The sequence below is a fragment of the Rhinoraja longicauda genome, chromosome 35 (assembly GCF_053455715.1).
Source record: "Rhinoraja longicauda isolate Sanriku21f chromosome 35, sRhiLon1.1, whole genome shotgun sequence".
In the NCBI taxonomy this organism is placed as follows: Eukaryota; Metazoa; Chordata; class Chondrichthyes; order Rajiformes; family Arhynchobatidae; genus Rhinoraja; species Rhinoraja longicauda.
Window position 1 is genome coordinate 1,177,823 of NC_135987.1, and position 72,089 is coordinate 1,249,911.

A 72,089-nucleotide genomic window follows, 5' to 3' on the forward strand; every position below is an offset into this window, starting at 1 on the left:
GAGGGAGGGCATTGGTGGTAGTTCTGCTACCTTCCAAGGTGATCGCCAGATGTCGCAGGAGGAGTATACAGAGACTAGAAAGTTGTAGTGGAAACGAATTAAGGGCAGATAAGACAGATGGAAGCAAATGGGCGAGGGGAGAGGGAGAGACGTGACAGAGGCTGGTGGTTGATAGGTAGAGCCAGAGTGGAAATTGATATTTGGCAGATGATTGATGAAGGAGTGGGTATGGGAAGGAAGAAACAAATAGGTAGATTGGTATGTTTGGACAAGAATCGCGACCCGAAACGTCACCTATTCCTTTTCTCCAGTTGAAGAAGGGCCTTGACACGAAATGTCACGTATTCCCTTTTTCCGGGTCTCAAAAGGGTCTCGAAACGAGACATCTCTCATTCAGTTTCTGCAAAGATGCCGAGTGACCCACTCAGTCACTGCAGCCTTTGTGTATATCTTGGGTATGTCCGGTATATGGAGTCAGGTCGGGAGGGTAGCCAGTCTTGCTAACTCGGGAGGAGGAGGGATGAAGTATATAAAGAAGACGTAATGGACCCTGGATGGAGTGTTACAGTTGTCCAATGATCCTTTTCCTCTTTAGTCTCTGAGTTCATTAATCAATGCAATCATTGAGTTATATAGAATCTCATAGTACAGAGGTAGAACGACGGGTCATGACCTTGCTCGTGATAGCGAATGGCAAAGCGAAGATCGAGAAAGGCAGCAGGGTTTGCAAAAGTCAAACGATAGCAGTTGTGATCGTTTGGGAGGACCAAGTGTATTCAAAGTCCGGGAGAATAACCAGCAAGACAAAATCGGCGGCCAGCAGAAGTGAACAATCCAACCAAAGGTAAAACTGTGATTTAAAATGTGAAATTGTCGGAATCGAACCCACGCCTCCGGTGGAGACTGCGACCTGAACACAGCGCATTAGACCGCTCGGCCATCCTGACAGCAAATCATTCCAGATAAAGATAGGGGTCATTGCAGCAATCAATAAGAATGATTAAATTATATTCATTTTTCCGCAGTTGAGAATCCGAGAATTTGTTTTGCTGCCGTTTTAGGTTAACGTTACATTTCACAAGCGAGTGAACGTCTCATAATAGTTTATTAAAATCTCACAAATTCAACGATGTGAGTGGAAATGAGCTGGTTTAGCAAATTAATGTCCCTGCCGTCGGAGCTGGGAAGAGCCACAATTGTATATATTTACAGCAATACCGAGAAACATACATCGAGACCAAAGAGAAAGGGATTGTTGAGGATTCATCGGGACTCAGCGTAGAGAAGGGAAGATAGCCGGCATAAATCTGTAATATGTAATAAACTTGTTCCGCACATCTCCTTTAAACTTTATCCCTCTCACCTTAAACCTATAGTCTCCTACCTTTGACATTTGCACCCTGTGATAAACATTCTGACTATCTAATCTATTTTCAATAGACAATAGACAATAGACAATAGGTGCAGTAGGCCATTCAGCCCTTCGAGCCAGCACCGCCATTCAATGCGATCATGGCTGATCACTCTCAATCAGTACCACGTTCCTGCCTTCTCCCCATAACCCCTCACTCCGCTATCCTTAAGAGCTCTATCCAGCTCTCTCTTGAAAGCATCCAACGAACTGGCCTCCACTGCCTTCTGAGGCAGATAATTCCACACCTTCACCACTCTCTGACTGAAAAAGTTCTTCCTCATCTCCGTTCTAAATGGCCTACCCCTTATTATTAAACTGTGGCCCCTTGTTCTGGACTCCCCCAACATTGGGAACATGTTTCCTGCCTCTAATGTGTCCAATCCCCTAATTATCTTATATGTTTCAATAAGATCCCCCCTCATCCTTCTAAATTCCAGTGTATACAAGCCTAATTGCTCCAGCCTTTCAAACATACGACAGTCCCGCCATTCCGGGAATCAACCTAGTGAACCTACGCTGCACGCCCTCAATAGCAAGAATATCCTTCCTCAAATTTGGAGACCAAAACTGCACACAGTACTCCAGGTGCGGTCTCACCAGGGCCCGGTACAACTGTAGAAGGACCTCTTTGCTCCTATACTCAACTCCTCTTGTTACGAAGGCCAACATTCCATTGGCTTTCTTCACTGCCTGCTGTACCTGCATGCTTCCTTTCAGTGACTGATGCACTAGGACTCCCAGATCTCGTTGAACATCCCCTCTTCCTAATTTGACACCATTCAGATAATAATCTGCCTTTCTATTCTTACTTCCAAAGTGAATAACCTCACACTTATCTACATTAAACTGCATCTGCCATGTATCCGCCCACTCACACAACCTGTCCAAGTCACCCTGCAGCCTTATTGCATCTTCCTCACAATTCACACTACCCCCCAGCTTAGTATCATCTGCAAATTTGCTAATGGTACTTTTAATCCCTTCATCTAAGTCATTAATGTATATCGTAAATAGCTGGGGTCCCAGCACCGAACCTTGCGGTACCCCACTGGTCACTGCCTGCCATTCCGAAAGGGACCCATTTATCCCCACTCTTTGCTTTCTGTCTGTCAACCAATTTTCTATCCATGTCAATACCCTTCCCCCAATACCATGTGTTCTAATTTTGCCCACTAATCTCCTATGTGGGACCTTGTCGAAGGCTTTCTGAAAGTCGAGGTACACCACATCCACTCACTCTCCCCTGTCAATTTTCCTAGTTACATCCTCAAAAAATTCCAGTAGATTTGTCAAGCATGATTTCCCCTCCGTAAATCCATGCTGACTCGGAAGGATCCTGTTACTGCTATCCAAATGCTCAGCAATTTCGTCTTTTATAATTGACTCCAGCATCTTCCCCACCACTGATGTCAGACTAACTGGGCTATAATTACCCGTTTTCTCTCACCCTCCTTTCTTAAAAAGTGGGATAACATTTGCTATCCTCCAATCCACAGGAACTGATCCTGAATCTATAGAACATTGAAAAATGATCTCCAATGCTTCCACTATTTCTAGAGCCACCTCCTTATGTACCATGGGATGCAGACCATCAGGCCCTGGGGATTTATCAGCCTTCAGTCCCATCAGTCTACCCAAAACCATTTCCTGCCTAATGTGGATTTCCTTCAGTTCCTCCATCACCCTAGGTTCTCCGGCCCCTAGAACATTTGGGAGATTGTGTGTATCCTCCTCAGTAAACACAGATCCAAAGTAACGGTTTAACTCGTCTGCCATTTCTTTGTTCCCCATAATAAATTCCCCGGCTTCTGTTCCCCTGATTCGGTTCTCATATTTTTATAAACGTCTACAATATTTCCACTCAGCATTCGATGCTCGAAGATAGTCCAACATCTCCTGGAAGCTAATAGGGGGATTACACGGCAGGCGAGGTCACGGCACCTGACCCGTACTGTTGCCACCCAGCGCCGACTGGAGGGCACGCCGTGTACTGCAGACAGTCACTTACAAGGTCTTTCAGCGCAGCCCGCTTTGCTTCGTCTTTTTCTTCTATTTTATGTTTGGAGCGACTTCTGTTGTGGAACAGTTCGCCAGTTCTAATGAGAGGGTGCTGCAGTTCAATGATGCAGCTGCACTTTGTTGCAGCTCGGCTTCACCCGCACCATCAGCGCTTCTCCGAGTCCCACTCGGCGCTCCGAGCGTCCCGACACCTCTTGCCGTTCCAGCTCTCCTCTCTCCTCCAGGCTCGGCGCCCTTGCTCCGCATCTCGCTTCCTGCGGTTCTTCGGACACTGACCGATCGTGCTGGCCCTCCAGCCCTTCTCCCCGCTCGCCATCTCCGTCAGCCGGGGAACGCTTCCACTTGGCCGGCGCTGACACCTCGAGGCTGGGGCTGCCGAGCAGAGCCGTGGCCTGGTCCTCCGCCGCGGCTCCAAGCGCCCAGGAGCCGGGCCCAGCTCTCGCTGCCGCTCGGCCACCGCTTTCCATCGGGCTCGAACCGGTCCACTTCCTGCTCCTCTTCGGGGTCGACATTCCGCTCCTCCTCCTCTTCCACCGCCTCCTCCTCCAAGGCCGTCAAGGCCCTTCGCCCTCAGGCCCCGTCGGGTCGCCGACCTCCAGCACTCGCTGCTTCTGCTAATTATGATAATTTTCCTGCCCAGTTCGAGTCCTTCCTCTTCAGCCACAGCCAGTTGCTGCTTAACTCGGCAGCCTCTGACAGCGAACTGACGGCTTGCCGGAAGGCCTGTCCTCGAACTCCCATTCCCTTCTGCCTCGGCTGGTAAGTCTGAATACTCCAGACATTTGCGTTCTTCCGCTTCACCAACTGCAGCCTCCCAAGGCACAGTTGACTCCACGATATACAGGGACTTCTGTGAGTTTGGCCACAAGGTCAGGTCCGGCCTGAGATTAGTTGTGATGATCTCTGGTGGACAGATGAGCTTTTCGTCTAGATCAGCCTGCATTTACCAGTCCCGCGCAGTGCCCAGGAGGTTCGGTTCATTTCTTGCAAATGGCTTCTCTGGAAGTTGTCCTACTTTTACAAAAGGGGTGGTTTTCGAGAAACCAGGCGTGGGGGAGGGAGGGCATTGGTGGTAGTTCTCGTGCCTTCCCAGGTAATCGCCTGTTGTCGCTGGATCTGATTGTGCCTCCAGGTGTAGCAGCCTTGTGAAAGACTGGTTTTACAGCCAGTAACGTTGCCTTAATGTTGCTGGGGTTTGGCAGATAGAACATGATGGATCTTCTCCAAGCCACTGGTTTAGGTTCTTAGGTATGGGAAGAACATTGTAGATGGGCTGATGATGAAGCTACGACGGCTTCCTTCCATCTCCCACAGATCCTTCCAGGTAAGCCTACGATGCTCTAGGTTTCCCCAGGTAGTCCACTGGCTCTGTTTGGACTGTGAGACTGCCTTTGCGCATCTCTCTGCCCCCTCTTACAGACAAACCTCAGCAACTACCGGTTTCCTTCTCTGGATGGATGTTGCCTTGTGCCATGTGGGTCGACTTGTCCCGAGTCCAATCCCACCTCTTCCCTACTGCAATGTCTCCATGCCTGAGAGCAGATGTTGCTTGCTGTACAGCCTCCCATGTGGTCCACTTCCTCCCAATTGCCTGTCTGGGAGCAGCCGCTCGTACCGCATCATCCTGCGACTCGGTCAGGGTCATGTCCAGCCTCACTTTGGTGCATTTGTATCCTTCTGTGAGGCTAGAGACAGGCAGTTCCAGAGAGGTATGTTCATATAAGCCGATATTGCTGAGGCAACGCTGGAGTGCAAGCCATTTCTTGATGTATGAACTGACTGTCCTGTCCAGCTTCTCGACTTTGGTGATGGGGACCTCGTAGACCGTCAGAGGCCACATCAGACGGGGGAGCAATCCAAACTGCAGGCACCACAGTTTCATCTTGCCAGGAAGCGAGGTCTTGTCTTTACGCGCAACGCCTTTGATGGTTTCTTCCCTCAGTTGGTCACACTGGTGTGAGTCTTTGAGGCTTGCATTGTACCACCGCCCTAAACTCTTGACTGGCAGCTCTGACACCATCGGAATCGGTGTTTCATCAATGTGGAATCTCTGGTCTACGATTTTCTCTCTAATTTTGGATAAGCTCCTGGATTTGCTGGGTTTCAACTTCATCCGGGCCCATGTTATGTTCGCATGAAGCTTTTCCAGCAGGCGCTTAGTACATGCAATGGTTGAGGTGAGGGCGGTCATGTCATCTATGTAAGCGCGAATAGGAGGTAGCCGCTGCCAAGACTGCAGCTGCTCTCCTCCTACGACCCACTTGGAAGCTCGGATGATCACTTCCATCGCCATGGTGATGGTGCAACCTGCCATTATTCCCACTTCCAGTGATTGCCATGATGTTTTGTATTCTGTTGTTGTAACACAGAATTGCAAATCTTGGAAATAGTTTCTGACCAGGTTTGTAAAGGTCTTTGGCACATGGAAGAACTCGAATGCTGTCCAGATGAGAGCATGGGGAACAGATCCAAAAGCATTGGCTAGGTCCAGGAATAAGACGTGCAGATCTCTTCCTTCCCTTCTTGCAGACTGGATTTGATGCCATATCATGCTTGTGTGTTCTAAGCATCCAGACAAGCCTGGTACACCAGCTTTCTGTACCGACGTGTCAATCAGGTTGTTCTGTTTCAGGTAGGTTATCATCCTTCGAGCAACAATGCTAAAGAACTTCCCTTCAACATTCAAGAGATTGGTTTACTGGAAGTGGTCGATGTTTGAGGCATCCTTTTCCTTGGGGACTACCACTCCCCCTGCTCTTCTCCATGCTTTTTGGATAGTTTACTTTTTCCGTGCCACGTTCATTTGCCTCCACAGGAACCGTAGGACGTTTGGAGAATTTTTGTGCAGGCGGTATGGAACATTGTTTGGTCCTGGAGCTGAAGCTGCCCTTGCCCTCCTTACGGCTTTCTCGACTTCGCTCCACCTTGGAAGGCTGTTGTGCAACTGGTGTTCTGGTTGAGGAATGGGTGGCATGTGTGGAGATATCCCCCTCAACTCAAATCTTTGGTTTTCCATGTGCGTTGATGGTCCTCCATCTCCATCTTTGACACCTTAAGTGATCCGCTCTTTTCCTTTGTGCAGATTCCTTTCACATATCTGAAGGGATCCTTGTCAAATGGTGTTCTTGCCGTTTCCTTCTTCTTGCATCGAGTTCTGAGGGTTTCTGCTCTCAGCAGTCTTTCCAGGCGTTCCTTTAGATCTGGTTGCAGGAGGTTGATGCCCACTCTTTCCTCCAGTGAGGATTTCCTCTACCGTTTCCTCAAGTCCCTTCTCTCTTTGATTAGGCGCTCGATTTCTCGCTGCCTTCTGAGCTTGGAAGAGGTGGGGGGTGGGGGGGGGGGGGTGGGGAGAGGTTGTTGTTTCCTTCTTTTTGGTTCCGAACCTTTCTCCCCCGTAAAAGTAGATCAGATCACTCATTTTCTTCTCCACTATTCCCTGAAGTCAGTCAAGGATCTTACTCGATCGATTGTCTTGCTGCTGGACTTTGGCAACTTCACATGATGTTTGTGGCCTTGCATGTTCTTCTCCAAAGTAGGCTGCGTCTGACTGGGTTGCGGGTTGTCAGATGTTGTGCTTGAATTACTCTCCTTGGCCACTGAGGTTTTGATGCTCGTTGGACTGCGGGTTGTATCCTGCCGCTGAACTTCACTCGACTGATTTGATCTTTCTCTCAGGAGATACTGGTCAATGCGAGGTCCGGGCCTGACCTCCTTCAAGGACTTCATCCGCCCTTGATGTATTTTCAGGCCTCTGATCGATGTTACCTTGGAACAGCCGCAACGACACACTTGGAGTTCGTGTCCTACAGCTGATGCTGTAAGTGCAGTGCCGATTATCTTCTTCGTCGTCGTGTTCATGCCGGGATCGGTTGCCGGGTTGTCAACCGATGAGTCATCTTCCGCCCCCGCTGTCGCAGACTCAGGGGGTATTTTCCTCTTTGAATTCTTCGTAGCCATGTGGGGTGACTCCTATTCACAAATCACAGTGACGGAGCCTGCCGTCATGGATCGCTCGTCCATGACAGCCCCGTTGGGGTCTTTTCCTCCCGTCAGCTGTCTTTCCACGCCGTCACATGGTCTTTCCCTAGTTGTCAGCTGCACTTTCACAGCGGTCACTGGATTTCTCCAGCTGATCAGTTGAGCTTATAGGACTTGATATTACAATCCCTGCTATAATTGGCAGCTTCTTAACAAACTGAGTGGGGTAGGGGGTAAATACTTCATCGGGGTCATCAGGTGGGCACCCTCCTTCCTTGGTGTTCCGTTTATAGGCCCACGACACCTACAGAGGGCTCAACAGCGACACCTGGCTTCCCAAATGCGCTCCTCTCCGTTTTTAACTCCACGATGTATAGGGACTTCTGTGAGGTTGACCACAAGATAAGGTCCGGCCTGAGATTAGTTGTGATGATCTCTGGTGTTAGGATGAGCTTTTGATCCAGATCAGCCTGCGCTTGCCAGTCCCGGACAGTGTCCAGGAGGGTCGGTTCCTTTCTTGCAAATGTCTTCTCTGGAAGTTGTCCTGCTTTTACAAAAGGGGTGGTTTTCGGGAAACTGCTGGAAGTTCTCCTACATTCCAAGGTAATCGCTAGTTGTCGCAGGAGGTGCAAACAGAGACTAGAAAGTTGTAGTGCAAACGAATTAAGGGCTGATTAGGCAGATGGAAGCAAATGGGCGAGGGGAGAGGGAGGGTCGTGACAGAGGCTGGTGGTTGATAGGTGGAGCCAAAGAGGGAATGCATGTTTGGCAGGTGGTTGATGAAGGAGAGGGGATGGGAAGGAAGAAACAAACAGGTAAATGGGTATGTTTGGAGAAGAAGCCCGACACGAAACGTCACCTATTCATTTTCTCCAGTCTGAAGAAGGGCCCTGACACGAAACGTCACGTATTCCATTTTCCCGGGTCTGAAAAGGGTCTCGAAACGTGACATCACCCAGTCCGTTTCTGCAGAGATGCTGAGTGACCCGTTCAGTTACTGCAGCCTTTGTATATATCTTCAGTATGTCGGGTATATGGAGTCAGGTCGGGAGTGTAGCCAGTCTTGCAAACGCGGGTGGGGGAAGGATGAAGAAGATAAACAAGACGTAATGGAACCTGGATGGAGTGTTACAGTTGTCCAATTATCCTTTTCCCCTTTCGACTTTGGGTTCATTAAACAATGCAATCATTGAGTTATATAGAATCTCATCGTACAGTGGTGGAAAGATGGGTCATGACATCGCTCGTGGTAGCGAATGGCAAAGCGAAGCTCGAGAAAGGCAGCAGGGTTCGAGAAACCAGGTGTTGGGGGAGGGAGGGCATTGGTGGTAGTTCTCGGACCTGGTTGTGCCTTCAGGTGTAGCGGCCTTGTGAAAGATTGGTTTTACAGCCAGTGAGGGTGTGCCTAAAAATGTTGCTGGGGTTTGGCAGAGAGAACATGATGGATCTTCTCCAAGCTACTGGTTTATGTTCTTGGGTATGGGAAGAACATCGTAGGTGGCTCTGACGATGAAGCTAAGACGGGATCCTTCCACCACCCACAGTTCCTTCCACGTAAGCCTACGATGCTCCTGGTTTTCCCAGGTCCACTGGCCCTGTTTGGACTGCGATACTGCCTTTGCGCATCTCTCTGCCTCCTCCTGCTGACGGACCTGAGCAGCTACCAGCTTTCTTCTCTGGATGGATGTTGCCTTGTGCCATGTGGGTCGACTTGTCCCGTGTCCAATCCCACCTCTTCCCCGCTGCACTGTCCGACAATGTCTCCGTGCCTGAGAGCAGATGTTGCTTGCTGTACAGCCTCCGATGGGGTCCACTTCCTCCCAGTTGCCAGTCTAGGAGTAGCCGCTCGTACCGCATCATCCTGAGACTCGGTCAGGGTCATGTCCAGCCTCACTTTGGTGCATTTGTATCCTTCTGTGAGGCTAGAGACAGGCAGTTCCAGAGCGTTGTGTCCATATAAGCCGATATTGCTGAGGCAACGTGGGAGTCCAAGCCACTTCTTGATGTATGAACTGACTGTTCTCTCCAGCTTCTCGACTTTGGTGATGGGGACCTCGTAGACCGTCAGAGGCCACTTCAGACGGGGGAGCAATCGAAACTGCAGGCACCAGAGTTTCATCTTGCCAGGAAGCAAGGTCTTGTCTATGCTAGAAAGGCAATTGAAGGGTTGTTCCCTCAGTTGGTCACACTGGTGTGAGTCTTTGAGGCTTGCATTGTACCACCGCCCTAAACTCTTAACTGGCAGCTCTGACACCATCGGAATCGGTGTTTCATCAATGAGGAATCTCTGGTCTACCATTTTTCCTCTAATGATGGATAGGCTACTGGATTTGTTGGGTTTCAAGTTCGCATGAAGCTTTTCCAGCTGGCGTTTGGTACAGGCAATGGTTGAGGTCAGGGTGGTCATGTCATGCATTTAGGCATGATTGAGAGATGGCCGCTGCCAGACAGCAGTGGCTCTCCTCCTACGACCCACTTGGAAGCTCGGATGATCACTTGCATCGCCATGGTGAAGGCTAGCGGGGAGATGGTGCAACGTGCCATTATTCCCTCTTCCAGTGATTGCCATGATGTTGTGTATTCTGTTGTTGTAATGCAGAATTGCAAATCTTGGAAGTGGTTTCTGACCAGGTTTGTAAAGGTCTTTGGCATATGGAAGAACTCGAAGGCTGTCCAGAGGAGAGAATGGGGAACAGATCCAAAAGCATTGGCTAGGTCCAGGAATAAGACGTGCTGATCTTTTCCTTCCCTTCTTGCAGACTGGATTTGAGGCCATATCATGCTTGTGTGTTCTAAGCATCCAGAGAAGCCTGGTATACCAGCTTTCTGTACCGACGTGTCAATCAAGTTGTTCTGTTTCAGGTAGGTTATCATCCTTCGAGCAACAATGCTAAAGAAGATCTTCCCATCAACATTCAAGAGATTGATTTGCTGGAAGTGGTCGATGTTTGAGGCATCCTTTTCCTTGGGGACTACCACTCGCCCTGCTCTTCGCCACGCTCTTGGGATGGTTTGCTTCTTCCATGCCACCGTCATTTGCCTCCATAGGAACCGTAGGACATGTGGAGCATTTTTGTACAGCGGGTATGGAACTCCGTTTGGTCCCGGAGCTGAAGCTGCCTTTGCCTTCCTTACGGCTCTCTGTATCGCTCCACCTTGGGAGGCTGTCATCCAATTGGTGTTCTGGTTGAGGAATGGGTGGCATATCTGCAGGTATCCCCTTCTGCTCAAATCTTTAGTTGTCTGTGTGCGTTAATTTCAGGTATTCCTCCAACTCCCTGTTTGACACCTTAAGTGATCCGCTCTTTTCCTTTGTGAAAAGTCCTTTCACAAATCTGAAGGGATCCATGTAGAAGGATGTTCGTGCCCTTTCCTTCTTCTTGCGTCGAGTTCTGATGGTTTCTGCTCTCCGCAGTCTTCCCAGGCGTTCCTTTAGATCTGCTTGCAGGGGGTTGATGCCCCACTCTTTCCTCCAATGAGGATTTCCTCCGCCGTTTCCTCAGGTCTCTTCTCTGTTTGATTAGGCGCTCGATGTCTCGATGCCTTCTGAGCTTTGGAGGAGTTGTTGTTTCCTTCTTTTTGGTTTCAAACCTTTCTGTCCCGTAGAAGTAGATCAGATCACTCATTTTCCTCACTGTTCCTTCACTGTTCCTAGGATCTTACTCAGGTCTCCGTCGATTGTTGCCCACTCTTTCTTGCTGCTGGACTTTGGCAACTTCACATGATGTCTGTGGACTTGCATGTTCTTCTCCAAAGCAGGCTGCGTCTGGCTGGGTTCCAGTTTGTCAGATGTTGTGCTTGAATTTCCGCCCCCGCTCTCGCAGACGCAAGGGGTATTTTTCTCTTTGGATTTTTCGTAGCCATGAGGGGTGACTCCTGTTCACAAATCACAGTGACGGAACCTGCCGCCATGGATCGCTAGTCCTTTACAGCCCCGTTGGGGTCTTTTTCTCCTGTCCGCTGTCTTTCCACGCCATCACATGGTCTTCCCCTAGTTGTCAGCTGCACTTTCACAGCAGTCACTGGATTTCTCCAGCTTATCAGTTGATATTACAATCCCTACTGTAATGGCAGCTTCTTAATATCTTGAGTGAGGGTAGGGGTAAAGACTTCTTTGGGGTCATCAGGTGGGCACTCTCCTTCCTTGGTGTTTCGTTGATAGGCCCACGACACATCTAGAGGGCTCAACAGCGATACCTGGCGTCCCAGGTGCGCTCCACTTTGTTTTTACCCCCTTTGCTGGTCATTTTGCAGCCCAGTTGGAGTCCTCCCTCTTCAGCCACAGCCAGTTGCTGCTTCGCTCGGCAGCCTCTGACAGCGACCTGACGGCTTGCCGGAAGGCCTGTCCTCGAACTCCCATTACCTTCAGGAGTCTGATTGTTGACATGGCTACAAACCGTCTACAACCAACCTCTACAGGGAGCACCTTTGTACACCAGACGCGTTGTTCTGCCTCGGCTGCTAAGTCTGAATACTTCAGACATTTGCATTCATGCGTTTCACTAACTGCAGCCTCCCAAGACACAGTTAACTCCACGATGTACAGGGATTTCTGTGAGGTTGACCACAAGATCAGTTACGGCCTGAGATTAATTGTGATGATCTCTGCTGGAAAGATGAGCTTCTGAACTAGATCAGCCTGCATTTTCCAGTCCGGGGCAGTGTCCAGGAGGGTCGGTTCCTTTTTGCAAATGGCTTCTCTGGAAGTTGGTGGTAGTTCTGCTACCTTCCAAGGTAATGGCCAGTTGTCGCAGGAGGAGTAAACGGAGACTATAAAGTTGTAGTGGAAACGAATTAAGGGCCGATTAGGCAGATGGAAGCAAATGGGCGAGGGGATAAGGAGGGTCGTAACATAGGCTTGTGGTTGATAGGTGGAGCCAGAGAGGGAATGGATGTTTGGCAGATGGTTGATGAAGGAGAGAGGATGGGAATGAAGAAACAAACAGGTAGATGGATATGTTTGGAGAAGAATCCCGACCCGAAACGTCACTTATTCATTTTCTCCAGTCTGAAGAATGGCCTTGACACAAAAAGGTCACGTATTCCCTTTATCCGGGTCTGAAAAGGGTCTCAAAACGAGACATCACTCATTCCGTCTCTGCAGAGATGCTGAGTGACCCGGTCAGTTACTGCAGCCTTTGTGTATATCTTGGGTATGTCGGGTATATGGAGTCAGGTCGGGAGTGTAGCCAGTCTTGCTAACGCGGGTGGGGGAGTGGTGAAGAATATAAACAAGACGGAGTGGAACCTGCATGGAGTGTTACAGTTGTCCAATTATCATTTTCCCCTTTCGTCTTTGGGTTCATTAAACAATGCAATCATTGAGTTATACAGAATCTCATCGTACAGTGGTAGAAAGATGGGTCATGACATCGCTCGTGGTAGCGAATGGCAAAGCGAAGCTCGAGAAAGGCAGCAGGGTTTGTAAAAGTCAAACGATAGCAGTTGTGATCGTTTGGAAGGACCAAGTGTATTCAAAGTCCGGGAGAATAAGGCAGCAAGACAAAATCGGCGGCCAGCAGAAGTCAACAAATCAACCAAAGGTAAAACTGTGATTTAAAATATGAAATTGTCAGAAGTGGGATTCGAACCCACGCCTCCAGTGGAGACTGCGACCTGAACGCAGCGCCTTAGACCGCTCGGCCATCCTGACTACAAATGATTCTGGATAACGTTGGTGTCATGACAGGAATCAATAAGAATGATTAAATTATATTCATTTTTCCGGTGTTGAGAATCCGAGAATTTGTTTCGTTGCCGTTTTAGGTTAGCGTTACATTTCACAAGCGAGTGAACGTCTCACGATAGTTTATAAAAATCTCACAAATTCAGCGATGTGAGTGGAAGTGATCTGGTTAAGCAAATTAATGTCCCGGCTGTCGAGGCTGGGAAGAGCCACGTTATATATATTTACAGCAATACCGAGAAACATACCTCGAGTCCAAAGAGAAAGGGATTGTTGACTATTCATCGGGACTCAGCGTAGAGAAGGGAAGATAGCCGGCATAAATTTGTAATATGTAATAAACTTGTTCCGCACATCTCCTGTAAACTTCATCCCTCTCACCTTAAACCTATAGTCTTTGACATTTGCACTCTGGGAAAAAGATTCTGACTATCTAAGCTATTTTCGGTTCTCATATTTTTATAAACATCTATAATATTTCCACTCAGGCTCCGATACTCGAAGATAGTCGAACATCTCCTGGAAGCTAATAGAGGGATTACACGGCAGGCGGGGTCACGGCACCTGACCCGTACTGTTGCCACGCAACGCCGACTGGAAGACACGCCGTGTACTGCAGACAATCACTTACAAGGTCTTTCATAGAAACATAGAAACATAGAAAATAGGTGCAGGAGTAGGCCATTCGGCCCTTCGAGCCTGCACCGCCATTCAATATGATCATGGCTGACCTGCCTTCTCTCCATACCCCCTGATCCCTCTAGCCATAAGGGCCACATCTAACTCCCTCATAAATATTGCCAATGAACTGGCCTCAACTACCTTCTGTGGCAGAGAATTCCACAGACTCACCACTCTCTGTGTGAAGAAATGTTTTCTCATCTCGGTCCTAAAAGACATCCCCCTTATCCTTAAGCTGTGACCCCTGGTTCTGGACTTCCCCAACATCGGGAACAATCTTCCCGCATCTAGCGAGTATATGCCTAGTCTATCCAGTCTTTCAGTGCAGCCTCTTTGTTTCGTCTTTTTCTTCTATTTTATGTTTGGAACGACTTATGTTGTGGAACAGTTCGCCAGTCCTATTGAGAGGGTGTTGCAGTTCAATGATGCGGCTGCACTTTGTTGCCGCTCGGCTTCATCCGCACCATCAACGCTTCTCCGGGACCGTCCCGACGCTCCGAGCGTCCTGCGCTCCTCGCTCCTCCATTCTTGGCGCCCCTGCTCCGCGCCTCGCTTCCTGCGGCTCTTCGGCCCCATCCGCTCCTGCTGGCCCTCCAGCTCGCCATCTCCGTCAGTCGGGGTCCGCTTCCACTTGGCCGGCGCTGAACACCACGAGGCTGGGGCCGCCGAGCAGAGCCGTGGCCTGGTCTTCCGCCTCGGCTCCCAGCGCCCAGCGCCCGGCCCACCTCTCGCTGCGGTCCTCTTCCTCCACCTCTTCGGGGTCGACATTCCGCTCCTCCTCCTCTTCCACCGCCTCCTCCTCCAAGACCGTCAAGGCCCTTCGCACTCAGGCCCCGGCGGGTCGCCGACCTCCAGCACTCACTGTTTCTACCACTGCAGACCCTCCAGGCCACACTGCTCGGGTTCTTCCCGCTTCTCCTCTCCACGCTCGCTCAACCTCCTCCTCCTCCTCCTCCTTCTCCTCCTCCTCCTCCTCCCTCCTCCCTCCTCCCTCCCCCTCCCTCCTCCCTCCTCCCTCCTCTCTCCTCCCTCTCCCTCCTCCCTCCCCCTCCTCCCTCCTCCCTCCTCCCTCCTCCCTCCTCCCCCTCCTCCCCCTCCTCCCCCTCCTCCTCCTCCTCCTGCTCCTCATCCTCTCACCCCCCCCCCCCCCCGTCCGTCCCCCCACGGTCGCGGCGATTTGCTTCTCGGCTTTGCTCTCCTTCCTCCCTTCCATGTCCAGACGTCTTCCTAGCTGCTTCTTGCGTCCGCGGGGTTGGCAGCCCTAATCCCGGTTCCTCTTCCCCCGCCAGATCCTCCAGATTCCTCATTTTTACAGCACAAAAATTGGCCATTTGGCGGCTTTATAAAAGGTAAGGATGTATCTGTTGCATGGTCTACTAGTGTATGCCTTGAGCTGCCATTTCCTCCAGATGACTTGTGCACTTTAACCTTACGACCTAACGTGCAATCCCCCTCTTCCGCCTAATTAAGCAATAGTTTATATCAAGGAGCTAGTAGCCTTTAAAGGCGAAGCGCAAGGGGCTGTGATGCTGGAAGGGGTAAACAAGCAAAGTGCTGGCGGATCGCAGCCGGTCATATCATATCATATCATATCTATACAGCCGGAAACAGGCCTTTTCGGCCCACCAAGTCCGTGCCGCCCAGCGATCCCCGCACATTAACACTATCCTACACCCACTAGGGACAATTTTTACATTTACCCAGCCAATTAACCTACATACCTGTACGTCTTTGGAGTGTGGGAGGAAACCGAAGATCTCGGAGAAAACCCACGCAGGTCACGGGGAGAACGTGCGAGAATGAGCGAGTCACTCAGCGGGCCAGGCAGCATCTCTGGAGAAAAGGAATGGGAAGTTTGAAGAAGGGTCTCGTCCCCAAACATGACCCAGTCATTCTCTCCAGAGCTGCTGTCCGTCCGGCCCGTTGAGTTTCTCCAGCATTTTGTGTCCATCTGTAGTGGCTGAAGGTTGTCTGGAAGGCTAGAGTTATTGAGCACTATCTCGAAACACTTCACGAGAGGCCTGTTATGCTGCAACTAGTAAGAGTTCCGTTGTGTAGGAAAGAACTGCAGATGTTTAAATCGAAGGTAGACACAAAATGCTGGAGTAACTCCGCGGGTCAGGCAGCATCTTTGGAGAGAAGGAATGGGTGACGTTTCGGGTCAAGACCTTTCTTCAGACTGATGACATTACCTGTGCCACATAATACTTTTCACTCTTGACGTAATGTGCCCTTTTATCCACGAGCTCTTGCGACATGTGCCCTTTTATCCACGGCGACTGTACCTGCCATCAAATACTTTTTTTCTGCTCTGATTTTGCATTTTCAGACATTCAGAACGTAGCAAACCTGTTTCCATCCTGTACACGTGTATACCCTATCGAGAAACGCCAGCACCCGCCGCTAACCCGAGCCTTGTGAGAATGGTATTCCTGGTCCGGTTGAGGAATTACCGGTCTGAACTGTAGAATTGAATTGTTCCGAGTGGGCTGTGGGAGGGGATTCAGTTGCTGGGAAGATGCTGCTATGAGGGAGATTGTCCGTCGCCTGCGCGGTGGGATTCCGTGGGTGGGGAGAATCGGTGAGACGGAGAGTGTTCTTGGGTCAAGGAAGGGAAATCACTAGTTGGGAATAGTGGGATGGGGGGATTGTTCGTGGATGTCGAGAATCGATGATGGGGGAGAGTGACTCTGGGCTGCGGGATGTTCAGTGGTGCAGATAATCGCTGGTGGGGGACAGTTTCCACTGGTGATGGGAGGGGATTCAGCGGTTATGGCGAGTAGGTGATGGAGGGAATGTTCGTGGGCTGTGTGATGAGAAGCAGTGGGTGGGGAGAATGAGTGATAAGCGAAAGCATCCGTGGTCTGTGGGAGTGGATTCAGTGGATTCAATGGATTCAGTGGATTCAGAGCCGAAGAAGTGAAAGATTATCCGGAGGTAATAGAAGAGTAAGTAATGGGAGGGGGGGGGGGGACAAGGAGAGCAGGTCGGCCGTGGGCAGTCGAATCAATTACATGTCCGTGATGGGGGAGAGGGTGTATGGAAGATGATACAACGGGAGAGTGAGTGCCGTGGAAGAGCGTCAGTGAGTCGTGGGAATAGATTCAGTGGACGGCGACAGTGGTGACGGGAGAGTCTGAGCTGGGAGGATACTTCTGCACCTCTGGTCTTCTAACAACATGAGGCGCCCTGATTTCGCCCCCACTCCTTTTTTCCTGAATTTGCTTTGACTCTGAAAACGGTTCCAGACCCGAACCTACACATATCTCTTCCCTCCACAGATGCTGCCTGACCCGCTAAGTTACTCCAGCACTGTGTTATGCTCAAGATTCAGACACCTGAAGTTCATTGTCTCTCCTTTGTTCTGAAGATAAACACAAAATGCTGGAGTAACTCAGAGGGACAGGCAGCATCTCTGGAGAGCAAGAATTTATAAGAAGATAACTGCAGATGCTGGTATAAATCGAAGGTTTTTATTCACAAAATGCTGGAGTAACTCAGCAGGTCAGGCAGCATCTCGGGAGAGAAGGAATGGGTGACGTTTCGGGTCGAGACCCTTCTTCAGACTGATGTGTGTCAGTCTGAAGAAGGGTCTCGACCCGAAACGTCACCCATTCCTTCTCTCCCGAGATGCTGCCTGACCTGCTGAGTTACTCCAGCATTTTGTGAGCAAGAATTTATCTTTAGCTCCCATCTCCTGCAACGAATGAACTACAATTCCCGGCGTTCCGCGGGGCAGGCGTTGAACACTTTCCGGTCGGCTGACCCGGAGCAGAAGCGTTGTGGCGACGGCGGCCATTACAAGTGGCGTGCAGTGAGTGTGGGATGGCGGCCCGCTGTCCCCAGGGCGATGTGGACAAACCTAGAACAGACCAGTGTCTCCATGGCGACGGCGCACAGGGCAGACAAGCTCACTGCGGTGATTACACAGACGGAGCAGCCGGGTGTCTCCACGGCGGAGACGACGAGTGTCAGCATGGGAGAGCACCAATACAGTGTCCCCAGGGCAGAGCCCCACCAGGAGCCCGAGACCCCAGGCTCCCCACCTCCAGCAAACGCCCCCGCCGGCAGCGCCCCTTCGACTTCAGCCAGCACGGGCGCCGGCATGTGGCTGTGCGCCTGGCTTACCTGGGCTGGGGCTACCAGGGATTCGCCAGCCAGGCCAACACAGACAACACGGTGGAGGCCAAACTCTTCCAGGCCCTGCTCCAGACCCGGCTGGTGGAGAGCCGACAGACTGCCAACTACCACCGCAGCGGCCGCACGGATAAAGGGGTCAGCGCCTTTGGACAGGTAAGGCTGGCTTTTGGGGGGGGGGGGGGGAGATCAGTGTCTTGAGGTGGGGCAGTGGTCTGCATCTGGGTAGTTCCAGCGGAGGGGTCCGAGGAGGGGGGGGGGAGTAGGTCATTCGTCCCTTCGTGCCAGCACCGCCATTCAATGTGATCATGGCTGATCATTCTCAATCAGTACCCCGTTCCTGCCCTCTCCCCATACCCCCTGACTCCGCTATCCTTAAGAGCTCTATCTAGTTATCTATTTAATGCATTCAGAGAATTGGCCTCCACTGCCTTCCGAGGCAGAGAATTCCACAGATTCACAACTCTGACTGAAAACGTTTTTCCTCATCTCAGTTCTAAATGGCCTACCCCTTATTCTTAAATTGTGGCCCCTTGTTCTGGCCTCCCCACATTGGGAACATGTTTCCTGCCTCTAACGTGTCCAACCCCTTAATAATCTTATACGTTTCGATAAGATCTCCTCTCATCCTTCTAAATTCCAGTGTATACAAGCCTAGTCACTCCAGTCTTTCAACATATGACAGTCTCACCATTCTGGGAATTAACCTAGTAAACCTACGCTGCACGCCCTCAATAACAAGAATATCCTTCCTCAAATTTGGAGACCAAAACTGCACACAATACTCCAGGTGTGGTCTCACTCGGGCCCTGTACAACTGCAGAAGGACCTCTTTGCTCCTATACTCAACTCCCCTTGTTATGAAGGCCAACATTCCATTGGCTTTCTTCACTGCCTGCTGTACCTGCATGCTTCCTTTCAGTGACTGATGCACTAGGACACCCAGATCTCGTTGTACGTCCCCTTTTCCTAACTTGACACCATTCAGATAATACTCTGCCTTCCTATTCTTACCACCAAAGTGGATAACCTCACAGTTATCCACATTAAACTGCACCTGCCATGCATCCACCCACTCACAAAACCTGTCCAAGTTACCCTGCAACCTCATAGCATCTTCCTCACAGTTCACACTACCACCCAGCTTTGTATCATCTGCAAATTTGCTAATGGTACTTTTAATCCCTTCATCCAAGTCATCCAAGTTTGAGAGAGAAGCACCGAGCAAGTTGGCAGGGAAATGTTGAGGAAGTGATAAAGGTGATCAATGAGGAGGTGGTGAAGTGGTTGTTATTATATGGACGAAATAGGGTTGTGGAGAAAGGGCAATATTCAGTTTGCATGGCTGTTGCCAGTGGGGTTCCGCAGGGATCTGTGCTGGGACCCCTGCTTTTTGGACTGTGAAGAAGGCTCTCAAAGTGTACATAGAAACATAGGAGGATATAGTTCAGTTGGGCTGCTAAATGGCAGATAGAGTTTAATTGGAACACATGTGAGGTTTTACACTTTGGAGGGATTGAATGTAAGGGGAATGTACAGAGTTATTGACAAGACCTTTATCAGAATTAATGCGCAAAGGGTTTTTGGGAATTGAAAATTGGCAACACAAATATATAAAGGTGTGTGCTCTGTTCGCATTCATCAGTTGGGACATTGAGTTCAAGAGTCAGGAGGTAAACACAAGGTGCAAAGGTAACTCAGCGGGTCAGATAACAGCTCTGGAGAAAAGGAATAGGTGACATTTTGGGTCGAGTCCCATCCTCAGACCCCCGTTTCTTCCTTGACTGCAGGACCAACCAATTTCCCTCGACTAAGACTCTTCACCGCCTAGTGAAGCTGGTCCTTTTTTATCTTTCCTATAGAGATGCTGTCTGACCTGCTGAGTTTCTCCAGCTTTTTGTGACTATCTTTGTTCAGACCAGCATCTGCAGCTTCTTCCTACACATAAATGTCAGGATGCATTTGGAGTATTGCTTACAATTCTGGTCGCCCCATGACAGGAAGGATGTGGAGGCTCTAGAGAGGATGTGGAAGAGCTTTACCACAATGCTGCCTGGTATTGGCTACAAATAGATTTGGATGAGGGGATTGAAGGTTTTGTGGTCAAGTTTGCGGATAGGAGGATAGATGTAGGGGCAGGCAGTGTAGAGATGGCATCGACTCTGCAGAAGGACTTGGACAGGTTGGGAGAGTGGGAAGCAAAGTGGCAGATGGAATATAGTGTAGCAAAGTGTGAAGTCATGCATTTTGGAAGTAAGAATAAATGCATAGACTATTTTCCAAATGGGAGAGAAACCAGAAATCGGAGGTGCAAAGGGACTTAGGAGTGTTGGTATAGGATTCCCAAAAAGTTAATGTGCAAGTCAAATCGGTTGTAAAGAAAGCAAACTCAATGCTAGCATTTATTTAAAGAGGGCTTGTATACAAAAACAGGGATGTAGTGCTGAGGCTCTACAAGGTGCTGGTAAGGCCGCATTTGGATTATTGTGAGCATATCTGAGGAAGGATATTGTGGTTCTGGAGAGGGTCCAGAGAAAGGTTACAAGAATAATCTCAGGGATGAGTAGGTTAACCTATGATGAGTGTTTGTCGGCACTGGGCCTGTACTCGCTTCTGTTTAGAAGAATGAGGAAGGATCCTCATTGAAACATACATAATAGTGAAAGGCTTGGATAGAGTGGATGTGGAGAGGATGTTTCCACTAATGGGAGAGTCTAGGACTAGAGGTCATAACCTTAGAATTAAAGGATGTTCTTTTAGGAAGGAGACGAGGTGAAATTTCTTTAGTCAGAGGGTGCTGAATCTGTGGAATTCTTTGCCACAGAAGGCTGTAGAGGTCGTCAGTGGATATTTTTAAGATGGATAGATTTTTGATTAGTATGGGTGTCAGAGGTTATGGGGAGAAGGCAGGAGAAAGGGGTTAGGGAGAGAGATAGATCAGCCATGATTGAATGGCAGAGTAGACGTCAAGGGCTGAATGGCCCAATTCTACTCCTATCACTTATGACCTAATGGAAGAGAAGTCTTGGTGCAGGAAATAAGAACTGGTGACGTGGACTGGGATATAGATCAGCTGGTAGCTGGGCAGAGAAACTTCAAATGCAGTTTCATCCAACAAAGTGTGAGGACGTTGAATGTAAAGTGAGAGTAAATCGCAGAATCCATCGGGGCATTGGGCAACAGATGGATCTTTAGGTGCAATTCCACAGTTCCCTGAAATTGGTAACACAAGGAGATAGGGTGGTAAAGAAGGCATATGGTATACTAGCCTTCATCTTTGGAGCATGGAGCATTCATTTCACTGCACATCGTGTATGTGTATGTGACAAATAAACTTGACTTGACTTGATAACATCAGGAAGTCAGGTTGGGGGTATATAAAACTTTGGTCAGGCTTTATATGGAGTGTGGTGTGCCATTCTTGCTGTCCCACTTTACGAAGGATGCCGAGGCTGTGGAGAGGATGCAGAGGAAGTTTACAAATTACTGCATGAATTGGCGGGTATTAGCAGCAAGGAGAGTTTGGACCAACGTGGATTATTTTCTCTGGAGCATTCAAGGCTGAGGGGAGACCTGATAGAAGTGGAGTTACAGTCAGGTTTGTTGGGCCATTGGGAGTTGCCTCCCGTTGTGTGGCTGAGGGATAGAATCTGCAGGTAGATGAGGGGGAGTAAAAGGGGATGAAGATAGATGGGTGGTTGGTGTCGGCAAAAGGCCCTTTTTTCTGCTAATTTGATTTTGTGACACTCTCTCCATCTTTCTCCCCCTTCCTTTCCCCATTCTCTGCTCGTCATCCCCTCCCCTTCCTCCTCTCACTGTTTCCACCCTCTCCTCCCTCTGTATTCTCTCATCCCTTCCCTCCATCTTCACCCTTGTATCTGCCACATCCCCTCGCCATCCTAACCCTCACCTCCTCCCTCCCCCACCCCTCTCCTCCCTTCCCTCAGGTGGTGTCCCTGGAGCTGCGCTCTCGGACTCGGGGCCCGGACGGTGCAGAGTTGCCAGGCGACGAGCTGCCATATACGCGGCTGTTGAACCGGTCTTTGCCGCGGGATGTACGTGCACTGGCCTGGGCGCCGGCACCCCCCGGCTTCAGCGCTCGCTTCAGCTGCCAGCACCGCACCTATCGCTACCTGTTCCCGGTTTTGGGGCTGCAGCTGGGCCGCATGGTGGAGGCGGGGCGCCGGCTGTGCGGCACACATGACTTCCGCAACCTCTGCCGCATGGACGTGGCCAACGGGGTGGTGAAATTCGTGCGCACGGTGCTGCGGGTGCGCGTGTGGCGGGCTGGCAATGGCCTGGGCTGCCTGGAGGTGCGGGCCCGTTCCTTCCTCTACCATCAGGTGCGCTGCATGGCCGCTGTGCTGCTGCTTGTGGGCCGTGGGCTGGAGGAGCTGGACGTGGTGGACCGGCTCCTGGACGTGGAGAGCAACCCCTGCAAGCCCCAGTACAGGTGTGGCTCCATGACCTCTAACCCCCGACCCACGGGGTCCCCCTATCCTGCCGACCCATCGCCCGCCCGACACCACCCGCTCTCCACCTCTGTCTTCCCAGCGCTCCGAGCATCCCAACCACCAAATAGTGACCATCGACCTCCCTGCCTCTCCCACCCCCAAAACCCCACCGACCCCAAGCAGTTTGACCACCGATTTGCTTAACTGTCCTAACCCCTTACCCCACATCTCAACAATTAACCCTCTACCACCTCTGCCCGGATCACAGTTGTTCAAGAGGCTCATTTTTATTCTAATTCCCCCCTTTTCCACGGTCGCAGGCCCTACCCTTGTGCCTCGAGGTCACTCTGTTCGTCTAAACTCCCTACCGTTCACATTGTGTGTCCTCCCCTTGTACCCTGATATTCCTCTGTTTGTCAACACTCCCTACCATTCATGGTGGGTGACCCACCCTTGTGCCATGATGTTCCTCAGATGTCCCCACCATTCTCGGTCTGTGTCAATAGACAATAGACAATAGACAATAGACAATAGGTGCAGGAGTAGGCCATTCAGCCCTTCGAGCCAGCACCGCCATTCAATGCGATCATGGCTGATCACTCAATCAGTACCCCGTTCCTGCCTTCTCCCCATACCCCCTCACTCCGCTATCCTCAAGAGCTCTATCCAGCTCTCTCTTGAAAGCATCCAACGAACTGGCCTCCACTGCCTTCTGAGGCAGAGAATTCCACACCTTCACCACCCTCTGACTGAAAAAGTTCTTCCTCATCTCCGTTCTAAATGGCCTACCCCTTATTCTCAAACTGTGGCCCCTTGTTCTGGACTCCCCTAACATTGGGAACATGTTATCTGCCTCTAATGTGTCCAATCCCCTAATTATCTTATATGTTTCAATAAGATCCCCCCTCATCCTTCTAAATTCCAGTGGAGACAAGCCCAATCGCTCCAGCCTTTCAACATACGACAGTCCCGCCATTCCGGGAATTAACCTAGTGAACCTACGCTGCACGCCCTCCATAGCAAGAATATCCTTCCTCAAATTTGGAGACCAAAACTGCACACAGTACTCCAGGTGCGGTCTCACCAAGTCAAGTCAAGTCAAGTCAATTTATTTGTATAGCACATTTAAAAACAACCCACGTTGACCAAAGTGCTGCACATCTGACTAGGAAAAAAAGAAACATACAGTGGCAGGCAGCCAAAACACAACGGCGCGGCCATCTTGAACAAAATGTTAATTCAATCACCCACAGTCCAACAATAAAAGCACTAAACAGGCACCCAAATTACCCAACCCCAAAAACCCCCCAGGGCCCGGTACAACTGTAGAAGGACCTCTTTGCTCCTATACTCAACTCCTCTTCACTGCCTGCTGTACCTGCATGCTTCCTTTCATTGACTGATGCACTAGGACACCCAGATCTCGTTGAACTCCCCCTCCTCCTAACTTGACACCATTCAGATAATAATCTGCCTTTCTATTCTTACTTCCAAAGTGAATAACCTCACACTTATCTACATTAAACTGCATCTGCCATGTATCCGCCCACTCACACAACCTGTCCAAGTCACCCTGCAGCCTTATTGCATCTTCCTCACAATTCACACTACCCCCCAACTTAGTATCATCTGCAAATTTGCTAATGGTACTTTTAATCCCTTCGTCTAAGTCATTAATGTATATCGTAAATAGCTGGGGTCCCAGCACCGAACCTTGCGGTACCCCACTGGTCACTGCCTGCCATTCCGAAAGGGACCCATTTATCCCCACTCTTTGCTTTCTGTCTGTCAACCAATTTTCTATCCATGTCAGTACCCTACCCCCAATACCATGTGCCCTAATTTTGCCCACTAATCTCCTATGTGGGACCTTGTCGAAGGCTTTCTGAAAGTCGAGGTACACCACATCCACTGACTCTCCCTTGTCAATTTTCCTAGTTACATCCTCAAAAAATTCCAGTAGATTTGTCAAGCATGATTTCCCCTTCGTAAATCCATGCTGACTCGGAATGATCCCGTTACTGCTATCCAAATGCTCAGCAATTTCGTCTTTTATAATTGACTCCAGCATCTTCCCCACCACTGATGTCAGACTAACTGGTCTATAATTCCCCGTTTTCTCTCTCCCTCCTTTCTTAAAAAGTGGGATAACATTTGCTATCCTCCAACCCACAGGAACTGATCCTGAATCTATAGAACATTGAAAAATGATCTCCAATGCTTCCACTATTTCTAGAGCCACCTCCTTAAGTACTCTGGGATGCAGACCATCAGGCCCTGGGGATTTATCAGCCTTCAGTCCCATCAGTCTACCCAAAACCATTTCCTGCCTAATGTGGATTTCCTTCAGTTCCTCCATCACCCTAGGTTCTCCGGCCCCTAGAACATTTGGGAGATTGTGTGTATCTTCCTCAGTGAAGACAGATCCAAAGTAACGGTTTAACTCGTCTGCCATTTCTTTGTTCCCCATAATAAATTCCCCTGCTTCTGTCTTCAAGGGACCCACATTTGCCTTGACTATTTTTTTCCTCTTCACGTACCTAAAAAAACTTTTGCTATCCTCCTTTATATTATTGGCTAGTTTACCCTCGTACCTCATCTTTTCTCCCCGTATTGCCTTTTTAGTTAACTTTTGTTGCTCTTTAAAAGAGTCCCAATCCTCTGTCTTCCCACTCTTCTTTGCTATGTTATACTTCCTCTCCTTAATTTTTATGCTGTCCCTGACTTCCCTCGTCAGCCACAGGTGTCTCTTACTCCCCTTAGAGTCTTTCCACCTCTTTGGAATAAATTGATCCTGCAACCTCTGCATTATTCCCAGGAATACCTGCCATTGCTGTTCTACCGTCTTCCCTGCTAGGGCCTCCTTCCAATCAATTTTGGCCAGCTCCCGCCTCATGCCTCTGTAATCCCCTTTGCTATACTGTAATACCGACACTTCCGATTTTCCCTTCTGCCTTTCCATTTGCAGAGTAAAACTTATCATGTTGTGATCACTGCCTCCTAATGGCTCTTTTACCTCTAGTCCCCTTATCAGATCAGGATCATTACACAACACTAAATCCACAATTGCCTTCTCCCTGGTAGGCTCCAGTACAAGCTGTTCTAAGAATCCATCTCGAAGGCACTCTACAAACTCTCTTTCCTGGGGTCCATTTCCAACCTGATTTTCCCAGTCTACCTGCATGTTGAAATCTCCCATAACCACAGTAGCATTACATTTTTGACACGCCAATTTTATCTCCTGATTCAACTTGCACCCTATGTCGAGGCTACTGTTTGGGGGCCTATAGATAACTCCCATTAGGGTCTTTTTACCCTTACAATTTCTCATTTCTATCCATACTGATTCAACATCTCCTGATTCTATGTCACCCCTTGCAAGGGAATGAATATCATTCCTTACCATCAGAGCAACCCCACCCCCTCTGCCCACCTGTCTGTCTTTTCTATACGTTGTGTACCCCTGGATATTCAGTTCCCAGCCCTGGTCCTCTTGTAACCATGTCTCAGTGATCCCTACAACATCATACTTGCCCATGACTAACTGAGCCTCAAGCTCATCCACTTTATTTTTTATACTACGCGCATTTAAGTACAACACTTTAACTTCTGTATTTACCTCCTCTCTCACATCGTTCACAATTGGCCCTGCCCTTAATTTCTTTTCCGCTCTAGAACTTCTGTTCCCATTCTTCCGAGAGTCTTTTGCAATATCTCCTGTATTCCCTTTTACCTCATCTTCATATTCACAATTTGTTAACCCCTCCCCCCCACTACTTAGTTTAAAGCCACAGGTGTCACACTAGCAAACCTGCCTGCCAGAATGTTTGTCCCCCTGCTGTTAAGATGCAACCCGTCCCTTTTGTACAAGTCACCCCTAGCCCAGAAGAGATCCCAGTGGTCCAGAAATCGAAATCCCTGCTCTCTGCACCAGCCCCTCAGCCATAAATTCATACCCTCTATCTCTCTGTTCCTGGCCTCACCAGCACGAGGTACCGGTAGCAGTCCAGAGATAACCACCTTCGACGTCCTACTTCTCAGTGCTTTTCCCAACTCTCTAAACTCCCGCTGTAGCACCTCCTTCCTCTTCCGCCCGACGTCATTCGTGCCCACGTGCACAACGACTTCAGGTTGATCGCCTTCCCTCACTAGGATTTTCTGAAGCCGGTCTGTGATGTGTTGAACCCTGGCACCAGGGAGGCAACAGACCATCCTCAAGTCCCTCCTGCTGCCACAGAATCTTCTGTCCGTCCCTCGGACTATGGAGTCACCGACCACTACGGCTCTTCCAGACTTCGGTCTCCCCTGTCGAGTATCCTTGCCAACAGGTCCGCCACTCGGACTGGAAACGTCTTCTGCCCCGACAGTTCCCAAGAGGGTATACCTATTTGCAATAGGCACAGCCACTGGGGTCTCCTGTAGTCCACGTCCACTCCCCCCTGAAACAGTCTCCCACCTTCGCTCGACCTGGACCCTTGGCGTGACAGCCTCACAATAGGTCCTGTCGAGGAAACTCTCGCATTCTCGGATGGCCCTGAGGTCATCCAACTGCCTCTGCAACTCCACCACACGTCCCTTCAGGAGCTGCACCTGGACACAGTTCTTGTAGGTGTAGCTCCCAGAAGCTCCAGCGACGTCCCTGTCTTCCCACATCCTGCAGGAAACACACCGCACCAACTTTTCCGCCATCACCTTGTGCCTATAACCAGCTCTGGCTTAAAACAATCGTATCCTCCTCACCTCAGCCTCCTCGCCGAAGACTCGCAGCCAAAGACTCGCACTTCCCTCACTGGGCTGCACCTGAACAGGGCTGCACCCTTTTGCAAGTATTGCTTATATTACCAATTAAATTGCCTGATTGTCCAATTTACCTGACTTCTCACTTAAACTAGCACTTACTTTAGTGCTCAGCCAACGGGCGTCCTTGCTCTGCTCCCGTACTTGATGTCCCTCTGTTCCTCAACATTCTACCATTCATGGTGTGTCCCCTCTCTTGTACCCCTCTGTACCTCAACACTCCCTACCATTTATAATGTATGCCCTACCCTTGTACCCTGATGTCCCTCTGTTCCCCAACAGTCCCCACCATTCTTGGCGTGTATTCTCGCTTGTACTCCTCTGCCCTCGACCCTCCCTGGGGCCAGATGACAACCTCCTGCTTGTCAACAACTAGGATTTCTATCTGCATTTGCTAACAGACCCTCCCCTGTCTATAGCATGGCAGTGGACTATCCGCTGGTTCTCCACGACTGCTCCTACGAAAACCTGGAGTGGAACTTCGACCCGGACGTCCATGCCTTCACCATGGGTGACCTGCAGGCCATGTGGGCCAGCTATGCCATCAAAACCCGGATCCTTTATTCCATGCTCAGCGGACTGGGACAGGCACCCAATCCCCAGGACCCAGGTAGGAGCTCAGAATACAGTTGTATGTGTGGAGAGAAAGGGCCTGAGCCTGTCCCTGTGTAACAAGCTGACAAAGAACAGTGAATGACAGGGCCCTGGGTATGTTGTGGAGCACTGGGATCTCAGTGTGTAGGTACATAGCTCCTTGAAAATTGCGTCACAGATAGATAGGATGGTCACAAAGGCTTCTGGTACATTGCCCTTCACCAGGCAGTTTATTGAGTACAGTAGATAGGTTGTCATGTTACAGTTACTCAAGATGTTGGTGAGTCCGCATTTGGAGTATTGCACTCAGTTTTAGTCGTTAAGGTGGAAAATGTGGAGAAGATTTGCAAGGATCTTGCCAAGACTTGACGGCCTGAGCGATAGGTGGAAGTTAGGTAGGCTAGGACCTTATTCCTGCTTTGGACTGCAGAAGGATGAGAAGTTATCAAAGTGATATATGTGTATAACATCATGAGGGGAATAGTTGAGGTAAATGCAGTCTTTTATCCAGAGTAGGAAATCAAGAACCATAGGTTTAAAGTAAGAGGGGAAAGATTTAGTAGGAGCCTGATGAACAACATTTTCACGGAGAGGGTGGTGGTTATATGGAACAAGCTGCCAAAAGAGGTAGTTGCGGCACATATTATAACCACATTTAATTCAACATTCTTCATTAGTACAGGTGTCGGAGATAATGGGGAGAAGGCAGGAGAATGGGGTTAGGAGGGAGAGATAGATCAGCCAGAGAGCGAGAGAGAAAACGGAAGGCTGTAGAGGTCGTCAGTGGATATTTGATAAGACCAGTTAGCCTGACATCGTTGGTGGGGAAGATGCTGGAGTCAATTATTAAAGAGGTAATAACGGCACATTTGGATCGGTAAAAGGATTGGTTCAAGTCATCGTGGATTTATGAAGGGGAAATCCTGCTTGACTAATCTGGAATTTTTTTTGAGGATGTGACAAGTAAAATGGATGAAGGAGAGCCAGTGGATGTAGTGTATCTGGACTTTCAGAAAACCTTTGATAACGTTCCATTGGTCAGCAAAATTAGAGCACATGGTATTGGGGGTAGGGTATTGACATATAGAGAATTGGTTGGCAGGCAGGAAGCAAAGAGTAGGAGTAAACAGGTCCTTTTCAGAATGGCAGGCAGTGGAGAGTGGAGTGCCGCAAGGCTCGGTGCTGGGGCCGCGACTATTGACAATATATATTAATGATTTGGATGTTGGAATTAGAAGTAACACTGGCAAGTTTGTGGATGACACAAAGCTGGCTGGCAGTGTGAACTGCAAAGAGGATGTTAGGAGGTTACAGGGTGACTTGGACAGGTTGGGCAGATGCATGGCAGATGCAGTGTAATGTCGATAAATGTGAGGTTATCCACTTTGGCAGCAAAAATAAGGAGGCAGATTATTATCTCAATGGTGTCAGATTAGATAAAGGAAGTGCGATGATATCTTGGTGTCCTTGTACACCAGTCACTGAAAGTAAGCGTGCAGGTACAGCAGGCAGTGAAGAAAGCTAATGGCATGTTGGCCTTCATAACGAGAGGATTTTATTCACAAAATGCTGGAGTAACTCAGCAGGTCAGGCAGCATCTCGGGAGAGAAGGAATGGGTGACGTTTCGGGTCGAGACCCTTCTTCAGACTGATGTCAGGGGGGCGGGACAAAGGAAGGATATAGGTGGAGACAGGAAGATAGAGGGAGATCTGGGAAGGAGGAGGGGATGGGAGGGACAGAGGAACTATCTAAAGTTGGAGAAGTCGATGTTCATACCACTTGGCTGCAAACTGCCCAGGCGAAATATGAGATGCTGTTCCTCCAATTTCCGGTGGGCCTCACTATGGCACTGGAGGAGGCCCATGACAGAAAGGGCAGACTGGGAATGGGAGGGGGAGTTGAAGTGCTCGGCCACCGGGAGATCAGTTTGATTAATGCGGACCGAGCGCAGGTGTTCAGCGAAGCGATCGCCTAGCCTGCGTTTGGTTTCAACTTATTTACATCGGCGAAACCAAGCGCAGGCTCGGCGATCGCTTCGCTGAACACCTGCGCTGTTCTCCAGTTTTGGTCTCCTAATTTGAGGAGGGACGTCCCGGCTATTGAGGCAATGCAGCGTTGGTACACGATGTTAATCCCTGGGATGGAGGGAATGTCATGAGGAAAAATTGGAAAGACGAGGCTTGTGTTCACTGGACTTTAGAAGGATGTGAGGGGATCTTATAAAAATGTATAAAATTATAAAAGGACTGGACAAGCTAGATGCAGGAAAAATGTTCCCAATGTTGGGGGAGTCCAGAACCAGGGGACACAGCCTAAGAATAAAGGGGAGGCCATTTAAAACTGAGGTGAGAAGAAACTTTTTCACCGAGAGAGTTGTGAATTGGTGGAATTCTCTGCCACAGAAAGCGGTGGAAGCCAATTCACAGGATGAATTTAAAAGAGAGTTAGGTAGAGCCCTAGGGACTAGTGGAATCAGGGGATATGGGGAGAAGGCAGGCACAGGTTACTTAGTTTAGAGTTTAGTTTAGTTTAGAGATACAGTGCGGGGACAGACTCTTTCGGCCCACCGGGTCCGCGCCGACCAGTGATCCCCGCTCATTAACACTATCCTATACCCACTATGGACAATTTTTATATTTACCAAGCCAATTAACCTACATACCTGTACATTTTTGGAGTGTGGGAGGAAACTGAAGTTCTCGGAGAAACCACATGCAGGTCACGGGGACATCGTACAAACTCCCTAGTCAGGATCGAACCCGGGTCTCCGGTGCTGCATTCGCTGTAAGGCAACAACTCTACCACCATGCCACCCATTCCTGATTGTGGATGATCAGCCATGATCACAACGAATGGCGATGCTGGCTCAAAGGGCCAAATGGCCTCCTCATGCACCTATTTTCTATGTTTCTATGATTGAATGCTTTAGAAGAATTGGGCTGAATTTACCTAATTCTACTCCTATCCCTTATGACCTTTAAAAGGCATTTGAACGGGTGCATGGATGCAAAAGGTTTAGAGGGATGTAGGCCAAATGCAGGCAGGTCGGACGAGTGTAGATAGGTTATCTTAGTCAGCATGGGCGTTGGGCATCTGTGTCAATGATTTGGATGAGAATTAAAAGAGAGTTGGATAGAGCTCTAGGGGCTAGCGGAATCAAGGGATATGGGGATAAGGCAGGTATGGGTGACTGATTGTGGATCAGCCATGATCACAATGAATGGCGGTGCTGGCTTGAAGGGCAAATGGCCTCCTCCTGCACCTATTTTCTATGTTTTTTCTATGTTTTCTATGAGAAGGTACATGGCATGATTAGCAAGTTTGCAGATGAAACTAAAGTGGGTGGTATTTTAGATAGTGAAGATGTTTGTCAAAGATTACAGCAGGATCTTGATTTGTAGGTCAGGTGGGCTGAGGAATGGTTAACAGAATTTAATACAGAGAAATTTGGGTGGGGGGGGGTTGCTTTTTGAGAAGTCTTAACACGGGCAGGACCTACACAGTGAATGGTAGGACTTTCGGGAGTGTTGTGGAGCAGACGAATCTGGGATTGCAGGTGCTTTGTTCCTTGAAAGTGATAGGGTGGGCAAGAAGGCTTTCTGCACATTGGCGCTCATAAGTCAGAGTATTGAGTATTGTAGTTGGGAAGTCATGTTGCAGTTATTGGTGCAATCATGTTGCAGACATTGGTGAGTCTACATTTAGAATGATGTATTCAGTTTTGTTCACCATGTCAGGAAAGATATTGTCAAGCTTGAAAGGGTTCAGAGATGATTTACCAGGATGTTATTGAGGGACTACGCTATAGGGAGAGGTTGAGCAGGCTAGAACTTTATTATATGCAGAGCAGGAGGATGAGAGTTGATCTTATGGAGGTGTACAAATTCATGAGAGGAATAGATCAGGTAAACAATGTTTTGCCAAGAATAGGGAAATTGAGAACCAGAGAATGTAGGTTTAAGTTGATGGGGGGGGGGGGGGATTTAATGGGAGCCTGAGGGTTAGCTATTTTACACAAAGGGTGGTGGGTGTATGGAATGAGCTGCCGGAGGAGGTAGCAGAGGCAGGTACTATCACATTGTTTAAGAAACATTTAGACAGGTAGACCCCTCCTACACCTCCCTACCCTTGATATCGCCATCACAGGTGATAGACTATTGACTAACGTCTATTACAAACCCACTGACTCCCACAATTAACTCGACCACAGTTCTTCCTACCCTGCTTCCTGCATAGACCTTATCCCATAATCCCAATTCCTCCATCTATGCCACATCTGCACCCAAGATGAAGTATTCCATACCAGGGCATCCGAGATGTCCTCATTCTTTTGGGTATGGCGTTCCCCTCTTCCATCATAGATGTGTCTCCTTGGTACCCCACAGCTCTGCCCTTGCCCTCCCTCCCGCTACTACCCCTCTCAGATAAAGGAACAAAATTGGGTACTGTCTGATCTTCCGGGATCTAGGTTGTGCCTAGAAAAGATACAAAGATCTTTGTCGAGCTTCCTGCAATCTCCATCAATAACCTGGGATATATCCCATCAGGCCCTGGGGATTTATCCACATTAATGCTCTTGAAGAGCCCGAACACTGCCTTTTCCTTGATCTCAAACTGCCCGAGCATATTTGGTCCTTCCCACACTGATCTCACTGTCCTACATGTCTTTCGCCTTGGTGAACACAGATGCAAAGTACTTGTTTAGTGCCCCGCTTACAGCCTCTGACTCCCAAGCATTAAATCAGTACTTTTATCCTTCTCCCTGGCAACCTTTTGCTTTTCATGTATTTATAAAAAAGCGAGGGATTTTAAAAAGCCTGAATCACCAATGACATTTCATGGCCACTTCTGGCCCTTCTAATTTCCCGTTTGATGTCTTTCCTGCTTGCTTTATATTATTGAAAGGCACTGTCTGCTTTCTTCTTGTCTGCTTTCTTCTTTCTAAACATTACATTTGCCTATTCTTTCTTGTTGACCAAATTTTGAGCCTCTTTGGGTCATCCAAGGTCCCTTTACATAAGGGATATGGGGGGAAGGCAGGCACTCGTTACTGATTATGGATGATCAGCCATGATCACAATGAATGGCGGTGCCTAGCTTAAAGGGCCAAATGGCCTCCTGCACCTATTTTCAATGTTTCTATGGACTCTGATCAGTGGCCTTTTGATGACCCCCACATGTCAGATGTAGATTTATCCAATTACAACTGCTCGCAATTTACTATTGCTAGTTTTTGCCTAATAATGTTTTCATCTGCCATCCTCCAATTTACTAAGTTTCTCCAATGTCCAGACATCCTTATTCATAACTATTTTCAAACTTATGAAGTAAGATTACAAACTTGCTGAGCATGCCATCAACATTCTCATCCGTTATTAATGTCGATGACAAATGGCATTGGACCCAGGACCGATCCCTGTGACACACCACTCTTCACAGGCCTCCAAACTGAAAAACATCCCTCTAATGTCATTTTATTTTTAGCTTTAAGGACGGGTTAAGCTGACTTGGATTGTTTGCTCTTCCACGTCAATGTTTGAGGAGAGACCTCAGAAAAATATATAAAATGATGAGAGGCCAGATAGGGTAGCTAGTCAATTATTTACCTAAAGTTCAAACACTAGAGGGTTGAGGTTTACGGTCAGAAGAGGGAAATTTAACAATGTGCAGGTTAAGTTTTTTTTCTCTCAGAGGAGTGGTGGTGCTTGGAACGTGCTGCCAGGGGTGGTGGTGGAAGCAGATACGGCAGTGACATTTAAATGGCTTTCAGATAGACACACGAAAAGCCTGGGAATGGTGGGAAATTAATCACATGCAGGCAGATGAGATTAGATGAGCATCATGGTCTACACAGTTATGGTGAGCAAAGGACTGTTCCTATCCCTTCTATACCTTGTGGGTCTGGTGATGTTTTATACACAGAATGTCCCAGGTCTTGCACACAGTACCTCGGTTATGAAGGCCGGCATGCTAAACCTATTCTTCATTGCTCTCCACCTGTGATGGCACTGTGGACTAAAGCAGCTGAGGGTTTAGAGGAAGGGCAGGACCTTGTGGTAGAATGAGTGGGGACAGTGGGAGAGCAGGGCCAAAATACAACAACCAATTGTGTGCTTGCCTTCTTGCAGAGGACGAGGAGGAGGAGGATGATGATGAGGAGAGTGCGCTGACTGCCTGGGGCTGCACCCAGCCCATCTTCACTGACCTGTCTCAGTCCCTGCTGGAGGGAGTACGGCCCAGGAAATACAAGCCACTGATGGAGCGGCAGAGATGTGAGGGGCTCGAGTCGAGGATCCGTCATTACGTCAAACGGGGGCGAATCACGTTGCCCGAGGAGATGAGGGAGACTGAGGGACAGCAGCACCCTGTGGATTCCTGGCACCCCGTGGACCCCGAGGAAAATGAGCGGCAAAGGGACCATGTGGAGCTCCAGAGTGAGGGGCAGCAGGGCCCTACGGAGCCGCTGGAACAGGAGGGGCAGCGGGACCTTGCGGAGTCCCAGGAACAGGAGGGGCAGCAGGGTGCTGTGGAGGCCAGGCGACAGCAGGACCCTGCAGAGCACAAAGAACAAGATAGGCGATGGGACTATAGGGAGCCCAGTGAAAAGCACAGGCGAAGAGAACCGGCAGATTTGATGCATGCGGACAAGCAATAAGACCCAGGGGAACTGGGTGCATCCCCATGGGGGAATGCACACACCGTGGCACTAAAGCCCTGCGGAATTTGGGTCTGGAACTTCAGGCAGAGTGGGAGCGACGAAGTGCGAGGGCCAAGAAAATGTCCGGTTTCTCAGACAGGCTCTCGGCGGGGAATTTGGAGAAGATTTGGGGGGAGAGTATCGGCAGAAGGATCAAGATTGCAGAGAGGAAGAATTAAATAAATGTAATGAAATATAAGATGATAAATATAATACAAAACACCAATGGAGCAAAGATGTTTGCCTCAGTTTTACACTCCGATATATCTTTCACTGTGATGTTGGCACGCCTCACACATTTTACATGCAACAACACTGACACAATCCAGACCCTTCACTGATACCCTCCATTCCCCTCACTGTGATGCTGATACAACTTACAGTCCTCACGGTAACAATGATACACTGGAAAACTCTCACTGTGATGCACTTCATATCTCTCACTGAAACAGATATACCCCGCAGCCCTCAGTGACACACTCTGCTACATCCCTCGCGGAAACACTCACTGTAAGGGTTAACATTGGGTAAGCAGCCATGTGGGTGCTATTGCAGGAGTGTAAAATGTTCCAGCTTGGTTATCGTGCTGAGGCATCCTGTTTGTCAGCATGTAGCACGGTTTATGGCTGATCGCATCCTCTGATATCAGCAAAGCTTTGATGTGTTAAAAACATCTTGCCATATGTTACCAAGAATGAAGAGGACACGTAGGTCACGACGGACGCAGAGTTCCTGATGGACACAAAAAATTATAGGTCATAGTAAACTTGCCGTATAAGGCAGCGATGGAAAAGTACTGCCACATGTATTACGGGTGTAAAGTGTGTGAATGTGAGTTTTCGGAGAGAGAGGCTACACTAGCTGCCTGAGCGTTTCTGAACGGTCCGGTGCCTAGGCTCTCTCCCACCTGGGTGAGTAAAATAAAGAGGTTAAACGAACTCGGTTGTCTGACTTTCTGTAATAGGTCACGAACTACAACATTTGGCGTAGTCAGCAGAGGGACATGAATAATGTGAACGTTTTCAGTCTCTTTCCAAATGTGAAGGGTTGTAAAACAATCGGGCTTAACGTGAGAGCGGAGAGATTTGAGGGGGAATTCCGGGGCAAACCTTTCAGTCAGAGGCTATTCGATGTCTGCAATGAGTTTCACACCAAGCTATATAGAAAGGGATACAAATGTGTCTTTTGGAAGACCTTTAGGTAGCGGCACGGATAGGAATCGTTTAGAGGAATATGGGCCAAATGCAAGCAAATAGTAGTAGCCGAGTACGTAAACTTGGTCGGCTTTGTCGCTATGGGCCGAAGTGTCGGTTCCAGGCTGACTGACTGATTACGCGGAAGAACATTTATGGAGGGATAATTCGTGGAGGGCAAGTACAATCCCCCAACATATGATCATTGGACTGAACAAGGTATCAAATGCTTTAACGGAATTTAAGTTGATATATGTGTCCAATTGTGTCAGCCTACCAATATCTTTGTGCTGGTGCGACCAGCCGTCTGAGTTTTTGCCATGCGTCTGCACATGGCGTGGTCCACAAATTTGGAAGTGACGCTAATTAATATCTATCTAAACATAGTGACTCCAGCGCTGAACCCAGTTGCCTTTTCATCGCGCAAGGTCTAATATTTGACCGTTCTGTTCTATCGGACTCAAATTTCAATGAACACTTTCGGTGTTGCCGCTGTATTTTGAGATTGCGTGGTTCACCTTTATTTAATGATTCCGTACCTCAACCATTTCGAAATGTTCCTCCTCTGGTTGACCAGTTTAATTATTTCCCTGAACGGTTTCTCGTTTTATTATACGGACACGTCATTGAAGTAGTTCGAATATTTATTTCAGCTCAATGGACTGAACACAGAACAAAGAACAGTACAACACAGGTCCAGGTCGTTTGCTCACAATGTTTGTGCCGAACTTCGTGCCAAGTTAAACTAATATCATATCATATCATATATATACAGCCGGAAACAGGCCTTTTCGGCCCTCCAAGTCCGTGCCGCCCAGCGATCCCCGTACATTAACACTATCCTACACCCACTAGGGACAATTTTTACATTTACCCAGCCAATTAACCTACATACCTGCCGCCCCTGTCACCTATCTGCCCATGTTCCATATACCGCAAGTCTTTGCATATTCATTGATTGGCCCAAACCGGACACGATTGCAAAACCTGGTTTATTAACAACGGAATTCATTCCAAGTGAATATAACGAGCACGGTAACAATACAATGTATCAGCCCGACTCGTGGTCTCAGCATGGGATGGTAAAATTAACGCTTTTGATACCTGGAGTACTGATGTGTTTGGGCCTTTCATTACTGAAATGCCTCGAGTGAATATGCATACACTGGAGGGAATGCATGTTTTTGTAGCCATGTCGGAGAACTTTTGCCGGAATAGTTTTCTGGAGGCTTAGCGTTATGTTTAGGTAAAGACATTGCTCCAGTATCCATAGGCAGCTCCTATTCAGTCGTCCATTCGACGACATCGTAGTACAATTACAATGAGCAGATTTTGTTTCTAGACTAGATCATCAGGCTACGAATCCTGGATCGCTCGAAACCTATAGCTGGAAAACAAAACAACTCTTGGTGGCTCCCATTTCGTTAGAGCAACGGCATATGGTGCTCATTAACGTGGCTGTTCAGCACTCTGTAAGGCAACACGATTGAACCTCAATTAATGCACCCCACTGCCGTACTTTTCCAGCCCATTTCTGCAGCTGATCAAGACCCTGCTGTAAATTTTAATAAGCATCTTCAGTGCCTGCGATATCTGCTACTTTAGTGTCATCTGCAAACTTAGTAATTATTCCTTGTAGAATCGAATCCAAATCGTTGATATAAACCACGGATAGCAGTGAGCCTCCTTAAAGAGCATTCTGCTGTTAAATATACTTTAATTAAATGTTAATTATACACAATTAATTTCGACCTCCCAAAATGCAATAGCTCACACTTCACGAGTTATATAAACCTCCCCATACACACGCACGCGCATGCGCACATATACGCACACACACACACACACACATTCACACACATACACACACACAGAGATAACTAAAACTCTCATCGTGTTTATTTGTGTGTTTGTGGATAGATTTGTTCCCGGAGTACAGCCAAAATGGTACACGATAGGGCAACAATTTTAGGCCCACCCTACTCACCATTCCCCTGCCGCCTCCATAAATCAAGTTTGCTACATTTAGAAAACAACGAACTTAATAAACTTTAATAAATGTTTATTAAAGTTGACGGGAGCACTGGCTCCCGTCCCGGCATACCCCGCGCCTGACCTTCCTCCCATGGTGCAGCGCGGCGGCAGAGGGTGAAACAAGATGGTCGTCGCCGCCGAGCAGCCGCTACAATAGAGGTTTCCACCCAACGGGTCGACGGCTGGCTCTGGTCGACGCGATAGCCACCCGGGGCCGAGATGAGTGGCTCCCTCTCCTCTTTCCTGTTCCCCCTCGCCCGCCCACGGCCGCGGGGAACACTCTCCGGCTGGCAACTGGTCCACGGATCGTCAGTTGGGGAAACGTTGCCGGACCCACAGGAGAGGTTTGCATCCAACGGGGGTTGCCGCGCCTGCAGGAGAGATTTGGACCCAACGGGTCGACCCCCATATATATATATATATATATATACAGTTAATAGTAAGACCCTGAACAATATTGGTCTACAGATGGATATTTGAATCCTCGTCCGTTGCTCAATGAAAGTACCAACACTGACGGATAGTGGTAAAGAAGGCCTAATGTCTGCTTGCTTTCATCAGTCGGGACATTGTGCTCGCATTCCGCTCTCGTGGTGGTTCGTTCTTTCAGTCTTTCAATCGCATCCAATGCTCTTTCTAGGCAGCCTCCCTGAACAGAGGGTGTTTGGATTCCAGAACTGGATTTAAGGCATTCGCTGTTAAGGCATTCACGGTAGCGCAGCGGTAGAGTTGCTGCTTTACAGCGAATGCAGCGCCGGAGACACAGGTTCGATCCTGACTACGGGTGCTGCACTGTAAGGAGTTTGTACGTTCTCCCCGTGACCTGCGTGGGTTTTCTCCGAGATCTTCGGTTTCCTCCCACACTCCAAAGACGTACAGGTATGTAGGTTAATTGGCTGGGTAAATGTAAAAATTGTCCCTAGTGGGTGTAGGATAGTGTTAATGTACGGGGATCACTGGGCGGCACGGACTTGGAGGGCCGAAAAGGCCTGTTTCCGGCTGTAGATATATGATATGATATGATATGATATCAAGGGAGATGTTGGCACAAGATTGCATGCCAAAATGTTAATAACAGGACACTACAGACAAAATACACCAGTGAAATGTTTGGACATCGTGCGGCAGAGATATCGGATGCCTTGCTGAATTATTTTACACAACTACCAACTGTTCTGGTAAGGTACAGAGAAATTCAAAGTGACCAATGTCAAGGGAAAGGTTTTGCAAAGTGCGACAGCCGCGTTAGCTTAATGTTTCTGGAAGATGCCTCAGTATGTATTCAATGCGGAAATAGCTGTTGCCCATATTCGGAGAAGCTTACTATAATCAAGGCAAGAGAACACGTTTGTTTTATGAAAGAAACACTATGTTTGACAAATTTATTGCTGGTTTCTTTTCATGGCTATACAAGCAGGGTTGACTAAGCTGAGTCAGTGCTGCGTGCGAATGCCGATCCTGGACGCATTGGCTCGAAGCTGTGACATAAAATGGCGGTAAGTCACTTTGACCGTTGACGTGTGGTGTTCCCCAGGGTTTTATGTTGGGTCAGCTCTTGTCACCTCTTGTGGATGATACGAGGCTAGGTGGGGGGACAGTTAGCGCTTTTAGGCACGAATGTTGAACTTTCCCAGCGCTTCAGATGATTGTCCAATATCACCTGAGGGCTAACATATCTGATCAAGGCACCATCACAGTGAACATCTTCTAGAACCTATCGAAACCGTTCAAGGGGCTAACCATTTGTACGCCAAGTTTCATCTGTACATCAATGTTGATAAACGTCCTGGCATAAACGTCGTGGCATTAACGGCATACTTTCCCCATGAATTTGCTCCCTAAAGTTCATCATTTTATACTTGCCCGAGTTAAACCCTATGCCCCCACCTCCCTTTGATGCATGGATAACACAGTTCCGAACTGAAGCTAGCAAGTCGCCGTTAATCCCAAGAATTCTAATATTATAGATTAGCCTATCTTGTCAAATGCCTCATTCGGGTCCACACAGGCAACACCCACAACCCAACCGTCAGGAACGACCTTCGTGAACTCCTAAAAATATTGATCAAGTTCACTTGGCCTGTCCTTCCCCGGACAGAGTAATGTTGTCTCTACTCGATTAGCACACTCTTTTCAAATATCAGTAAATCCTATTTGTAGGATTCTTTCTCCAATTTTTCAATACTACCAGTGTGGGGCTCACTGGTCTATACTTTCTTGGATTATCCATATGTGGCTTTTCAAGCAAGGGAACAACACTGGATACTCTGGCGTCCTCTAGCAACTCGCCTATTATTACACTGCAACGCTGCCTGGCGTGCCAGGGGAAGCAGATATGACAGACAATGGACAATGGGTGCAGGAGTAGGCCATTCGGCCCTTCGCACCAGCACCGCCATTCACCATGATCATGGCTGATCATCCACAATCAGTACCCCATTCCTGCCTTTTTCCCCATATCCCTTGACTCCGCTACCTTTAAGAGCTCTATCTAACTCTCTCTTGAAAGCATCCAGAGAACTGGCCTCCACTGCCTTCTCAGACAGAGAATTCCACAGATTCACAACTCTCTGGATGAAAAATTCTTCCTCATCTCAGTTCTAAATAAACCCCTTATTCTTAAACTGTGCCCATGATTCTGAACTCCCCCAACATCCTGCCTCTAGCGTGTCCAATCCCATAATAATCTTATATATTTCAATTAGATCTCCTCTCATTCTTCTAAATTCCAGTGTATACAAGCCCAGTCGCTCCATTCTTTCAACAGTTCACGAGATTAATCCTCGTGAATCTAATAATAACAAGAATGTCCTTCCTCAAATATGGAGACTAAAACAGCACACAATACTCCAGGTGTGGTCTCACGAGGGCCCTGTACAACTCCTATACTAAAATCCTCTTGCTATGAAGGCCATCGTGCCATTAAGTTTCTTCACTGCCTGCTGTACCTGCATGCTTGTTTTCAATGACTGATGAACAAGGCCACCCAGATCTTGTTGTATTTCCCCTTTTCCTAAATTGACACCATTCAGATAATAACCTGTCTTTCTGTTCTTGCCACCAAAGTGGATAACCTCACATTTATCCACATTAAGCTGCATCTGCCAGGCATTTGCCCACTCATCCAACCTGTCCAAGTCACCCTGCATCCTCACAGCATCCTCCTCACAGTTCACACTGCCACCCAGCTTTGTGTCATCTGCAAATTTGCTAACGTTATTTCTAATCCCTTCATCGAAGTCATTATTGTATGGAGTAAATAGCTGCGGTCCCAGCACCGAGCCTTGCGGTACCCCACTAGTCAATGCCTGCCATTCTGAAAGCGACCCGTTTAATCCTTACTCTTTGTTTTCCTGTCTGCCAACCAATTTTCTATCCATGTCAGTACCCTACCCACAATACCATGTGCTCTAATTTTGCCCAGTAATCTCCTATGTGAGACCTTATCAAAGGCTTTCTGAAAGTCCAGGTACACTACATCCACTGGCTCTCCCTTGTCCATTTTCCCAGTTACATCCTCAAAAAATTCCAGAAGATTAATCAAGCATAATTTCCCCTTCGTAAATCCATGCTGACTCGGAACGATCCTGTTACTGCTTCCAAATGTGCCGCTATTTCACCTTTTAGAATTGACTGCAGCATCTTCCCAACCACCGATGTCAGGCTAACTGGTCTGTAATTCCCTGTGTTCTATTTCCTTCTTTTAAAAAAAAAGTGGGATAACATTAGCTATCCTCCAATCCACAGGAACTGATCCTGAATCTAGAGAACATTGGAAAATGATCACCAATGCGTCCACGATTTCTAGAGCCACCTCCTTCAGTATCCTGGGATGCAGGCCATCAAGTCCTGGGGATTTATCAGCCTTCGGTCCCATCAGTCTAGCCAACACCATTTCCTGCCTAATATGGATTTCCTTCAGTTCCACCGTCACCCTAGGTCCTCTGGCCACTCGCACATCTGGGAGATGGTTTGTGTCTTCCTTAGTGAAGACAGATCCAAAGTACCTGATCAACTCGTCTGCCATTTCCTTGTTCCCCATAATAAATTCACCTGTTTCTGTCTTCAAGGGACCCACGTTTGTCTTAACTATTTTTTTTCCTATTCACATACTTTATATTCTTGGCTAGGTTCCCTTCATACCTCATCTTTTCTCCCCGTATTCCCTTTTTATTCCAGGCTACTCTTTGGGGGCCTGTAGATAACTCCCATGAGGGTATTTTTAGCCTTACAATTAATCAGTTCTATCCATACTGACTCGACATCTTCTGATTCTATGTCACCCCTCGCAAGGGACTGAATTTCATTCATAGAAACATAGAAATATAGAAAATAGGTGCAGGTGGAGGCCATTCGGCCCTTCGAGCCAGCACCGCCATTCTTTGTGATCATGGCTGATTGTCCCCAATCAATAACCCGTTCCTGCCTTCTCCCCATATCTCGTGATTCCATTAGTTTTCTTCACTGCCTGCTGTATCTGCATGCCAACTTTCAGTGACTAGTGTACAAGGACACCCAGGTCTCGCTGCAATTCCCCGTTACCTAACCTAACACCATTGAGATAATAATCTGTCTCCTTGTTTTTGCCGCCAAAGTGGATAACCTCACATTTATCTATATTATACTGCATCTGCCACACATGTGCCCACTCACTCAACCTGTCCAGGTTACCCTGCAACCTCCCAACTTCCTCTTCGCAGTTTACACTGCCACCCAGCTTTGTGTCATCTGCAAACTTACTAGTGTTGCTTCTAATTCCCTCTTCCAAATCATTGATATATATGGTAAACAGTTGCTGCTCCAACACCGAGCCTTGCGGCACTCCACTTGCCACTGCCTGCCATTCTGAAAATGACCCGTTTACTCCTACTGTTTGCTTCCTTTCTGCCAACCAATTTTCTATCCATGTCAACACCCTACCCCCAATACCATGTGCTCTAATTTTAGTCACCAATCTCCCGTGCGGGACCTTATGAAAGTCTAGATACACTACATCTACTGGCTCCCCTTCATCCAATTTACTTGTCACATCCTGAAAAAATTGCAGAAGATTAGTTAAGCATGATTTCCCTTTCATAAATCCATGCTGACTTCGATTTATCCTTTTACTGCTATCCAAATGCACCGTTATTACCTATTTAATAATTGACTCCAGCATCTTTCCCACCACCGAAGTCAGGCTAACTGGTCTGTAATTCCCCGTTTTCTCTCTCCCTCCTTTCTTGAAAAGTGGGATAACATTAGCTATCCTCCAATCCACAGGAACTGATCCTGAATCTATTGAACATTGGAAAATGATCACCAATGCGTCCACTATTTGTAGAGCCACCTCCCTGAGGATCCTGGGATGCAGACCATTAGGCCCTGGGGATTTATCATCCTTCAGTCCCATTAGTCTACCCAATACTGTTTCTCGCCGAATGATTTTTGTTTCAGTTCCTCTACTCCCTAGATCCTCTGTCCTCCAGTACATCTGGGAGATTGTTTGTCTCTTCCTTAGTGAAGACAGATTGCTTACCAACAGAGCTACCTCACCCTCTCTGCCCACCTGTCTGTCTTTTCGTATACCCCTGAATATTCAGTTTCCTGCCCTGGTCCTCTTGCAGCCATGTCTATGTAATTCCCACAACACCATACTTGCCAATATCTAACTGAGCCTCAAGCTCATCCATTTTATTTTTTATACTTCGCGCATTCAAATACAACACTTTAACTTTGTTATTCACCTCCTCTCTCACACTATTGGCCATGACTTTACTCTCTTATCCCTTCTCGAACTTTCCTTCCCATTACCTTCAAGGAGTTTGTGGACTGTTGCCAGCGGAACCGCCTCTGGATCAACGCGGGGAAAACCAGGGAGATGGTGGGAGATTTCCGCAGGCGCAGCCCGGTCCCTCCGACACCGGTGAACATCCAGGGAATGGACATCGGGAGGGTGAACTCTTATAAGTACCTGGGTGTTTACCTCAATAATAAATTGGACTGGACCGAAAATACCGATGCACTATACAAAAATGGCCAGAGCAGAATTTATCTGCTAAGGAGGCTCAGGTCCTTTGGAGTACAGGGGGCACTCCTAAGGACCTTCTACAACACGGTGGTTGCGTCAGCTAATTTTTAAGGGGAGGTCTGCTGGAGCAGCAGCATCTCAGCGGCGGAAGGGAAGAGAGGAAGGCCAGCTCTGTCGTGGGTTGACCCCTCGACTCAGTGCAGGCGGTGGGAGAGAGGAGGATGATGGCAAAGTTAACATCGCTGCTGGAAAACGACACCCACCCCATGCAGGACACTGTCACTGCACTGAGTAGCTCCTTCAGTGACAGACTTCTTCACCCAAAGTGCGTGAAGGAGAGATATAGGAGGTCCTTCCTTCCCACTGCTGTGACACTGCACAACCAGCACTGCTCCCAGCAGAGGAGTCAACAGTAACAGCTAAGTAATACAAATTATCCTTGTCTTTACTTTTATTTATTTTATTGAATGATCTCTTGCTATCCACTTTGCTGCCGTAACACTGTAAATTTCCCATGTGTGGGCGAATAAAGGCATATATATATATATTACTTCGGGAGTCTTTTGCATCGTTTCCTGTACTCGCTCCCCATTAACTCTATCTTTATACTCCCAATTTGTCAACCCTCTCCATCCCCCCCGCTATTTAGTTTAAACCCACACGTGTAGCACTAGCAAACCTGCCTGCCAGAAAGTTGGTCCCCCTCCAGTTAAGGTGTACCCGTTCCCTTTGTGCAGGTCACCCCTACCCCAGAAGAGATCCCAGTGGCCTATAAATCTAAATCTCTGCTCTCTGCACCAGCCCCCCAGCCACATATTCATATCCCCTATCTCCCTGTTCCTGCCCTCACCAGCACGAGGTCCAGGACGCAATGCAGGGAAAACCACCCCAGAAATCCCGCTTTTCAGTCTTCTTCCTAACTCTCTAAACTTACGATGCAAAACCTCCTTCCTCTTCTTCCCGACGTCGTTTGTGCGCATGTGCACAACTACTTGCGGTGTTTAAGGGCATTTTAGGTGGGCACGTGGATGTGCAGGGAATGAAGGGATATGGATGGCATGCAGACAGAAGCTACCTTAACTTTGCATCATGTTCGGCACATACGGTGTGGGCCGATGGCCCCGTTCCTGTGCTGTTGTGTTTTATTTTCCATTGATGCGCTTCTGTCCATCTTGGGTAGGAAGAAATTGTAGGTGCTGGTTAGCACCGAAGACAGACAGAAAATGCTGGAGTAATTCAGCGGGTCAGGCAGCATCTCAGGTGATAAGGAATATGTGACGTTTCTGTAATGTATGAAGGAGGGTTTCGACCCGAAACAGCATCTGTTCCCTTTATCCAGAGAGGCTGCCTGACCCGCCGCGTTTCACTTGCATTTACTGTCTCTTCATCTTGGGTCAGGGTGACACGAGGCCGTCAGTCTCCATTGTCTATATTAATTCCAACTTCCTACTGCCTTCAGACTGTAAATTGTTCATCCCCAGCCCCTCTCGCTTTGCCAGATATTTAATCGCTACCCCCGTAATACTTTGGTTCCAGACTCCACCCCACGGCCATCAAGCACTGCCGCTTCTAACATTAAATAAAACTCGGACATTGAGCAGTGCGCGGTTCATCAATTTATTCAGGAAATTTTCAAATAAACGGAACGTGAATTTCGTAAGACACATTCAATCACACGGATCTTGAATTCAAAGTAGAGCCTCCGTCTGTTCCTCCAATAGGTTTCAACGAATGTCCCGACAACACCAGTCGTAACTGTAACAAATTCCGACCACAAACGTTTGATGATCGAGGCACATCTCACCCTGACAAAGTCCTCCGACATCACCACAATTAAGTTGCCGTGCTGAAATCGAGAAAGTGCGAATTCACTTCACACGAAACGGAAGAGTGTAAACAATATTAAAAGCATCGACAAATTGTGATACAGGAACGTCTTGAGCCCTCCGGCCCTACATCTCTAGTCTACATTGTCAATACAATTTCATTCCCATTCGCTGATCATTTACAATATTCTACAATTTCCACAGAGACATACACTCCCGATTCCACAACGCATTTTGCGATTGAGCATGTACTTTGCTTTCACATTAAGACCGCCGATCTCTTACGAGGAAGGGTTTTCCGTTGTTTCTATTTGAATCTCACAGATGTGATAACCAAATTAGTACATTAAAAATACTTTAACGGTCGAAAGGGAGGATAAGGAGATGTTTCTTTCCTCATCCAGATGGTACGATCCAGGGCGGACACTACACGTCTGGTGGACGTGCAGTATTCCATGAGGCCAAATGCACCAGAATGATTTGGGAACTGGAATGTGAATATAGGTGCGATATCGTACGTGTCCGTAATGATGTTCAGTCTGTTTAGTTTTGTTTAGGGTTTTTTTCTGGCCAAAGTTCTGAAAACTGTCTATTATCGTGTGCACTTACGCTCACTATTTAAACGTTCACTCGCACTCATTTCGAAAATGGCAGGGCAAACAAACACCAGGATTCCAACTATTAAGATCAGATTGTTCACCATCCTGCGCTGAGCTTTTCTGTACTGTGCAGTTCGAAGTTTCATCTGCTTGAAGAAAATTCTGCTATTAATAATTTAATAAAGAGGGAGGTGGGGGGGGGGGGGGGGTCGTCACCGTGTTGAACCAATTAAATGACTGGAATACAGAAACAGTTCACATTTACATTACAGGTAGCTTCTGATTAATAAACGAGAGACAACTCAAAGTACCCATTAAACCGCTTGAAGGTGAACCGAACGTTATGCTGCGATTACCGTACAGAATCATTAATTATAAAAGAAGTCCGAGTACCATGGGTTGAGAAGGTCAAATTTTGAATTGACAAAAATATATAGAAGGGTGGTGCGATTGGGGATGCTTGTTTTTCAAGCACGAGGATGGGTGAATTCAACCTTCCTGAAGTCAAAGCTGACACCGCTGTTTGATGGACAGTAGTGTGAGAGATGGGTAAAAAGGGATAATTGATTTAGACTAAGGATCCTGAGAAATAGCTGACTCGACCATGCTTGACTAAAAAAAACGGACCCTGAGAAATAACTGACCAGACAGTGCTCGGCTAGAAAAAAACCGTAAGAACAAATAGTGACAGACCAAGGACAAGTGTTAGAAGATAATCAGAGAACTGGGAGGAAGGCCGAAATAATCAGAGAGTTAGGAGAGGGGGAGGGCATGAACTACTCTGTACTGTGCTTGCCTAATGAAATAAATGAATATTACTGTACGATGTGGAAGGCAACAGGGGCGGTGACGGTAGATTGTGCACCTCAGTGCTCCGATTGGAAGGAGCCCGAAGGGGAGGAATTACAGGTGTAACAATTGTAAAATGAAGTGAATAAAAAGAGGGGATTTTCCCGACCTCGGTGTGTCTCGACAGGGGAGACACCCAACTCTGCAGACTTGCAAATAAAATACTTGTTTCTCTAGATTGTCTCGAGTATCGTGATTGTGAGCACTCACATTTGCATCTCACAAACTTGGGGGCTCGTCCGGGATTTGCCACTCCGGCCGCTTGGCGGAGGCACGAAAGGAAGGGAAGGTGCACCCTGCTGATTTCAGCAGTCCCTGATCTCCTTGCTTGCCATCAGCGGTTTGAGCGAGTGATACCTGGACCAGAGACTCGAGAAACAAGTGAGAGGACCAGGAAATCGCAAGGAGCTAAATCGAGTGATTCTTGTGCACAGGACCCGGGTAAGAAAACTGACTATTAAGTACTACTCGGGCGATTACAGCTAAGATCGGAGGGAATAAAAAAAATAAAAAAAATAAAATAAAAATAAGGAATTCCGATCGGGATAAGATCGGAGGGGAATTTCCGATCGGGAGGATGGGCAGTGAAAACGGAAAGCCCAAAGGGGAGGGGAAGGACGGTAAGCCCGACCCCCGCATTCTGCCTGATAGTCCGTTGGGGCGAATGCTGAGCCACTGGGGGCAGGGAAAAACCCAGGGATTGGAGAAAACAAAAATTATGATATTTGGGAACAGTAAAATAAACATTCAAGCACAGGTACAGATAGAGGGTGTTAACATAGAAAGAGTAAATGAAACTAAATTCCTTGGGGTGATAATAGATGAAAAAAAAATTGCTGGAAATCTCACATTGAACATATCAACAGTAAAGTATCTAGAAGCATTTCAGTTCTGGCCAAAGCAAAACATTTCCTAGATAACAAATCACTTCGCATTCTGTTCTGTTCACTAGTTTCACCTTATTTAAGTTACTGTATAGAGGTGTTGGAAAGTACATATATAAGTTCACTACAACCACTATTCATACTGCAAAAAAAGAGCCATTAGAATCATTCATAATGTCGGTTTTTGTGAACACACCAACTTTTATGACATTGTGGAATATCAAACAGCTCAATTCATGTACAAAGTGAGAAACAATTTGCTACCAAGTAACTTACAGGAAATGTTTTATGAAAGAGAGGGGGGGTATAATTTAAGGGGAACATTAAATTTCAAGATTCGCAATACTCGAACAACAATGAAAAGATTTTCTATATCAATCAGTGGAGTAAAGCTATGGAACAGAATGAATGCGGAATTAAAACAATGTTCAAACATCATCCAGTTTAAAGACAAATATAAACACATGATTTTTTCTAGGTACAGTGAGGAGGGGGATTAACAGTCACCAGGGGTCTACATATAATAACACATCATTATTTAAATAAGTATATCTATATGAATATATAAGGGTGTATGAGTATTTTTGTATTAATATCTGATACTTGATAAATATTGATTAGGGAATGGGGGTAGGATTAAATAAGTTCACACTTCTTCCTACTCCTTTTCGCACATGTTAAGTAATGGATGAAATTCCTTGTATTTCTTCTGTTTTTTTTGTTTATTTTGTTTTTTAATTGATGTCTTTTAACATGTTCGAAATAAAATAAAATAACTGCAGTTGAACTACTAAGTAGGAAGTTCCCCGTATCCAAAGAGGATATTTAAAAAAAACACTCTGAGAAATGGGAAAAAAATAAATTTAAAAAATAAATTTGGTTACGAAATGGCCCACGGAATGATATAAATTTTGATATAAATTTTGATATATTTATATTTTGATATAAACATGTGTGATGAAATGGGAGTGTTAATTAAGAACTATAAACCTAAGGATAAATCAGAAACCCGAGTAATGAAAAAGGAAAAAGAACTAGACGTACTTAAATTGTTTAGAATAGAAGGAGAAAGGCTGAGGAAAGCATAGCAGGAAAAGAATACCACCCCGAACAAGGGTGAAAGACCCCCAAAACAGCATGAAAGTCAGGAGCTTCAGGAGAAAAAAAAATCAACTCTGTACCCCAGCCTATGGGACCCTGGGTATCCCCCTCCCTATTCCGGCCAGGACGGAACAAAGCAGTGCCCTTTGGTGAAAGGGAATAGTGGAGATAGAAGGATGAAGCAAGCACGGGAACTAGAAGCAGACATCAAAAGGCTGCAGGACCTCAGGGACAGAAAGATTTATGGGATCCGTCAGGCAGCAAATGAGGAGTATGAGGGAGGCAGCAACACAGAAACACAGGCGAGTAATCAACAGGTATCAGAGAGAAGGCAAAACTGTGAGAATGAAGCAGAATTAGAAAGTGATGGGGAAAGAACAAGGGAGTGTAGAAGGGAAATAGAGGCATCCATAAAGCGCTTAGAGATAGAGATAAGGGAGATGGAAAAAGATATGGAAAGAAAAGAAAGGAAAGCCAGGGGTACGCCCAGAGAAGAATGAGGTGGGAAAGTATACAGATAGAACCGCAACAGGAGATGGTGAACGAGAGACAGGAGCTGAGGGGGAGAATGATGCCATTAATAGCCTTCGGGGTATTGACTCAAAGGAGGGGGGGGAAACCGGCAGCCCGTGGCAGTTTTATCAAAAATTCAAACCCATCTCAGTTTCTGTACCCGCCCGAAGAAAGAGAAAACGAGACAGGGAGGCCAGAACACTGCTGTAGTGAAATAATAGATTTACAGACAAAAAGTAGAGAAGATTTGGAAGAACAACCTCTGGCTGAGGGCAGCCGGTGGTTTATAGACGGGTCCTCCAGATGTATAGATGGAAAAAGAAGGTGAGGTAACGGTCAGTGGTTGAAGGCAGTGCTGAACAGATGAGACTTCAGTGATGTTTTGAATGTGGTGAGTGAGGAGGATTCTCTGACGGTTTGGGGTAGTGAGTTCCAGAGTGTGGGAGCAGCGATGGAGAAAGCCCTGTCCCCCCAGGATCTGAGTTTGGTCCGGATGTGGGGGGATAGGAGATTGGCAGCAGCAGAGCGGAGGGTGCAGGTGGGAGTGTGCCTGTGGCGGAGGTCAGTCAGGTAGGATGGGGCCAGGTTATGGAGGGCTTTGTAGGTCATGAGGAGGATTTTGTACTGGATTCTCTGGGGGATGGGGAGCCAGTGGAGATTGTAAATGACGGGGGTGATATGGTCACGGATCGGGGTGTGGGTGAGTAGACGGGCAGCGGAGTTCTGGATGTGTTGGAGTTTATTGATGATTTTTGAGGGTGAACCATAGAGGAGGCTGTTGCAGTAGTCCAGACGGGAGGTGATGAAGGCGTGGATGAGGGTTTCAGCAGCTGTGGAGGAGAGGGATGGACGGAGACGGGCGATGTTTTTTTTTGGTGGAAGAAGGCTGTCTTGGTGATGTGTTTGATGTGTTTGTCGAAGGAGAGGGTTTGATCAAGGATGATTCCAAGATTCCGGATGTGAGGGGAGGTGGATACTGAGAGACCATCAATATTGAGGGTGAAGTTGTGGGTGGATTTGGTGAGGGTTTTTGGTCCAATGATGATGATTTCAGATTTGTCGCAATTGAGTTTGAGAAAATTGAATTGAAGCCAAGATTTTATTTCAGTGATGCAGTTTGTCAGGGTCGAGTGCGTAGCGGTGGAGATAGACTTGGTGGAGATGAGGAGCTGGATATCATCGGCATAGCAGTGGAACTTGAGACCATGACGGCGGATTAATTGACCAAGGGGGAACAGGTACAGGATGAAGAGGAGGGGGCCAAGAACTGAACCTTGGGGGACACCTTGGGGGAGGGGAGCATGGCCAAACAAGTCATAGGGGGTTGTGTAATATGTCAGCGAATCAACAAGAAAATCATGAGAGCAGTCCCAGGAGGAGGACAACCATTGGCAATAAGGCCCTTCCAAAGAATACAGATAGACTTCACTGAGTTGCCCCGACTACAAAGATGGAAATACCTGTTAGTGGTAGTGGACCATTAAACTAGATGGGTAGAGGCACTCCCTACAGCAACTGCCACCTCACAGTCGGTAGCCAAGGTATTATTAGAGCAAATTATACCCAGATATGGGATTGTGGAAACAATAGACTCGGATAGAGGGACCCAGTTTGCCTCCAAAACACATAAAATGATATGTGAAGCATTAGGAATTGAATGGAAATTGCATACACCATGGCATCCCCAGAGTTCCGGAAAGATGGAAAGAATGAATGGCACCTTGAAGACCCAAATCACCAAGTTAATAGAGGAAACGAGACTCCCCTGGACTGTGCCTTCCGATAGCCTTGTTAAGAATCCGAACGGCACCTCGGAAAGACATAGGGGTATCCCCATATGAAATGTTATTCGGGCTCCCGTACTTAGGAAAGATAGAAGGGGTCCCAACAATACCAGGGAACGACGTGTTCCTAAGGAACTATTTACTGGCAGTATCCCAATCTCTTGCAGAACTAAAAACTAAAGGATTACTGGCCCAGAGCCCGCCACTGGATTTTCCGATTCACTCAGTCAAGGCTGGAGACTGGGTACTAATAAAAACTTGGAAGGAAGAAAAGTTGCAACCTAGGTGGACTGGACCCTACCTTGTGTTATTAACCACCGAGACAGCAGTACGAACAAAAGAAAAAGGGTGGACCCACGCAAGTCGATTTAAGGGTCCCGTGGAGGCCCCACCAGACAATATCAGCCCGTGGACGGTACATGGAGGAAAGGAGCCATTGACTTTGGTATTCACCAAAACCCCGCACGGAAAATGAAGACTTCGTGCTGGTGGATCGGGTGCTGGGTGGTTACCCAGCTTGTGAGTAATGTAACATGCATAAAAATCACTATACCACAGAATAGAAGGGCCACCACCATCCCATTTGATGTATGTACAGGAAAATCATGGTGTGGTTATAGAATGTATGTATGCACCCATCCCTGTAAAAATTGGCGCGAGGTATTCACTTCATCCAGAGAAGGGTGGCAAAAGACCACCTTTCAAACTGATAGGTGGAGAGTATATCAAAACCCAAACAAGGGATTGCCAGGACGTGTATATGTAAGCATACAGAGGGTTCAAATAAAGGAAAGTGGTAGGTATTGGATATGTGCAGATAGAACAGGGAAGGACGCATGCCTGAGGTTTGAAATAGAGGTAGAACGGGACGGATATATAGTAAAATATGAGGATAAGGGGGAAATGTTCCAGATAGATGACAGTCAGAGTAGGGATCCCTGGGCAACCACAGCACCACCTGTTGTCAGCAATGTCACCACGGTATATGAGCCTAAGGATTTGAAGATAATGATAGTAACAGGAGAAATAGAATTAATGCAATTGTATGGGGAGGGAATACCAACAGGGGGAAAGGGAACCAACACCTGGCTTACCTGGATGATGTGCACAGCCAGAAGTATGCAACAAACCAATTGCTATGCCTGCGCCGGAGCTAAGCCTCAGCTGGTCCCAGTACCATTTCCCCTGAATTGGAATAGGACACCTGGGGCTATGTCATGTATACTACAACTATTCACGAATCCCACACTACCAAAGAATGAGACCTGCCAGAGCTACCATTACCTATTCCCGGCTAGCAACAACAACACGAAGGGCCAAAGGAAAGACCCTCGACCTCCCCCATTCACCATTCCCCTCGGGGAGGAGGGATTCAGTGCTATACAAGATATAACCCAGATGGACAGGATATGGGGGAGGTGCTAAACTGCAATCAGACGTATAACATAACAGCTGAGGAACAGGGGTCACTGTTCAGTAGCTCCTGGCTGATAAAGCAGATAGTCAGTAGAGCCGATGTCTGGTGGTGGTGCGGAGAGGATACTCTGTGGCCCCGGCTACCAGGGTCATGGACGGGAACCTGTACCCTTACACAACTAATGATGCCCTTCACCATAGCAGTAGAGCATGCGGTCGAAATCAATGAAGGAAGCCGACGACAAAGGAGAGAGGTGAGAGGATCATTCGACACACACATCTATATAGATGCAATAGGGGTGCCAAGAGGGGTACCCGATGAATTCAAAGCCAGAAACCAGATAGCTGCTGGCTTTGAGTCCATACTCTTCTGGTGGTCCACAATTAATAAAAATGTGGACTGGATCAACTACCTATACTACAATCAACAACGCTTTATAACTTACACTCGAGATGCGGTTGAAGGATTAGCGGAACAACTGACAGCTACCAGCCTAATGGCCTGGCAAAATCGCATGGCCTTGGACATGCCCCTGGCTGAGAAAGGGGGGGTGTGCGTAATGTTTGGGGAACAATGTTGCACCTACATCCCCAACAACACTGCTCCTGATGGGTCCGTGTCAAGGGCCCTAGCGAGTCTCACCTCCCTGTCTATCGAATTGGCTGAGAACTCAGGAGTAGACACCTCCTGGCCCAAGTTTCTAGACTCCTGGTTTGGGAAATGGAAGCACATCTGTACATCAGCCCTAACATCAGTGATAGTTATGATGGGGTTGCTGTGTCTATTCGGATGTTGCATCATTCCCTGCATACGGGGGTTGTCTCAGCGATTGATAGAAGCAGCTCTGACAAAGAACGACATCGCCATGATGGCCTTTAGAGCAGAGCATGACCAGCAGGAGGAATATAGAGAGGCAAAGGCTCTGCTGCTAGCACTAGAAAAGGAGGAAATAGTATAAATCAAAGTAGCGTGGCATAAGAAAAAGGGTGGATTGTGAGAGATGGGTAAAAAGGGATAATTGATTTAGAATAAGGATCCTGAGAAATAGCTGACTCGACCATGCTTGACTAAAAAAAACGGACCCTGAGAAATAACTGACCAGACAGTGCTCGGCTAGAAAAAAACCGTAAGAACAAATAGTGACAGACCAAGGACAAGTGTTAGAAGATAATCAGAGAACTGGGAGGAAGGCCGAAATAATCAGAGAGTTAGGAGAGGGGGAGGGCATGAACTACTCTGTACTGTGCTTGCCTAATGAAATAAATGAATATTACTGTACGATGTGGAAGGCAACAGGGGCGGTGACGGTAGATTGTGCACCTCAGTGCTCCGATTGGAAGGAGCCCGAAGGGGAGGAATTACAGGTGTAACAATTGTAAAATGAAGTGAATAAAAAGAGGGGATTTTCCCGACCTCGGTGTGTCTCGACAGGGGAGACACCCAACTCTGCAGACTTGCAAATAAAATACTTGTTTCTCTAGATTGTCTCGAGTATCGTGATTGTGAGCACTCACATTTGCATCTCACAAACTTGGGGGCTCGTCCGGGATTTGCCACTCCGGCCGCTTGGCGGAGGCACGAAAGGAAGGGAAGGTGCACCCTGCTGATTTCAGCAGTCCCTGATCTCCTTGCTTGCCATCAGCGGTTTGAGCGAGTGATACCTGGACCAGAGACTCGAGAAACAAGTGGGAGGACCAGGAAATCGCAAGGAGCTAAATCGAGTGATTCTTGTGCACAGGACCCGGGTAAGAAAACTGACTATTAAGTACTACTCGGGCGATTACAGCTAAGATCGGAGGGAATTTAAAAAAAAAATAAAATAAAAAAAAAAATAAGGAATTCCGATCGGGATAAGATCGGAGGGGAATTTCCGATCGGGAGGATGGGCAGTGAAAACGGAAAGCCCAAAGGGGAGGGGAAGGACGGTAAGCCCGACCCCCGCATTCTGCCTGATAGTCCGTTGGGGCGAATGCTGAGCCACTGGGGGCAGGAAAAACCCAGGGATTGGAGAAAACAAAAATTATGATATTTGGGAACAGTAAAATAAACATTCAAGCACAGGTACAGATAGAGGGTGTTAACATAGAAAGAGTAAATGAAACTAAATTCCTTGGGGTGATAATAGATGAAAAAAAATTTGCTGGAAATCTCACATTAAACATATCAACAGTAAAGTATCTAGAAGCATTTCAGTTCTGGCCAAAGCAAAACATTTCCTAGATAACAAATCACTTCGCATTCTGTTCTGTTCACTAGTTTCACCTTATTTAAGTTACTGTATAGAGGTGTTGGAAAGTACATATATAAGTTCACTACAACCACTATTCATACTGCAAAAAAAGAGCCATTAGAATCATTCATAATGTCGGTTTTTGTGAACACACCAACTTTTATGACATTGTGGAATATCAAACAGCTCAATTCATGTACAAAGTGAGAAACAATTTGCTACCAAGTAACTTACAGGAAATGTTTTATGAAAGAGAGGGGGGGTATAATTTAAGGGGAACATTAAATTTCAAGATTCGCAATACTCGAACAACAATGAAAAGATTTTCTATATCAATCAGTGGAGTAAAGCTATGGAACAGAATGAATGCGGAATTAAAACAATGTTCAAACATCATCCAGTTTAAAGACAAATATAAACACATGATTTTTTCTAGGTACAGTGAGGAGGGGGATTAACAGTCACCAGGGGTCTACATATAATAACACATCATTATTTAAATAAGTATATCTATATGAATATATAAGGGTGTATGAGTATTTTTGTATTAATATCTGATACTTGATAAATATTGATTAGGGAATGGGGGTAGGATTAAATAAGTTCACACTTCTTCCTACTCCTTTTCGCACATGTTAAGTAATGGATGAAATTCCTTGTATTTCTTCTGTTTTTTTTGTTTATTTTGTTTTTTAATTGATGTCTTTTAACATGTTCGAAATAAAATAAAATAACTGCAGTTGAACTACTAAGTAGGAAGTTCCCCGTATCCAAAGAGGATATTTAAAAAAAACACTCTGAGAAATGGGAAAAAAATAAATTTAAAAAATAAATTTGGTTACGAAATGGCCCACGGAATGATATAAATTTTGATATAAATTTTGATATATTTATATTTTGATATAAACATGTGTGATGAAATGGGAGTGTTAATTAAGAACTATAAACCTAAGGATAAATCAGAAACCCGAGTAATGAAAAAGGAAAAAGAACTAGACGTACTTAAATTGTTTAGAATAGAAGGAGAAAGGCTGAGGAAAGCATAGCAGGAAAAGAATACCACCCCGAACAAGGGTGAAAGACCCCCAAAACAGCATGAAAGTCAGGAGCTTCAGGAGAAAAAAAAATCAACTCTGTACCCCAGCCTATGGGACCCTGGGTATCCCCCTCCCTATTCCGGCCAGGACGGAACAAAGCAGTGCCCTTTGGTGAAAGGGAATAGTGGAGATAGAAGGATGAAGCAAGCACGGGAACTAGAAGCAGACATCAAAAGGCTGCAGGACCTCAGGGACAGAAAGATTTATGGGATCCGTCAGGCAGCAAATGAGGAGTATGAGGGAGGCAGCAACACAGAAACACAGGCGAGTAATCAACAGGTATCAGAGAGAAGGCAAAACTGTGAGAATGAAGCAGAATTAGAAAGTGATGGGGAAAGAACAAGGGAGTGTAGAAGGGAAATAGAGGCATCCATAAAGCGCTTAGAGATAGAGATAAGGGAGATGGAAAAAGATATGGAAAGAAAAGAAAGGAAAGCCAGGGGTACGCCCAGAGAAGAATGAGGTGGGAAAGTATACAGATAGAACCGCAACAGGAGATGGTGAACGAGAGACAGGAGCTGAGGGGGAGAATGATGCCATTAATAGCCTTCGGGGTATTGACTCAAAGGAGGGGGGGGAAACCGGCAGCCCGTGGCAGTTTTATCAAAAATTCAAACCCATCTCAGTTTCTGTACCCGCCCGAAGAAAGAGAAAACGAGACAGGGAGGCCAGAACACTGCTGTAGTGAAATAATAGATTTACAGACAAAAAGTAGAGAAGATTTGGAAGAACAACCTCTGGCTGAGGGCAGCCGGTGGTTTATAGACGGGTCCTCCAGATGTATAGATGGAAAAAGAAGGTGAGGTAACGGTCAGTGGTTGAAGGCAGTGCTGAACAGATGAGACTTCAGTGATGTTTTGAATGTGGTGAGTGAGGAGGATTCTCTGACGGTTTGGGGTAGTGAGTTCCAGAGTGTGGGAGCAGCGATGGAGAAAGCCCTGTCCCCCCAGGATCTGAGTTTGGTCCGGATGTGGGGGGATAGGAGATTGGCAGCAGCAGAGCGGAGGGTGCAGGTGGGAGTGTGCCTGTGGCGGAGGTCAGTCAGGTAGGATGGGGCCAGGTTATGGAGGGCTTTGTAGGTCATGAGGAGGATTTTGTACTGGATTCTCTGGGGGATGGGGAGCCAGTGGAGATTGTAAATGACGGGGGTGATATGGTCACGGATCGGGGTGTGGGTGAGTAGACGGGCAGCGGAGTTCTGGATGTGTTGGAGTTTATTGATGATTTTTGAGGGTGAACCATAGAGGAGGCTGTTGCAGTAGTCCAGACGGGAGGTGATGAAGGCGTGGATGAGGGTTTCAGCAGCTGTGGAGGAGAGGGATGGACGGAGACGGGCGATGTTTTTTTTTGGTGGAAGAAGGCTGTCTTGGTGATGTGTTTGATGTGTTTGTCGAAGGAGAGGGTTTGATCAAGGATGATTCCAAGATTCCGGATGTGAGGGGAGGTGGATACTGAGAGACCATCAATATTGAGGGTGAAGTTGTGGGTGGATTTGGTGAGGGTTTTTGGTCCAATGATGATGATTTCAGATTTGTCGCAATTGAGTTTGAGAAAATTGAATTGAAGCCAAGATTTTATTTCAGTGATGCAGTTTGTCAGGGTCGAGTGCGTAGCGGTGGAGATAGACTTGGTGGAGATGAGGAGCTGGATATCATCGGCATAGCAGTGGAACTTGAGACCATGACGGCGGATTAATTGACCAAGGGGGAACAGGTACAGGATGAAGAGGAGGGGGCCAAGAACTGAACCTTGGGGGACACCTTGGGGGAGGGGAGCATGGCCAAACAAGTCATAGGGGGTTGTGTAATATGTCAGCGAATCAACAAGAAAATCATGAGAGCAGTCCCAGGAGGAGGACAACCATTGGCAATAAGGCCCTTCCAAAGAATACAGATAGACTTCACTGAGTTGCCCCGACTACAAAGATGGAAATACCTGTTAGTGGTAGTGGACCATTAAACTAGATGGGTAGAGGCACTCCCTACAGCAACTGCCACCTCACAGTCGGTAGCCAAGGTATTATTAGAGCAAATTATACCCAGATATGGGATTGTGGAAACAATAGACTCGGATAGAGGGACCCAGTTTGCCTCCAAAACACATAAAATGATATGTGAAGCATTAGGAATTGAATGGAAATTGCATACACCATGGCATCCCCAGAGTTCCGGAAAGATGGAAAGAATGAATGGCACCTTGAAGACCCAAATCACCAAGTTAATAGAGGAAACGAGACTCCCCTGGACTGTGCCTTCCGATAGCCTTGTTAAGAATCCGAACGGCACCTCGGAAAGACATAGGGGTATCCCCATATGAAATGTTATTCGGGCTCCCGTACTTAGGAAAGATAGAAGGGGTCCCAACAATACCAGGGAACGACGTGTTCCTAAGGAACTATTTACTGGCAGTATATCAATCTCTTGCAGAACTAAAAACTAAAGGATTACTGGCCCAGAGCCCGCCACTGGATTTTCCGATTCACTCAGTCAAGGCTGGAGACTGGGTACTAATAAAAACTTGGAAGGAAGAAAAGTTGCAACCTAGGTGGACTGGACCCTACCTTGTGTTATTAACCACCGAGACAGCAGTACGAACAAAAGAAAAAGGGTGGACCCACGCAAGTCGATTTAAGGGTCCCGTGGAGGCCCCACCAGACAATATCAGCCCGTGGACGGTACATGGAGGAAAGGAGCCATTGACTTTGGTATTCACCAAAACCCCGCACGGAAAATGAAGACTTCGTGCTGGTGGATCGGGTACTGGGTGGTTACCCAGCTTGTGAGTAATGTAACATGCATAAAAATCACTATACCACAGAATAGAAGGGCCACCACCATCCCATTTGATGTATGTACAGGAAAATCATGGTGTGGTTATAGAATGTATGTATGCACCCATCCCTGTAAAAATTGGCGCGAGGTATTCACTTCATCCAGAGAAGGGTGGCAAAAGACCACCTATCAAACTGATAGGTGGAGAGTATATCAAAACCCAAACAAGGGATTGCCAGGACGTGTATATGTAAGCATACAGAGGGTTCAAATAAAGGAAAGTGGTAGGTATTGGATATGTGCAGATAGAACAGGGAAGGACGCATGCCTGAGGTTTGAAATAGAGGTAGAACGGGACGGATATATAGTAAAATATGAGGATAAGGGGGAAATGTTCCAGATAGATGACAGTCAGAGTAGGGATCCCTGGGCAACCACAGCACCACCTGTTGTCAGCAATGTCACCACGGTATATGAGCCTAAGGATTTGAAGATAATGATAGTAACAGGAGAAATAGAATTAATGCAATTGTATGGGGAGGGAATACCAACAGGGGGAAAGGGAACCAACACCTGGCTTACCTGGATGATGTGCACAGCCAGAAGTATGCAACAAACCAATTGCTATGCCTGCGCCGGAGCTAAGCCTCAGCTGGTCCCAGTACCATTTCCCCTGAATTGGAATAGGACACCTGGGGCTATGTCATGTATACTACAACTATTCACGAATCCCACACTACCAAAGAATGAGACCTGCCAGAGCTACCATTACCTATTCCCGGCTAGCAACAACAACACGAAGGGCCAAAGGAAAGACCCTCGACCTCCCCCATTCACCATTCCCCTCGGGGAGGAGGGATTCAGTGCTATACAAGATATAACCCAGATGGACAGGATATGGGGGAGGTGCTAAACTGCAATCAGACGTATAACATAACAGCTGAGGAACAGGGGTCACTGTTCAGTAGCTCCTGGCTGATAAAGCAGATAGTCAGTAGAGCCGATGTCTGGTGGTGGTGCGGAGAGGATACTCTGTGGCCCCGGCTACCAGGGTCATGGACGGGAACCTGTACCCTTACACAACTAATGATGCCCTTCACCATAGCAGTAGAGCATGCGGTCGAAATCAATGAAGGAGGCCGACGACAAAGGAGAGAGGTGAGAGGATCATTCGACACACACATCTATATAGATGCAATAGGGGTGCCAAGAGGGGTACCCGATGAATTCAAAGCCAGAAACCAGATAGCTGCTGGCTTTGAGTCCATACTCTTCTGGTGGTCCACAATTAATAAAAATGTGGACTGGATCAACTACCTATACTACAATCAACAACGCTTTATAACTTACACTCGAGATGCGGTTGAAGGATTAGCGGAACAACTGACAGCTACCAGCCTAATGGCCTGGCAAAATCGCATGGCCTTGGACATGCCCCTGGCTGAGAAAGGGGGGGTGTGCGTAATGTTTGGGGAACAATGTTGCACCTACATCCCCAACAACACTGCTCCTGATGGGTCCGTGTCAAGGGCCCTAGCGAGTCTCACCTCCCTGTCTATCGAATTGGCTGAGAACTCAGGAGTAGACACCTCCTGGCCCAAGTTTCTAGACTCCTGGTTTGGGAAATGGAAGCACATCTGTACATCAGCCCTAACATCAGTGATAGTTATGATGGGGTTGCTGTGTCTATTCGGATGTTGCATCATTCCCTGCATACGGGGGTTGTCTCAGCGATTGATAGAAGCAGCTCTGACAAAGAACGACATCGCCATGATGGCCTTTAGAGCAGAGCATGACCAGCAGGAGGAATATAGAGAGGCAAAGGCTCTGCTGCTAGCACTAGAAAAGGAGGAAATAATATAAATCAAAGTAGCGTGGCATAAGAAAAAGGGTGGATTGTGAGAGATGGGTAAAAAGGGATAATTGATTTAGACTAAGGATCCTGAGAAATAGCTGACTCGACCATGCTTGACTAAAAAAAACGGACCCTGAGAAATAACTGACCAGACAGTGCTCGGCTAGAAAAAAACCGTAAGAACAAATAGTGACAGACCAAGGACAAGTGTTAGAAGATAATCAGAGAACTGGGAGGAAGGCCGAAATAATCAGAGAGTTAGGAGAGGGGGAGGGCATGAACTACTCTGTACTGTGCTTGCCTAATGAAATAAATGAATATTACTGTACGATGTGGAAGGCAACAGGGGCGGTGACGGTAGATTATGCACCTCAGTGCTCCGATTGGAAGGAGCCCGAAGGGGAGGAATTACAGGTGTAACAATTGTAAAATGAAGTGAATAAAAAGAGGGGATTTTCCCGACCTCGGTGTGTCTCGACAGGGGAGACACCCAACTCTGCAGACTTGCAAATAAAATACTTGTTTCTCTAGATTGTCTCGAGTATCGTGATTGTGAGCACTCACATTTGCATCTCACAGTAGTGACCAGCAATACGACATTCCTACATTTTTGGACCATGCCATGCTTCCAGGCGAATCAATGTGAGGAGGATAGCGATCACTGCATGGAGAGATAGAACGTTTGGATGGAAGGCGACCGACGATAGATTAATATAATGCAGTGAAGTGTGCAGAGATAGACAATCACTAAAATAATAGGGAGAGCCTGTGCAGAAGGTCAGCAGGTAGTGAGCAAAGCTAATGGCATGTTGGCCTTCATAACGAGAGGATTTCAGTATAGGAGTAAAGAGGTTCTTTTGCAGTTGTATAGGGCTCTGGTAAGACCACATCTGGAGTATTGTGTACAGTTTTGGTCTCCTAATTTGAGGAAGGACATCCTTGTGATTGAGGTGGTGCAGCGTAGGTTCACAAGATTGAGCGCTGGGATGGCGGGACTGTCATATGAGGAAAGATTGAAAAGACTAGGCTTGTATTCACTGGAGTTTAGAAGGATGAGAAGGTATCTTACGGAGACATATAAAATTAGAAAAGGACTGGACAAGCTCGATGCAGGAAAAATGTTCCCAATGTTGGGATGATAAGCCATGATCACAATGAATGGCGCTGCTGGCTCGAAGGGCAGAATGTCTTCCTCCTGCAATTATTTTCTATGTTTCTATGTTTCTAATCCTGGTGAGCATCTTCAAGAATGCCCAGAAAGCTTTCAGGGGGCGATACATTTGTACCACAAGATCCATTCGTACTTCAGTGTTGGTAAAGATCCTGCTATTAACTGAACACTTTCCTCTTATATTTGCCTTCTTCATTTTCCTTTAAACCTTATTATGCAATTTCTCTGCCAATATATGTATGTGGTGCTATATACGTCGGCAGCCTTTTTTCAACTTGCTCACTATGTCTGGCAATATCTTGTATATATCACACAAACAATAAAGTTCCCTGAACTGATCGCTACGGAACACCACCCGACACAGGCGTCCTGCCTAAATTCCACCTTCCACCACAACTGTCTTTGATCTATGGATAAACCTCTCTCTGAGTCAGTCTGTGGTTCCCACCTCCTTCAAAGCATCCATCATCGTTCCTGTTCCAAAAGACTTATTTGCGGCCTCCTCTTGGCATGATCTAAAAAATATAGAAATATATCAGGATGTATATATTTATAAATTTTAAATAAAAACCTCAATCAAAAATGTTCTTTAGTACCTGTCACTTTCTGTTTTGCTTTCTTTCTCGTTGATCCTCACACGTTCAGTTATTTGTTGTTGCTCCCTTGTTCACTTCTGTTCCTCACTGTCTTTCAATGTCTCTTAGCGTTGTTCCTTCCTTGACCAAGCTGTGACTTGTTTGCGGCCTCCTCTTGGCATGATCTAAAAAATATAGAAATATCAGGATGTATATACATATATTCTAAGTAAAAACCTACTTATTAATGAACACGAAATCATTAGATCAAACTGGCAATTTGTTTTCTTGAAATAAAATAAACCTGAAAAAGGTTCTTTAGTACCTGTCACTTTCTGTTTTGCATTCTTTCTCTTTGATCCTCGTATGTTCAGTTATTTGTTGTTGCTCCCCTTGTTCTCTTCTGCTACTCACTCCCTCGCAATGTCTCTTTGCGTCGTTCATCCCTTGACCATGCTGTGACTCGTTTGGTCCCTCCTCTTGGCCTGATTTTTAAAAGATAGAAATATATCAGGATGTATATATTTATAAATTCTAAATAAAACCTACTTATTAATGAACACTAAAGCATTAGATGAAAATGGCATTTTTTTTCGTGAAATAAAATAAACTCAATCAAAAATGTTCTTTAGTACCTGTCACTTTCTATTTTGCATTCTTTCTCGTTGATCCTCACACGTTCAGTTATTTACTGTTGTTCCTCTTGTTCCATTCTGCTCCTCACTGCCTCTCGATGTCTCTTTGCTGTTGGTGATGAAATGCGAACCCAACGGGTCCGCGCCTGTGCAGTTGGGGCCCATTGATCTAATACGTTAGAAGGCCTTTTCCATCTCCAGTGCCGTCATCCGTGTGTGACGTTACAATGTGAACCCAACGGATCCGCGCCTCCACAGTTAGGGCCCGTTGATCTACTACTTACGTTAAAAGGCCGCTGGTTCTGTGCGTGACGCTTAACGCGCAGACGCTCAACGTGACACCACCGGGTTCCACGTGGTGCTTCTGCCGCTCCTCCACACATGCGGTCGATTGATATGCTCTGACCACCCGCTCGACGCCTCATTGGTCCAGGTCCCACTTGGGGAGTCATTGCTCAGCGAAGCACACGTCGAATGACAACATTCTTCGTTGATATCCTACCCTTCAGGAAAACTTTGACATTTTCCCTAGCCGTTCCTCGGCTAAGAGCCACATACAATTGTCCATGTTGAAATACCGGGATATCGAGGTATATCAACATATTATCCATGGTCTGTCCTTGTGCTCTGTGGATTATCATAGCAAAACATGTCTGAATTGAGAATTGTCACCGCTGAAAGGGAATGTCTTCGCCTGTCCTAAGCATCATTGCAATGTCATTTTTGAAGGCTCCAATCGTGATTTTGCAACGATCAGATTATTGTGTAGTTGTTCCACAATCATGCTCGTTCCATTGCATAGTCTTGGTGGTGCCAAATGTCTCATTAAAATGATCAGAGTTCCTTTTTTCAACTCCAATTTGTGTGGTGGTAATCCAGAGATCTCTACTGAATCGAGGAATTCTGTAGAGAAGTGAATAGCATTAGTTCCCCCTCACAGCATTGAAAGAAAGGTATTTCTTCATAGGAAGGGTGGAGGCCATAGTGGCTGGGCAAAAGATTACATCAAAGAGGTACAAGGATGCGAACAGTGAAATCAGTAGGACGACTAGGGTGAGGGAGAGGGAAGGAGGGAATATGGGGGTTACTTAAAATTAGCGAAATCAACATGCATACCGCTGGATTGGAAGTTGCGCAAGCGAAATATGAGGTGCTGTTCCTCCTATTTGCGTGCGGCCTCGCGTTCATGGGAGAGAAGGCATAGTACAGAAAGGGCAGTACGAGAATGGGAAAGGGGATTAACATGATTGGTAATGGAGAGATTCTGCAGGCCAAGGCAGACTGAGCCTAGGTGTTCAGCGAAACGATCACGCATTGCGCTTTGTTTCGCCGATATATAGGATCCCACACTGAGAACAACGAATACTGTAGATGAGAGAGGAGGTGCAAATGAGCCTCTGCTTCACCTGAAAGGATGTCGGGGGGCCCGGTTGGAGTCGGCTGAGGAGGTATAAGGACAGGTGCTTGAATTCCCTGGAGTTTAGAACGATGAGAGGGGATCTTATACAAACTTATAAAATTATAAAAGGACTGGACAAGCTAGATGCAGGAAAAATGTTCGCGAGTCCAGAACCACAGTCTTAGAATAAAGGGGAGGCCATTTAAAACTGAGGTGAGAAGGAACTTTTTCACCCAGAGAGTTGTGAATTTGTGGAATTCTCTGCCACAGAGGGCAGCGGAAGCCAAATCACTGTATGGATTTAAGAGGGAGTTAGATAGAGCTCCAGGGGCGAGTGGAATCAAGGGATTATGGAGAGAAGGCAGGCATGGATTATTGATTGTGGACGATCAGCCATGATCACAATGAATGGTGGTGCAGGCTCGAAGGGCTGGATGGCCTCCTCCTGCACCTATTTTCTATGTTTCTATGTTTCTATGTGCTGCATCCCCTGTGCTTACTGGGGAAGTTCCTGGGGAAGGGTTGGTTTGGGTGGGAAGGGATGAGTGAATCAGGGAGTTGCGGACAGAATGGTCTTCAGGAAAGCAGATAGGGTTGGAAATGGGAAGATATGACCAGTGGTGGGATTCTGTTGGAGGCGCGAAAATGGGGGAGAGTGATGTGTTGTATGTGACGGCTGACGAGGTGGTAGATGAGGACTAGGAGTGCCTATGTCCCCGTTGCGACTGTGGTGAGGGGGGAGGAGCGGAACTTTGGGATGCAGAGGAGACATGTGAAGGCCTCGTCTGTGAGTTCCTTGCCCTCTACTTTCGGTATGTGGAAGGGTCCCGTCCGAAATGTCACCCATCCTATTTCGCTCTATTTCGCCCATCGACGTGGCAACTTCAACAGCCTGACCGTGGGAGAAGACGGCAGGGAAGAGAAAAGACATTGTGGCCTTCCATCACAGTGAGGAGGGACTGGAGGAGACTCACTGTGATGGATGTTTCTTTTTGTTTGGTGTTAGTTTGTGATTGTATGTGTTATTGCATTTTTATTGATTATTCTTATTGGTCTTATTGTTCAACTGCGGGTAATGTTTCATTTCACTACACATTTATGTGTATGTGACAAATAAACGACTATTGACTATTGACTATTGATCCTATGTCTCTCTAATCCACATATGTACACCACCATACCAAACAGGGAACCAGCTGCCCGTTGAATAAGTGGCGACAAGTACAACAATATCATTTAAAAGACACTTTCACAGGTAGATACTTAGCCAGGGATGGAAGGGAACGTTACGTGTCTGATGCGGACATATGGGGCTTAGATTGGACACCTTGATCAGCATGGAAGCAAGCCGACTGATCTGTTCCGTGCTATATGGTGCTACGACTATATTTATCATATCTGCCAACCAACACTCGATTCTATATTTTTTACAATCCCACTTTACGCCGCCGAGTGTAAAAATCATTCCTGCTGAGAAGCAATTTCCCACGTTTTCGACAATGGTACTTCCAACAAAATTAATTGTCAAGTAACTCGGGCATTGCGTCAGAAGAAATCGTGCGGCAGTCTATCTAGATAACGCATGCAAACAATTGCCTGTGTTATACCTGGAGGAGTGAAATAGTCGTTTATTTGTCACATACACATAAATGTGTAGTAAAACGGTGCATGCATGGAACGAGGAAGCGGTCCCGCTAATTGGCCCAACGGACTTATCCGCTCCTATATAAGAACTTGCTAAACGAGGTGTCAGTATATGGGGCCGCGGCAACGTTTCGAACACGTAGCCTCTCGCACAAAATGGGATATCTGCGAATTTACGATATAGCGTGCATTTACTATCCATCACTAGCAGCGGTTGGTATTCTTGGTAAGCCGCTGTATCTGGTTACTATTTGAACAGCTAAGTTTTTCTATTACTTGTGATACTCAACAAACCTTTAGTTTGTCTGTTGGTCAATTCACCAGTCAATGGTATCGTCTAAATTCGTGCTAATAATGACTGTTTCTGAGTTCTAAACTGTTTCTGCGAATTTCCGAGGTTTATCAGCCTGCGTATGCAATGTCTAAGATTATGTTTTAGGAAGTAACGTATTTATCTAGGACCAAAAAACATTCATTACCGCCTTTGCAACTATTTAAACCACTTTCGTTGTCTTTCCGGATCCCGGGACATATCTGCCAGAACACAGCAAAAAGTTCCTAAATGCACACCCGTTTATATTGGTCTGCAGGATTGGATTCGAGGTTGCAGAGTCGCAGCTACATTGGTATTCCGCTTCCAATCCAACTCAATGCGGACAATGAAGAGACAATGGCGACGTTTTCCCGCATCAGCCAAATTCCAGGATTATCCAATCTATTAATTTATGTTAGTGATGCTGAGTTGTGAATTGTTCTGCGGGTTATATAGGATGTTTTTTTATCCGGAAGGAACCGCACTGAAGAGTTTGACTGCGGACAGTGACGAATTTGCACGACCACTAACATGAGCAAAGTTGCTCTGTTCTCTTGCTGATCAATTTGGATATTCGTCTCTAAATGATCAAAGGCACAGTTTCGAGAATACGCTGTTCCATTGCAGTTCATTCATCTATAACATTGTCATAAATATTTATTTGTTTCCAACAGCACAACACCACGGTCCGGGTATGTCCGATAGCTCCCTGCTTTCCATTCCTTTGTTTGATCCTTTTCCACTCTTCTTACTGTCCGTTCATGATTCGAGTGCACGGTGGATCGTGGCTACACCAAATTGTCTCCCCGAGTCTATTCAGGTGATTACGGCATTACAAAGGTAACGCTGGACCCACTTGTTCTCTGCATCTCCACCATCCAATCTGCATCCCACGTCGACCTGTTTTCTCCATTTGCCATTTGGATGACGGCTGTCGACCTGAAACATTAAATTTAGCAACGTTAAGCGTGTTTCTTTTACTCCTAATGTTGCCTAAGCTGCTGAATATTTCCCGCCGTTTCCCTCCTTAGATCGCAGCTTTTGTCCTACCGGAAACTGAGTGATGCTCACCATTTGTACCGCCGCTGGATATTCATAAATATTAGTCGGATCCGCCGTTTGCTTTCTGGATCTAGTAAGTGCAGACAACCTGGAAGGAAAGCAGCGATTCCAGTCACTGCACCCTGGTGTATATAACGATAAAATAATATATAATTTGCATCCTATCGATTTCGCGCAAGGAATCGGAGCTATTGAAGTGGAGCCGAATCGCCTAAACCATGTTGACATTAATTCCGTTTCCCTGTCGTCCCATAGTTAACGTAACGGCGATTGCGATCCTATCCCGTGGAAGATGTGGACTCTCTAAATGCATCACTCGCTACCTGGTGGGAATGGCTGGGGCCGATATCACGGTAGTTGTCCTCGCTGTTATTGTGGAGCAACTTAATAGTATTTATTTCTATGCCCGCTTCTTGCTCATAACTCCGATATGTTCTCTAACGACTGTTTTTAAGGTTGCAAGTATGGACTGCTCCGTTTGGCTAACCGTTGCTTTCACCTTTGATCGCTACATCGCGATTTGCTGTCAAAAGCTGAGGGAAAGGTATTGTACCGAGAGGGTAGCGACAAGAGTGATAGCAACAGTAGCGGTAGTGAGCTGTGTCAGGTGCATTCCGTTTTACTTTGAAGCGGAGCCGTTTATAATCATTGATTCTGTACCGTGGCTTTGCGTCAAAACATTTGAGTACTTCACTTCGCCCCTCTGGAAAGGCCACGAATTGTTCGACAGTGTCCTAACGCCGATATTACCAATTTGCATCATTCTTCTTTGCAATGGTTTAACTATCCGGCATATAATTGCGGCAAATAGAGCTCGCACGAGACTCCGGAACAAGAGTGAAAATCAAAAAGATTTAGAGGTGCAGAACCGGAGAAAATCAATGATTCTGTTATTCGCCCTTTCAACCAATTTCATATTACTGTGGCTGCCCTATGTAATACACTCGATGACTTGGCAAACGGTAAATGTTACCTACGCAGACAAATATTTAAATAGTCCGATATATGTCTTGCAGCAATGCGGGTTTATGTTACAGTATCTCGGTACTTGCACGAACACCTGCATCTATGGACTGACGCAGAGAAAATTCAGAAGGGAGCTAAAAAATGGAGTGACGTACGTGCTTACCTTAGCTGAGCTGATTCGCTTCGTACCTCAAAGATAGGAGTTTCGCCATCAACATAGGCAGTTATTCCTCTGCTCTAGCTAGCCTCTCCTGCGGAGTTCCACAAGGCTCCAACCTAGGCCCAATTCTCTTCTCTCTATACATGCTCCCCCTTGGCCAAATCATTCAAAGGCACGGCATTTCTTTCCACTGCTATGCCGATGACACTCAGCTTTACCTCCCCCTGAAACTCAACAACCAGTCAAATTTAAACAGCCTTGAGGACATAAAATGTTGGATGGCACAGAACTTCCTCCAATTAAATGAGAGCAAGTCTGAGGTCATCCTATTCGCCCCCCCCCCCACTCCATCAAATCGATAACAGGCAGTCTTGGAAGCCTATCCTGCCTAGTCAAAGCGCATGTCAAAAACCTTGGCATGATATTTGACTCTGCATTAAAATTTGATAAGCAAGTCAACGCTGTGGTAAAAGCCAGCTTCTTCCAACTTCGTACCATAGCTAAAATCAAACCTTTCCTCCAATTCGACGACACAGAAAAAATCATTCACGCTTTCATTTCCTCCCGCCTAGACTACTGCAACTCCCTATACACTGGGATCAGCCAATCTTCCCTGTCCTGCCTGCAACTGGTCCAAAACGCCGCAGCGAGACTCCTGACGGGTACCCGTAAAAGGGACCACATCACCCTGATTCTGGCCTCTCTCCACTGGCTCCCTGTACGGTACAGAATCAACTTCAAGCTCCTCCTATTCACGTATAAAGCCTTAAATGGACACCCCCCCCCCTACATCAAAAATCTTCTAACCCACCTCTCTAACTCCAGGTCCTTCAGGTCGGCCGACTTGGGGCTACTCACTATCCCGCGGTCTAGGCTTAAGCTCAGGGGTGACCGCACTTTTGCGGTTGCAGCTCCTAGACTGTAGAACAGCATCCCTCTCCCCATCAGAACTGCCCCCTCCATCGACTCCTTTAAGTCCAGGCTCAAAACCTATTTCTACTCCCTATCGTTTGAGGCTCATTGAGGAGGCGCTGTGAACTGTTTGCGTGCTACTGTATGTTTCATTTTTTTCCTTAGTACCTAATCAGATGTACAGCACTTTGGTCAACGTGGGTTGTTTTTAAATGTGCTATACAAATAAAATTGACTTGACTTGATTTGACTTGACCTTAAACGGGCTGCTGTGTAAATAACAGAAAATAATCTGATGGCAGCTTTGTTGAGTTTTCAAATATATATTTTCAAGACATTTTGGTTTTCCTGAGTATTACACAAACCCGGGGTGGCAGATAGCTGTCAGTCAGAAGCTTAATGAAGGGATAGATCAGAATAAACTATTGGAATAAATAGAATGCCGATATTGACAAAGTGGAAGTTCATTGCTAACCTTTGAGTTTAACGACGGTTCGAGTTGGGAGGCGGTTATGCGAAAAACGAGAAAGGCGTGCATGTTGGGAAAATTAGCAGCTCCCCTCCCCTCCCTGACCTTTGGAATGTACCTTTGGAGAATGGGAAGAAAACAGAGTACCTATAAAATGCCAGTGCGTACACGCGGAGAACGCAAAAATACCATACAGACAACATCCGGAGCCAGGGTCGGTAGCGGATCTCTGGCGCTGTAAAACATTAACTCTACCGTGTGCCACTGTGCCGCTGTGATTTTTTGCTGAGATTTCCCTTTGAATTCAGACTCCCCTTTGAATTAATTCTGACTGTTGAAGTTGTATGCACATGGGTACCTTCATCCGAACGACACATGTTCATTGTTATGGCTATTATATTATGTTCCATTGTTAATAAATGCAGCACGGTAGAGCACGGTAGAGTTGCTGCCTCACAGCGCAAGGGTCTCGGGTTTCATCCTGAAGTTTATGTGGAGTTTTCACTTGCTCCATCGAGGGTTTGCTTCGGATGCTCCGAACTTCAACCACGCCTCCTCACCCGCCCACTTATCTCAAAGACAGGCATGTTTGTAGGTTAATTGGCTTCCATGAATTTTCGCTATTATGTAGGATAAAACTAGTGTACGAATTTTTGTTTTAGACTTTTTTTAGATTTAGAGACACAGCGCGGAAACAGGCCCTTCGGCCCACCGAGTCCGCGGCGCCCAGTGATCCCCGCACATTAACACTATCCTACACACATTAGGGACAATTTTTACATTTACTCAGTCAATTAACCTACATACCTGTACGTCTTTGGAGTGTGGGAGAAAACCGAAGATCTCGGAGAAAACCCACGCAGGTCACGGGGAGAACGTACAAACTCCGTACAGACGGCGCCCGTAGTCAGGATCGAACCTGAGTCTCCGGCGCTGCATTCGCTGTAAGGCAGCAACTCGACCGGATGTTCATTGGTCGTGCGGACTCGGTGGGCCCAAGGGCGCTTTTCCACCCTATATCTCTCAACTAAACGAAATTAAAGCAGACATAAATATGCTATTTCTCGCCAGAGGGCACCTCGCACACAACCAAAAAAACTGCGGACTGAACTGTATATCCATTCCCCTCCCGATATCCAGCAGATTAACCCTATCGGCTGCGTGAAGCAACAATACACATACATCTGCCACACTACTGCCCTACATTCTGTCGGAAGGTTGCGATCTTATATTCGAGAAGGAAACAATGCTTTGCATGGCGTTGGCGCACATTCCGCAGTAATGAGGCCGGTTGCCGCACAATTAAATTCATAATTCAACTTCTACGTTGAGCTTCTGCCTGTGACAAATCGTATTGTTTAATAATTACCAACACATGTGGAACACTTCCATTTAAAATGTGCAATCTGCAGAACTTAATATTGAGTTCTGGAACGAGAGTCGAAAGTCATAAAGTTACGGACAATAGACAATAGACAATAGACAATAGGTGCAGGAGTAGGCCATTCAGCCCTTCGAGCCAGCACCGCCATTCAATGCGATCATGGCTGAACACTCTCAATCAGTACCCCGTTCCTGCCTTCTCCCCATACCCCCTCATTCCGCTATCCTTAAGAGCTCTATCCAGCTCTCTCTTGAAAGCATCCAACGAACTGGCCTCCACTGCCTTCTGAGGCAGAGAATCCCACACCTTCACCACTCTCTGACTGAAAAAGTTCTTCCTCATCTCCGTTCTAAATGGCCTACCCCTTATTCTTAAACTGTGGCCCCTTGTTCTGGACTCCCCCAACATTGGGAACGTGTTTCCTGCCTCTAATGTGTCCAATCCCCTAATTATCTTATATGTTTCAATAAGATCCCCCCTCATCCTTCTAAATTCCAGTGTATACAAGTGTACACATAGAATCAGGGTCCTGGGCCCAAATCGTCCATGCCAACCAAGTTCCCTATCAAAGCTGCTCGAATTAATTGCGTCATGGGCCATATTCCCCCAAATTGTTCTATTCCATATAACTGTCCAAATGTATTTTGAAAGTCGTAACTGTACTCGGTCTGTTTCTTCCTTTGTCTGCTTATTTCATTGCCTATTTGCAGAAATTCCCCGTCAGGTCCTCGTCAAATCCCTCCTTCCCCCACCCCCTCACATGAAATCTATGTCGTCC

At 47.0% G+C, this 72,089-nt stretch overlaps 1 protein-coding gene and 1 non-coding gene across 2 annotated transcripts; one reads left to right on the plus strand and one right to left on the minus strand.

The window, feature by feature from the left end:
• Positions 1-12,981: 12,981 nt before the first annotated feature.
• On the minus strand, positions 12,982-13,064 carry trnal-cag (transfer RNA leucine (anticodon CAG)). Its single transcript has one exon. It is a non-coding gene; the product is annotated as a tRNA-Leu (tRNA).
• Positions 13,065-17,570: 4,506 nt separating this feature from the next.
• pus3 (pseudouridylate synthase 3) lies at positions 17,571-35,396 on the plus strand. Its single transcript, XM_078428441.1, has 4 exons — positions 17,571-18,071; positions 21,863-22,368; positions 27,586-27,776; positions 33,890-35,396. The coding sequence occupies exons 1-4, from the start codon at positions 17,604-17,606 to the stop codon at positions 34,414-34,416; spliced, it is 1,692 nt and encodes a 563-aa protein (XP_078284567.1). The 5' UTR covers positions 17,571-17,603; the 3' UTR covers positions 34,417-35,396.
• The last annotated feature ends 36,693 nt before the right edge of the window (positions 35,397-72,089 follow it).

Excerpts from the sequence above, each read along its gene's own strand:
- pus3 (XM_078428441.1), top strand. The coding sequence starts at position 17,604 with ATGGCGGCCCGCTGTCCCCAGGGCGATGTGGACAAACCTAGAACAGAC. Across the intron at positions 18,072-21,862 it reads GGGTCAGCGCCTTTGGACAG|GTGGTGTCCCTGGAGCTGCG; the intron begins GTAAGGCTGGCT and ends CCCTTCCCTCAG. Across the intron at positions 27,777-33,889 it reads ACCCAATCCCCAGGACCCAG|AGGACGAGGAGGAGGAGGAT; the intron begins GTAGGAGCTCAG and ends GCCTTCTTGCAG.